General features: G+C 41.6%; 1 protein-coding gene across 1 annotated transcript; it reads left to right on the top strand.

Moving 5' to 3' along the window:
* The first annotated feature begins 22,305 nt into the window (after positions 1-22,305).
* On the top strand, positions 22,306-60,708 carry IL31RA (interleukin 31 receptor A). The gene is made up of 14 exons (XM_037529361.1): positions 22,306-22,360; positions 25,674-25,791; positions 27,503-27,681; positions 31,683-31,825; positions 33,368-33,530; positions 43,972-44,051; positions 46,210-46,426; positions 51,298-51,480; positions 52,351-52,452; positions 53,774-53,920; positions 55,874-56,014; positions 57,287-57,380; positions 58,639-58,720; positions 60,229-60,708. Exons 1-14 carry the CDS (start codon positions 22,306-22,308, stop codon positions 60,706-60,708), a joined length of 2,184 nt encoding a protein of 727 aa, XP_037385258.1.
* The last annotated feature ends 11,381 nt before the right edge of the window (positions 60,709-72,089 follow it).

Below are 72,089 nucleotides of genomic sequence, written 5' to 3'. Positions count from 1 at the left end.
TGCTTTTCTCTCCCTTGCAATCAGTCCCCAAAGACATTACTGAAGCCAATGTCTCAGAGTGTTTTCCCTATGTTTTCTGCTGTGTATTTTATGATTTCAGGTCTTACATCCAGGTTTTTAATCCATTTTGAGTTAATTCTGTGTGTGGTTTGAGAGAGTGGCCTGGTTTATTTTTTTCTATTTTGCATATGGCTGTCCACTTTTCCCAACACCATTTGTTGAAAAGACTTCCCTTTCACCATGGCATGTACTCTTGGCTCATTTGTAGCAGATTAATTGTCCATAAAAGTGTGGATTAATTTCTGGACTCTGAATTCTAATACTTTTTAATCTCCTAGGAATTTATCTGAGAAATCATTTTTTACTCTCAGCATTTGTTTGCTTGGCATCAGAAATTGTAAGCCTTCATCAATTTCTAAGTTGTAGTATCAGTGAATATTAATGTTAGTAAATGCAGCTGTGTATCTTATTTTTTGTACTTTGCCCCCTAGCTTCTAGATCTAATGTCCTTTTCCCTCTCTGCTTTTTATCAAGGAGCTGCTCCTAGAGTAGCTTACCAAGCAACTGTTAAAACTTAGCTTTGCATTTTAATGAGTCAAAGATTGACCTAAGCTAAAGTAGGAAGCTCAATATGTGGCATGTCCATTCTTCACTATACATGGAAGAGTTTAGGAATAATAGTAATGTAGAAGTGGGTGAAGGTGAGTTGTCGTCCTGATTTTACAGAGGGTAGATGACCTTCCTACTCCATTTTCCCTAAGGACTTGGGTAGAGTGTAATGGTTTTTTCTGATTTAATCGTTCAGCATTGTAACATTTCACTGTAGGGCAGCAGTCTCAGAGGTTTATCCCTTCTCACCGTTCCCATAGATTCTTGTGCTGTTTGCATAGGTCTCTTTATTGGTCCCATAATTTAGGCAAAGACAGTTTTTTTTAATTGCTCAGTGGTTTGCTATTCATAGATTTTTAAATATGTTGAAAGTGGGGCACCTATCTATACCTTTCTGAATGCCCTATTAAAATTTCAGCCACTGGACAATGTGGTGTTGCACTTCAGTGAAGCTGCTTTAAAACTCACTGTCAACTTTAGATCCTGAGGTCCAGGGGGTGAGAAAAGGTGCTCTGTCTTTTACATTTCGGCCCCCGGAGAGTGGAGCCTAGGCAGTCTGCGCGACTGTATGGCTGTGGCTACCGATAACCTTCCCGTGCAGGGAAGCGGCTTCCGTTTGCTTCTAGGGATCAGGATCGCGGAGGCGGCTCTAGGGGCGGTCCTGACCTGGTGGTCCTTCCGCACTCCGTGTCTTGGCGGCTCTCCCTTCTGTGTTGGGAATGACAGCTCGCAAAAAGTTGGGGCGGCGGGAAACTTCCCGTGTGAAGGAGAGGGAGATTTGCTTGATTGGACCTGCAGAACTGGGCTGAGCAGTCGGGAAGGGGGTCTCTCTCGCCAGGAATCCCTGCTGGTAGGCATCTAGGTGAGTGGCAAGGGGTGAGGTGGTGGTGGGCAGGCTTTCCTTGGCTCTCCTTTTAGAGTTAGCAGTCCCTAATATTTCTGATCACATCGATTACAGACATGAGTTTTCCATAAAATCTAAGGAAATTTATCAGCTTCTCTAAAATCTATTCATAGACAAACCCAGAGGGCTACAAACCCAGAGGGCTACGAACCTCAGCTTATATGACCAGACAGATGGTGGTGTCTTGAGAACTTGCATATCAAGAGAAGGCGGGGACAACAGGGTTAGAGTGCTGGGGACACTGAGTGCTGAAAATTGAAGTGGACTAATGAGATCTGTCTTTGAGTTTGGGGACTGGTGGTTCGAGTAAAATTTTTTTTTTTTTTAAACAGTTTATTTTTTTTTTTTTAAAGATTTATTTATTTATTTATACAAGCACTGGGTACAGTCAGAAGCGCGGGAGGGTGAGAGAATTCACCAGAGCCAGAGCGGGGAGCAGAGCAGGCAGAAGGACCAAAGTACACTGCTGAGGGGAGCAGCAGGTGGCAGGAGAGGTCTGCGCGCCATGTGGGACCCTCCTCCGGTGGCCAGAGAGCAGCCGGGGATTGAACCGGCGCTGCAGAGGCTGCGGGCAGCTTCACAACCCAGCGCTCAACCGCTGCGCCACCAGGGAGGCCCTCGAGTAAATTCTTAAACCTTTAAGTAATTGGTTATAGTTTTGCTATAATTTAAAGGATGGTTGTCAAATCATCAAAATGTGTGGCAGTGGAATTTACTTTTCTGCCTGAATTTTGTGACAATTCCTTTCATTCTTTGGCCTCCTTATTTTCTGGGTTTGGAGCCTTGTATTTTGAGATTCTTTTTCACCATTTTAAAATGCAAATTTCCCCTGCACTTCTAAGTATGTAAACATTAGTTATACCAAAGTCTGGATGACTTGATTTTGTCTTAGTTTGGGGAGGGAGGTTATCACCTTGGGAATTTAAAAATTCTCAGTAGAAGTCAAAATATTGTAAAATATTTAAAAACTTCTGTGTATGAGAGAAGCATCTGGGTAACAATGTGGACATGATACTTATTAATCACTAATTGCAGTAATATTAACTTTGGCTTTTTTGTTGTTGCCTTGTGGTGTGCTTAGCGCTATTAGTATCTGCTTTAGGCTTTGGCTTGCTTGTATATAAATGGAAGACAATAACTGGATTTTTCTCCCTGTTCATCTCCATCTGTTGACAAAATCACACAGTTCATTCAGTTACAATAAAATATCTTAAGAGAGGCAGCACTGTGTAAAACTATGGGGGATAGTAGCTGAATGGTAATGAACTTGTATTTTACCAAGTCTTATTCTAGTTTGCATTAGCTGCTTTGTCACTGTTTAGTAATTATTAAGAAATGAGGTAGAGATCACATTTGCAACTGTAGTGGTTGAATCTGTATTACAAACATAATAGGAGTGTGAATGAATCTTGTTAATTGACCATTTTGGCCTCCTACAATGTATCATTTATCATCGGTCTTAGGATGTTGCACCACTAGAGATTTATTCATGATAATACATTCATGCTTTATCAGCTAATGTCTTCTTGCCAGTTAAATGCAGTGCAAGTTGTGACAATCTCATCTTAACATGTTTATTCTTTAGCTGAATTATCTAATGTGGTTACCAGTCATCTGAGATGGCAGAAAGTTTGCTTCCAGTAGTTTATTTCAATTCTGTAAACAGAATTATGTTAATACAGTGCCACAAAGTTAATACCAGAGTTGAAGTAGAACATCGACTGTGTCTATAGCAAGATAAGTAAAAATTTTGTCACAATGTAGCTATTGTTAGCATAATCCCATATTTATACTAAGTACCAACAAGAACATGGTAGTTCTCATCTGTGTATATAATTTTGTAGGAAAATGAACCCTACATTAGTAAAAATACTCAGATTTACCTCTGTTTGTACCCTGGTTCAATATCTTACTGTGTACTCTGGGATAAACTAACTTTTAAATTTTACTTGAATCAATTTATATGCATTCAAATGCATAGAACTTCTAATGTTTTAAAATTTTATCTATGTATGTTCTTTATAATCATCACTCCAATAAAGATGTGGAACATTTTCCTTGCCCTTTTGCCCCTTTCTCTATTCTGATTTTGTTTAACTTTATGCGAAGGGAATCATAGAGTACGTCCTTATTTGTGTTGACTTTTGTTTAACAGTATCTGTGAGATTCATCCAGGTTGTTGGGTATATCAGTTTTATTGTGTAATATTCTGTCATGTGAATATGTTACAAGTGTTTTACATTTTTTATTGATGGGGGTTTGTGTGTTTCCAGTTTTTGACTATTATGAAATTAACACCTGTGACTATTCCTCACCAAATCTTTTGGTGAACATAAGTACTTGGTTCTCTTACACATCCTGGAAGTGGATGGCCTCTCAAATAGTTACTTAGAACTCCAGCCTTTTTCCATCTTGTGGTTCTGCAATCTTTCCAAGTCTTTATGCTTCTCTTTATCAAGCTATAGAAGGGAGCATGGGAGTGGAAGAGGGAGTAGGTGAACATGTGCAAGATTTTTATGGGTCAAGCAAGGAAAAGGCATTATACATATATATGTGTGTATACATGTTTGTATATATACACATATATATGTAGTGGTTTTGATTTACATTTTCCTAATGATAAGTGATATAGAACATCTTTTCATGTATCTGTTGACAATCTATATGTCTCCTTTGGTGAAATACCTGTTTGGATCCTCTGCCTATTTATTAATCTGGTTGTCTTCTTTTTTGTTTATGAGTTGTATGAGTTATCTATATTTTGCATATGTCAGACCTCTTCTCTCATTCATTAGGCTGCCTTTTCATTTCCTTTTACTTGCCAGAAGCTTTTAGTTTGATATAGGCCCATTGGTTTATATTCTCTTGTTTCTCTTGCTGATGGAAATGACTCTACAAAGATGTCACTAAGAGTAATGTTAAATAATTTATTGCTTAAGTTTTCTTCTGTGTTTTTTTTTTATGGTTTCAGGTCTTATATTCAAGTATTTAGTCCATTTTCAATTAAATTTAGTATACAATGTAATCTAATTTAATTATTTTGCATTAAAGTGACTTCCCAACATTAAAGTGATTACTGTTTTACCAGCAGCATTTATTGAAGAGAATTTCCTTTCTCTATTATATGTTCTTGGTTCCTACATCATACATTATTTGTTCATGTATGTGCGGTTTTATTTCTGAATTATTTTAGTCCATTGATCTGTGCTTATTCTTATACCAATACCATATGGTTTTGAGTACTGTAGCTTTATTAAATATTTTGAAATCAGGTAGCATGATACCATCATTTTCTTTTTTCCCTCAGAGTTATGGTTATTTGAGGTTTTTTGTTATTACATACAAATTTTAGGATTTTGTGAGGGTTCTATGTCTGTGAAGAATGCAGTAGGGATCTTAATGGAAGTTGTGTTGAATCTGTATGTTGCTTTAGGTAGAAAATCCATTTTAACAATATTGATTCTTCATAAGCATGGAATGTCTTTTCATTTCTTTGAGTCATCTTCAGTTCTTTCAACAATGAAAGGCTAACTTTTCCTGCTTAAAATACTAAGAATCTGTGTAAACTGCTAAGAGGACTTCAAAAAGACACCTTCCCATTTTCTGCTTTCTGCAGTCTGACTTTGCCATAGGAGTTGAAGAGTGACTATAGAAGTACAGATAATAAATCAATTCTCTTCTCTTATGACTTAAAATACTTGGGTAAAAGTCTTTCTCCATTATAATTTTATTTGCCAGTATTTAGTATTTGTGAAATAAATGTTATTTAGAATAAGCCAATAAAATTATGTTTAATATTTTAAAGCTTTGTGTTGTAAAAACTTAAAAAGCATTTAAGTAGTTTTCAGTTACTTATTAAGAAATTCTAAAGCCATCCATGGGAAAATGCAAAGCTATTTTCTTTAATACCTTTCCCTTTAGCTACTTAAATACTCCTAATCTGTTGGAATTGCCAACTCATTCCACTCTTCTTTTGTAATTAAAACCCACAATCAAAAATGCCTTGAATCATTTAAACCCTGTTAGAGGGAGAAAAGAAAAAAGCAAAGGAAAAATGAAAACTAAAGAAAATTACCATGAATATGAGTTAGAAAGCACTCTAACTTCCAATTTATCCTTCATTTAAGCTTTTCTTGTGCAAATAATTGCTTTAGAGCAGTGCTATGCATATAAATATAACTTCAACACTATATGTGACCAGTATATCACAAATACCAATTTAAACATAAATACAAAAATTATGAGATATTCTACTTTTTTTGCACTAAATCTTCAAAATCCAGTTTTTATTTTGCAATTAATTCACATTTCAATTTAGATGCTGTTTTTTTTTTCCCCAAGGATTTATTTATGCATACAAGAACTGGCGTTAAGGCAAGAGGTGTGGGGGGTGACAGGATTCACCAGAGACAGAGTGGGAAACAGAACAGGCAGATCTACTGAAATACACTGCTGAGGGGAGCAGCAGGCAAGTCAGGAGAGGTCTACTGCTCCATGTGGGTAGCTCCCTGGCTGAGGATCTAACTCGTGCTGCAGTGGCTGCAGATAGCTTCATAGCTTGCATCTTAACCTCTTGCTCCACTACGGAGGCCCCTGGATGCTATTTTCATTAGAAATACTTGATCAGTATTTAGATTTTATAAAATATATGCAATATAGTTATGATTTGCATTCTCAGTATAAATTTATATACCCAAATTGTTCCAAATATGCCTAAAAGTTTTCCAATAGCTGAATCAAGCCTGTTTTTACATTTTTGATAAAATTGAAAATACAGTTTACCAGTTGCACTAGCCATGTGTCAAGTGCTTGCTAGCCACGTGTGGATAGTGGTTACTTTATTGACTGAGTGAGACTTCTGCCCGGCACTGAGAATGTGCTAAGTAAATATTTGTGGCTTTAAAAGATAATCAAACCTGTTTTTCAAAATGTCTAAAGTAGGCAGAGTTGAATGGCTTAATAATTGAATTAAACAGCTGTAGGGAAACCAGACTTCCAAGGTTAAATCTTTGTTTCTCAAACTTAATTATTCCTAATAAGCATTCATTGTGCAGCTTTACATATCTAATTTATAGAAAATTTTAATCAGCAAAATGTTCCTAAGTATGAAAAGAGGTCTTTTTATATTCTTTGAGAATGGGAATCTTATATTCTAATGTCCACATGTCTTTTCCACTAATTATCCAGATTTTACTAGCTCAATGCTCTACTCAAGTTGCACTTCTTTCATAGAACCTTTCTTGATTTTCCTGCCTTCCATGATTCCTTTCTTGAAAGAACCAAATATTTTATCATCTCTATACTTGGATGTGAATTCTTTCCCATTTGATTGAGTTTTGTCACATCTAGCATATCCAGTTCAGTGTTTAGTAAGTGGAAATTGCTCAACATTTGCTTGATGATATAGAAAAACAAGAACAATATGTAAATCCTGGCTAAAAAACTTAACCTCTGCCATTTCCCATAATTTGCATTCACAATGCTTGATTGCATTTTGCTTAACTTGAATAGTCACAGATACTCAGATGAGTTGGAGAGAGGGTTGAACTGCCAGGTGTTCACTTACTGCTACTGTATAAGAGACTAAACCAAAGAAAGACCACCCGTTCCACTACTCTCCATGGAATGCACACCCATTGTTTCAAGGTTAGGTGAAAATACACAAATATGGGGAATTGTCTCACTGTTGAGGGAGCTCAAGAAAAAGGCTTCTGCAGATTTATAGACCTGGAGGTTGGGGGAGGAAGAAGGGAGGACTAAGTGAGAAATACTGAGAGTGAAGAAAATTGTCTTAAAGTTTTCCCCCATTAAGGAGACCTCCAAATAGAGGCATCTGGGCCAGGAATGCAGATGTGTGTAGGAGGATGGCTGGTCAGAGAGGCCTGAATCCTAGACTGCAACTACTTTCAGAGATGGCAATGCATTGACTATGTAACACGTCTGATGTGGGGAGGCCTTTATCTGTGAGGCCTGCCAGGCAAAGCCTCTGTAATAGCCCATGGTGGGCCTGAAAAAACAGATATTTAGCAAGGAGCTGAACTTAAGTAGGAAATCACTTCTGGTCTTAAGACCTGAAAAAATCTCATCTACTCTGGGACACATACTTTCCAACATTTTCATTTCTTTGAAATCAGGATGCATTTTATAATTGATGTCAGCCAGGTATCAGTTGTGATCTAATTGTGTGAAACTTTGCATTGACACTTTTGGATAATATCAAAACACCAGCATCAAAAAATCTTCAATGTGATGAAATGTAATCTGATTTTATATCATCTTTCTTAAGCAGTGCTTACATCAGATTTGGCAGATTTATGCCTTTGGTATATCCATTTTAGATCTTCCTAACCTAAGAGATTTAGATATTAGGTATAAAATAAAAAGTATAATGAGACATTCTGAAGCAGAGTTCTGTGATTTGGTTCATTGTTCTTAACTGGTTACCTAATATTTAATTATGAAAGCTTCCCAAGACTAAGCCACCTGAGAATAGTAAGATTTTTAAAAAATATTGTGACCAAAGACTCTTAACCTATAAAAGTCAACACAGTCTAAAAACACCTATCAAATCTTAAGTTCTCTTTTCTACCCCTCTCACTGATGTTTACATTTTCCAGAGATTGTTAGAACCTCTGACCATGCCATACTTTTCTGGGAACGGCTGGAAATCTTGCTTAGCAGTTTTGGGAAATATGTGCTATGACTGAAAATGAAACTTTACCCATTTAACTAGCTCATGGGTCTGACTGATTACAAGGTGGTAAGAGAGAACACATATGAAATGTGTTCTACTCTGCTAGGCAAAGCCTTTGTAATAGCTTGTGGTCAGGCCTGAAAAGCCACATAGATTTATTCGCTAGGAGATGAACGCTCCACTCTGTGTCAGGACTGTCGTGCACTGTTTCATAAGCACTGTCAGGGCAGAACAAATGAATGAAACCACGTAATGTTCTGTGGGTTTCTGGAGGATCCAGCTAGAGCCATTTTTCATCTGACTCCAAAAACCTGTCCAGGAACAAGGATTGCGGGATTCTGATGATAGCACAATGGTGTCCCTTTTCAATGTCATTTGTCTTCAATGCAATTTGGAAACCAATTCCAAATGGTGGGTAGAAAGCAGAAAACTGAAAAACCCTGGAAGAATACATAGAAATGTAACAGAATACATAGAAATGTAACAAATAGCTCAAATCCTGGGACAGAGGCCCTGACAACCTCACCTACCCTGAACTGAACCAGAGGTTTAGCTATTGGAATTCCATTGAAATAAAATGAACCGTTTTCCCATTTGATTATTTTACATTTCCATATATTTCTCCCTTTTAACACATTCCTCAACCCTGGTTTATTGTGATGTGTACACCTACTTAACATCTTTGTTTGTTTATTTATACATACAAAGAACTGGGGTAGAGGCCAGATGCGCGGGAGAGTGAGAGGATGCACCAGAGACAAGAGTGGGGAATAGAACAGGCAGACTGACGAAATAAACTGCTGAGGGGAGCAGGACATGAGACAGGAGAGGTCTGCTTCGCTGTATGGGATTCTTGCCCGCGGGCTGGGATCAAAACCGCGCTGCAGAGGCTGCGGACAGCTTCACAGTGTAGCGCTCAACTGCCTGTGCCACCAGAGAGGCCCAGTACACCTACTTAAGAACCAAAGAGTAGATTTCAGAAATATGATAAATAGATGGAACACCTCTTTCCTAATTCCTCTTTTGAAATCTGTTTTAGTTATCTGCTGCTGTGTAATAAACTCAAAACTGCCCAGGAATACCATCTCACTATCTCTCTGGGTTAGGAATCTGGGCATGGCTATTGGGGTCTTCTAATTCTGGGTCCCTCAGAAAGTTATAGTCAAGATGTTGGTTGGAATATAGTCACCGCATCACTTCCGTGGGTAAGACTCTGCTTTAGTGGTGGCTGGCAAGGTCTAATTTCTTACAGGTTGTTGAACTGAAAGCCTCATTTTCTCACACTGTTAACCCAAAGACTGCCCTGAGAATTTCTTGCCACATGTGCATCTCCCCAGCAGTGTTTACAACATGGCAGCTGGCTTCATCGGAGTAAGCAAGCCAGAGGCCAAGAGTGTGTGAAAAATAAGTTATAATCTTTATAACCTGATCTCAGAAGTAACATGTCATCACTTTTGCTGTATTCTATTAATTAGTAGTGATTCACCTGTTCCAAACCACACTCAAAAGAACATTGAACATAATCATGAATAACAAAAGGGCAGATCACGGAAACACTTTAGAAGTCATTTACCTCAGAATGCAAAGTATATGAATGATACACAATTTAGAACAAGTGTTTTGAATATGAATCCCATTCTTAGAACTCTTTAATGTCACAACTTTAAAAATTCAGCTTGAATCTGGCAGTCCTATTAAATGGAATGGCAGAAAATTGGCTTTTGGGCATTACTGGGGATCATTCTCATGAACACAAACTCGGTTGTCCTGAGGTTTTAGGACTATAAACCCTCAAAGCCCTGGAGAGTCCTTTAGAACAAACCCTTGGAACCTGCAAATCCTTCTCCTCAGTCTGGGTTCGGGGGGGCATTTTCTTCCTCTTCCTTTGGCCCTTCCAGGCACTCCCATCTGCTTTCCTGTAGTACCTTTTCTATTAATGTAGCCCAATCCATTATGGACTGAGTCATTGCATTCGGTGGACATTTCCAGTCTGTTCACATTCCTGAGTCAAATAACAGGGATCCCGGCTTCTTGTTTGTAATGGGAAAGAAAGGAAAAATAGGGTGTGGAATATTAACATTTCAAAAGTATCCTGTTGAGCAGTATATAAAAACATTTTAGACACCATTTAAATATTTCACCAAGCTATCAGTGTGGTCATTAAAATTTTAAGTTCCTGTTTGATAGTTCCAATGTCTGCATCACCGCTAAGTTGGTGACTTTATCTCTTGACAAATTTTGCTGAAAGGCCAGTTCATGTGTAAAAACTCGGATATTTTTTGTGCCTAGAAGCAATACTCTTGTCCTGGTAGGGCATTAGTGTGGAGAGTTAAATTTTTGTGCTGGACTTGGAATAATAGGCTGAGAATTCCTTGTGCTTAGAGTGGGACCTGGGGTGCTAGTGAAGTTTTCTTAGTGTTCTTGCTCCATCCTTGCTCTGTACTTACCTGCCAAGACAAGGTCTTTCTCGGTGTTCTCGCCTCTCCCCCAGCAGAAGACTGTAGTTGCTGGCTAGTCAGTGCTAGGCTTGTGACTGTCCTGGTGCAACCTAAATCCTTCTATACAGGGTCTGTGCTCCTGGGCATGGGGAGCATTTCTGCCTTTCCTCCCCTTGGCAGACAAACTTTGCCTTGTATCTGCAGCTGCTCTTAGACTAGAGAGGGTTTCCTGTTTCTGCAGGTGGTAGCAGACCTCGTCTGGATAGAAGCACAGGATCCTGGGCTTGGGTGACCTGACTCACCCTACCCGATATGTGAAGGGATTTGCTTTAACTCTCTCCCAGTGGCAAATGGATTCTTTCCTTTGTCCTGGGGTGAGAGGATTTTCTCCCCTTTCCCAGAGGCAGGTGGGTTTTGCTTTTATTCCTCCTGCAGAAACAGTGGAGTTTTGTCTGTGAACTGAGGTTGAGAGGATTCCTTCTCCTTTGCCTTTGGCAACTGATCACATCCTGTTGCTACACTGGGGAGGTAGGGAGGTTGGGAAAGTGAGGAGTGCAGTGTCCTGCCTTGTCCCCAGTCTTCCTTGGGCATCCTCAATGGAAGACTCTGGTAAAGTGCTTGCTTGTGACTAGTACCCCAACTATTTAGAATAGACACACTTACACACACTGGCTTTAAGAATTCATTACAAGTCTGGCTGACCACCTAATGCTTGTGTGCCAGCCATTTCTTTCTTATGTTCTTGCTTACAGTGAACAATTTGTATGTTCTGTCTCACCCTGCAGATACTTGCCCCCCTCAAATCCATTTTATTGATTCCCTTGGGACCTCAGCTCTTTGGGCTCAAGGGAAAATTTATATATAATCTGGCTTTGCTTATGTTATTAAGGTAGACGACATTTTGACATTCTAAGCAGAAGTCTATATTCAGTTTTCTCTAACATTGAATCAGCAATCATATTTCCCGCAAACATACAAAGAAATAATTTCAAAGGTACAGGCTGTATTACAGAAAGGGAACACAGCATAGACTCTCAGAGTGCTTCTTGCAAAAGCAGCCCAGGAAAAGACCTTAAAGAAGGTTGACATTTAGTGGCTGTTGGAAGGGAGATCTACGAGTATTGAGAAGCAGAGATAGGAAGGATCCACAACTTCAAGTGCTGTGAGAGGTCACTGTTATTCACACAGTATTGGAAGTCCTAGCCATAGTAATCAGTCATCCAAATTGGAAAGGAAGAAGTAAAACTCTCACTATTTGTGGATGGTATGATTTTATATATAGGAATCTAAAAACGCCACCAAAAATTGGCAGAACTAATAAACAAATTCGGTTAAGTTGTTGGATACAAAATCTACACAAAAACTGGTTGCATTTCTATACACTAATAATGAAATATCAAAAGGAGAAATTAAGAGATCAGTCTTATCTACAATTGCATTAAAAGGGTAAAATACCTCAATATAAATTTTACTGAGGTGGAAGACCTATACACTGAAAACTGTAAGACATGATGAAAGAAATTGTTGAAAACAAAAATACAGTCTCTTCAGTAAATGGTGGCAGGAAAACTAGACAGCCACATGCAAAGGAATGAAATTGAGCCACTATCTTGTACCATACTCAAAATGTGCTAAAGTATGTGTTAATATAATCAAGCCCTAGAACTCCCTTATGAAGACATTGGTAGCTCTTGACATAGGTCTTTGTGGTGACTTTTTAAATCTGATTCCAAAAGCAAAATAATTAAGTGGTACTACATTAAACTAAAAAGCTTCTGCACAACAAAGGAAAGCAACGAAATAAAAAGGCAACCTACAGAATGGGAGAAATAGTTGTAAATCACATCTCTGATAAAAGGTTAATATCCAAATGCTATAAAGAATTTACACAACTCTATAGCAAAAAAAAAAAATAATAATGAAAGAAAAAGAATCTGATTAAAATATTGTCAGAAGATCTGCATAGACATTTCCCCAGATATAAAGATGGCCAACAGGCACATGAAAAGATGTTTAGCATTACTAATTATTAGGGAATGCTAATCAAAAACACATTAAAATGGCTATTATCAAAAAAGGTAAGGAATAATAAATGTTGGGAGAGGATGTAAAGAAAAGGGAATCCTTGTACTGAATTGGTGGGCATGTAAATTGGTGCAGCCACCATAAAAAACAAGTTTTGGGCCTCCCCTGTAGCGCAGTGGTTGAGTGCTGTGTTGCGAAGCTGTGCAGCGCCGGTTCCATCCCTGGCCACAGGCAAGGGTCCCACATGGTGCGCAGACCTCTCCTGCCACGCCCGCTGCTCCCCTCAGCAGTGTGTTTTGTCAGTCTGCCTGTTCTGTTCCCCACTCTGGCTCTGGTGAATTCTCTCACCCTCCTGCGCTTCTGACTGTGCCCAGTGCTTGTATAAACGTTTGTTTATACAAATAAATAAATCTTAAAAAACAACCAAGGACTTTCCTCCAAAACTAGGACTAGAACTACCATATGCATTAGCAATTCCATTTCTGAGCATTTATTTGAAGACTATGAAAACACTAATTCTAAAAGAGATACGTGTGCCCCTGTGTTCATTGCAGCATTATTTGCAGTCACCAAGACAGGGAAATAAACTATATGTCCATTGATGGAAAATGGATAATGAAGAAGTGGTATATGTACATTATAGAATACTACTACTCCATAAAAAAATGAAATCTGGCCATTTTTAATAACATAGATGGACCTAGAGGGGATGATGGTAAGTGAACTAAATCAGAGACAAATACTGAATAGTCACTCCTGGGAATATAAAAATAAAATCCACAATGAACAGACAAAATTAAAACTCATAAATTGGTTGTTACTGGTGGGGAAGTGGGCTAGAGGTTAGGTGAAACAGGTAAAGGAAGTCAATTACATGATCTAGGATGGAATCGAGACTTTTGGTGGTGATCATGTTGTAATATAATGAATTATGTTGTACACCTGAAGGTTACAAAATCTTATAAACCAATGAAATCTCAGTAATAAAGTGTGATGCACACACACATACTGGGGTAGTATTCAGCCATAAAAAGAATGAAATCTTGCTATTTGTGCTAATATGGTTGGTTCTCGAGGGCATTCTGCTAAGTGCAATGAAGCCAACAGAGAAAGACAAACACTGTGTGATCTCTTATATGTAGTTTCTTAAAAATGAAAGAAAAAAGCAAGTTCATAGGCACAGAACAAATTGGTGGTTGCCAGAGGTGGGGATGAGGGGTGTAAGGGATGTATGCGAACTGAGTAAGGCTATCAAAAAGTACAAATTTCCAGTTAAAAAATAAGTCTCAGGATGTAGTACCGGGTGGTGACTATAGCTAATAATACTGTTCTGCATATTTGCAAGTTGCTAAGAGTAAATTTTAAAAGTTTGCATCACAAGAAAAAAATTTTGTATGGTTACAGATGTTAATTAGACTTACTGTGGTGGTCGTTTGCAATATATACAAATATGGAATTATGTTGTGCTGCTAAAACTAATATATGTTGATAATACCTCTTTTTTTAAGTGAGTGGATTTTTAGAGCAGAGCAGCAGCTACAGCACATACATAGTTTGGGTATGAAAGATTGCCTGAGATTTGCAATACACAGACCGATCTGTTACTCTTTTCACAGATATTTACGGAGTGCCTAATATATTGCCAAATGTCTAGCTGTACAAGAGCATGGCAGGATTTCTCTTGTGTTGTGGGGATTTCCCTGTGGTTGCTTTACTTTGGGGCAAGGCCTATTTATCAAGCCTATGACTGGGCAGGGCAGCAGGATGGGGCAGAGGGGAAACTAGAACAGAGAGAGAGATGAGCCTGAGAGTCTGCATTTCTAAACAAGCTCTTAGTTAATGTTCATGCAACGGATTCATGGACTACACTTTGAAAAACATGGTTCTGGAGCCAATGGGTTCTTAGCCGATAATCAAACAATTAAAGAGTGACTATCCTTGTAATTTGGTTCCCCATGTTTTTTTTCTAGTTATAATAATGTGGGAAAGGCATTCAGTATTTGTGCACTTAGTTATATGACAATAACAGATTATTTTCCATTTGTGGGTTTTAAAGAAACATTTTTGAAGATTAATTGATGAGGTAATTGCTTGAGAGATTCATAGTTTCCCAGAAAGCATGCTACTACATTAGTGTTTGGCATGAAAGTGTAATGGAGTCCATTTGTGAGAGCTTCCTTGGAAAGTTATATGACTCTTTTGCAGGAAGGGGAATGCCAACAGCTGAAACAATTGAAACCGTAGATAACTGGCTCAAATTAACACTCTCTCAGAGAAAGAGTGACTGAAGTAACCTAAAGGTGATAATTATAACACTGAATTTTTTAATTATATTACTAAATGTTTATACTAGAATTCTAAAAACTATATTAGTACTCGTAATTAGTAATTATATTAGTATTCACATTTATATTGTATTATAGAGAATATATTTATATTTATAATTGCATTAGTATTTATAAAACTAAAAATTTGGCCCAGGTGGAGACTTAGCATTATAATGAGACAGGCCACCTGTGCACAGGCATGTAATAGAAAAACTCATGTGCTCCTTATTCCCTACCCAGAACATGAGAGACACAGAAACAACCCGGGCCCCTAAGCCTTTTAAAACCTCACCTTACCCCAAGCCCTGGGAGAAAGGCGCTTTGGCACTTGAGCTCCCCCCTTCTCCATTGTCAGGCCTCAATGAAGATCGTGCTCTGAGCCTGGTTGGTGGGTTGTTGGCTGTCAGTCACCAGAGGATGGACCTTGTCATTTGGGTCAGCAACATTGCTAATGTCCTTGGGGCCTGTCCGCCAGCAGACGGCCATATCTCCTACTTCCGTGGGGAAACAGAGACCTTGAGGTGGAAGATCTCCAGTCTAGAAACACACCTCACTCACGCCCACTCTCAATTCTGAGATGACACGTGCGCATGCCTCTCCTTCATGCTGCCTCTCTCCACTATAGACTGTGTTTCAGAGTTAAGCTTCTTTCGAGAAACTAATCTGTTCCTAGGTTTTCAGCCATTCCTGCCATATCTGCACCCCTGCTGCCAGAACCTCACTACCGCTCTCTCCAAGGAGACCCTTCAAAGGTGAAATCGATTTACTTAAACAAAACATGTAAAGAATTTGGACGATGTTAATATTAGATGAAGGTAAAGAGGCTCCTCAAGTGAACCAGATTATGGAAACAAAATAACTTCAGGAAAAGTAAAAAGTTCCTTGTCCAAGTATGATGAAAAATGTGACACAATTTTGAGGCATCATTAAGAGTTAAGGAAAAAAAAAAGGTAAACCAATTGATTCTGATTCTCAAAACAGACTTAAATCTTGCATTAGTTTGAGAGACATGGGATTCATCTTTTTTTGTATGTCTAAAACACTATTTTATTCTGTTGTGATTACTGATTACATAATCGCAAATGCTATTGTTTAAGCTTTAGAATAACAGATAATTCATGGGTGACATAATTAAAACAACATAAAAATTGTAAGCTTTGAGGGCCTCCCCGGTGGTGCAGCGGTTGAGCGCTGGGTTGCAAAGCTGCCCACAGCCTCTGCAGTGCTGGTTCGATCCCCGGCTGCTCCCCAGCCACTGGAGGAGGGTCCCACATGGCGCGCAGACCTCTCCTGCCGCCCGCTGCTCCCCTCAGCAGTGTACTTCGGTCCTTCTGCCTGCTCTGCTCCCTGCTCTGGCTCTGGTGAATTCTCTCACCCTCCTGCGCTTCTGACTGTACCCAGTGCTTGTATAAATAAATAAATAAATCTTTAAAAATAAATAAATAAATAAATAAATAAATAAAAATTGTAAGCTTTGAGAATATAAAAGTGACATTATAGCTAAAGATTTTCAAAGCTAAAACTTTGGAGTAGCAAAAGTCCAATAGAAATAATAGTAGGAGCTTCCTTTCAAAAAGTAGAAAAAGTAAAATTAATGATAATTTATTTTAAACCAATGTATTAAAGATGTTATTTCAACACGTAACCAGTGTCTACTGTGGCTGTAAATCACCACAAACATCATGGCTAAAAAAACCAGACATTCATTTTCTCATAGTTCTGGAAGCCAGAAATCCAAAATAAGTTTGCCTTTCCTCTTCTGTTTCTCACAGACACAGGTCATCAGATTTAGGGCCACACAAATCCAGGATGTTCACACCTAGGGATCCTTACTTACATCTGCAAAGGCCATATTCCAAATAAGTTCATATTCTGAAGTTCTGGATGGACATATCTTCTGAGGGTCCATTATTCCACACTCTACAGGAGTTCGTCAAGGACTTCTAGGCCTCACCCCACGTCCATTAAACGTCTGCCTCTTACTCGTTATTTCATAATTTTGTATATTTGCAAGTAACATGTTCTGATAAAAAGTCCCTTCCTATTATTTTCTGGGCTCCACATCCCTTAGGGAAGGATTAATGGCTCGCCTTTCCATTTCCTATAGCACTTCATATACATCTCTTTGGCCGCACCTGCACAGGTTTATAGCACCTTGCTAAATGTCCGATTTCCCACTTAAGTGGTAAACTTTTTCCACTTAAGTGGGGCCTCTGCCTCACGCAGCTTTGTTTCCACAGTGTCAAGCACAATGAAGTATGCTTGTGGAACTGGGTTGAAAGACTGGAGCACAAGGATTGAGTCTTTCCCCCTCCAACCTCAGGCACTAGTTTATTTAAGAGCCTTCTTTACTGTTCAGTCAGTTCTATCTGATACTGGCTTTCTGTTACACACTCATCTAATTAACCCTTTGATTAATAGAAATGGAGAGGCTGACTTTGTTCACTTCCTGCTTCCACTTCTTCCTTTGGGTAGGTTTCTCAATTATTTTGACCTCTGTTTTCTCACCTAGGAATAAAAAACTACTGATCTTTTAAAAATTAAATAATATACTACTGATGTCATAGGATTGTTGTGAAGGTCACTTGAGATTATTAAGTTCCTCATACTGTGCCTGACACATAGGAAGAGCTGCGCATGTTATATCATTAAAAATCATAATACATTCCTAAATGAGTGACTTAGCCAAGGTCTCTGCCTTTCAGTTCAATATGCTTTCCTAAAGATGTGTAAATAAGAATTGGAGACCTCCTTGCTGGCTTAGCTACCAATATTTTCTTCATCTCCTTTATTTAAAGATAAGTGCATGATTGTATGTTTCTCTTTTCAAGCTAAAGACACTTTCAGCATTTCACCCATTACTACATTTGTAAGGACTTCCTGAATAGAAAAATTAAAGGTTAGTCATTCCTTTAATTGTTTACAGCACTTTTCCTATAAAGTTGTGTGGTTTCACAGAAGCTAAAGTTTGTTTTTGTTGGTTGTTGTTACATTAATGCACTCCATTTCCCAGCATAAGTGGGTGAGTGTCACCCTGACTTGGGTAGAGCTTAAAAGCACAGGGAAAACCTCTGGCCAATCAGTATTCACATGTCTATATAGATAAATTCCATATTTTCTCTCTGTCCTGCCATGTCCTGCAGGGGACAGAGCAGCAGTGGTTCCATTCCTTAGAGTCAGCAGGACACCCAGAACCCCACCCACACATCAGGTGAGTACCACATTCATTTAGAAGAGTCTGATAACCCAAACATTGTAAATTAGACCTCTTTTTCCATTATGGAAAGTTTTGGGTTTTTTTTTTTTTTTCTGTTTTCTTCAGTAAAACTATGGGTCAGAACCCACCACAGGAATTACTCCTTAGTTAGACTGTTTGTTGATAGTTAAAGGGACTCTAATCTTTTAGTAGTCAGTATTTTAAAATGCTGAGGGGTGGGTGGAGAATTATGAAGGTCAAAGTTCAGGATTGGGGAAGATACATGAACAATAAGGACTTAATCTTTTAGGAAACTCTAAGGTAGAGAAAATTAGACCTAGTTGATTCAGGAGAAAACATTTGTGTGTCCTGCTGTTTTATGCCAGGATAACTGACAGTGAATATTAGCTACAGTTTGATTTTGGTGGAAAGAGTCTAGGCTTTGGAATAAGACAGTCATGAACATGAATCCCAGCTATGCCACTTACAAACTGTGATTTTTGGACTGGTTATATAATATCATTGCGCCTCAATTGCCATATTTGTGAAGGAAGGCAATAATCTACAAGGATTTTTTTAGGACAAGATATTTTTCTCATGTAATTAGTGCTTTGTAGATGAAATCTCACATCATGGTTGTGTTTCTGCCAGTCTTGTTGCTGACCATATCAAAATGTTCTGTATATAAGGCAGCTGGCACCTAAAAATGGGTCTATAGACTTTGAATGTCCATAACCACATCTTGTGCAAGATACATAATCAATTTACTCATCCCTAAAGAAAGGATACTATTCATTTATTATGTTGAATTGTTAATATTTGACTGCTTTATTCATTTCATATGATTCATATCACTCAACCATTTACCTCAATTTCAACAAGGGTCAAATGAAATAGTATGAATGATTTAAAAAGTGCTTTGTAAAAATAAGGCTATTATTATTCTTACTGCAGGTTTCAAATCTACATTTAAAAGACAATGAAAACAGAGGACACTTCTACTTGTTCAATAAAAGTAAAACTTAAATCAAATCTTGCTAGTGTGTAAGAAATTTGAAGGGACGACATGAGGTTGGGGAGCTTTCTGCTTGCTTTTTCCCTCCCACTGTTCGGAGGATCTTAAACTTATGGTCAGGTGCTGTCCCTAGAACGTACTCCTTTCTTTTTGTCCATACTTAAAAATCCCAATCCCATAATATGCAGAGTCCCTGGCACAGAATGTGTATCAACATGGTGAATGAATGAATGAAAGTAGGACCAACCCCTGGAAAGTCACCAGGGGCATATTTTTGTACAAGTGATATCAGATGAAACTTAGCATCCAGGATGCAACCTTGAGTGGAAACTGAATTACCGAAGAGTGGTATTGAGTTTTATTTTATTTTCTTTATCTTCTTAATTGAGCTATAACCATAGATAGTTTCTGATAAAAGTTTATGCTACTAGAAGGAAAAAACCTTTCTCCTGTCAGCGTCATACATGCCTGAAAATTGGAGAAGCTACATGTTTATCGACCAGTGAAAGACTGATGCTGTTATCTTGAAATTCAGTAATGAGGGGGACTAAGGAGGCAGGGATAATTTAACATGATGAAATGTTTAGCATCTACTGGCAGAGGCAGTACATCCCCTTTGTTTCCTCCCTCTTGCCTTGTTTGGAACTGGAGCTGTTGCCTAGAGCCAGCAAAATTGCTTGATTTGTTTCCAGTTATTGTACTAACAATGGCTGTTCCCAGGTTTACACCTTTAAGATAAGACACCACCAGGTACTTGAGTGGCATTACTGTATATTCTGAGTCCTTTAGCCCTTCATGGAATTTTCATAGTGTTGTTTGAGAATTCCAGGTTTTTATTAAATAGTATATGCAAATGCATTAATTCCTTATCTCTGGATATAGTTTAGTACTCCTGAATTTTTAATGTATTTTTCAATTTCATAAATAATGTGAGATCCTCATTTTAAGTAATAATCATTAATGAAATAATGTCTGTAAATTAATTTTTTAAAGATTTATTTATTTATGCGTACAAGAGCTGGGGTACGGGCCAGAGGTGTGGGGGGGTGAGAGGATTCACCAGAGACAGAGTGGGGAGCAGAACAGGCAGACTGACTGAGATACACTGCTGCGGGGAGCAGCGGGCAAGACAGGAGAGGTCTGCTGCGCCCTGTGGGTCAGCTCCCTGACCTGTAATTAATCAATAGTGAGACTGTCAGCATCATCGTTTTTATAGAGATTTCATGGGCCTCCACCCATTTCTAACATGCTTTTAGGACTTGTAAATAATGGGAGCTTATTACCGCCAAGTTGGTTTGAGTGCCTGATGCATTGTTATACCAATTACTGAACAAGAGTGTTCCAAACAGGGAAATGCTTTATTAATGGGGAAATGGTACTGCCTGAGTGATGGCCGCCTAAGCTAAAATCCAGCCTCTGGATTGAAAAGGTCTGAGGTTGCTTTTTTTAAAAATTTGAGTGGGTACGTGCTGGGGTTGGAATAGGGTACATATAGGGGTCGGAGAAAGGAATTCAACTATTTTGAGATAGTGCATAAATCAAAAAAAGTGTTTAAGGAACTAGGTATTTTGGCAGGGGCTCAGGTGGTTGTCTTAGTGACGAGTCGGATCATCCTGTTCATCCTTGCCACAGACGTTCCTGCACTGCTGCCTCCCGATCTTATCTCCTTATGCTGGAAACAGGTTCATGCAAGAGAAAGGTTTCCTTTTAGGGAGATTAGTTAGAGAGTGTTACTCCTTGATTCCTATGGTGGTTTATATCCAGTTAAGGCTAAAGGCTAAGTTGGCTAAGAGGTAGAGGAAATTTAGACAATGTTCTGAATAATTAGGCATTAGAATGCTATTGATGTTATGATTAATTTTTAAAGAGCACATGTATTCTTCATTGAGAAATTAAAAATTTTTCTTTAAGTTTTGTATTTAAACTGTTCTTTGTTGAGACAATAGATATTGCTGTTGAATAACAAGTGTTAACTATTGCTGTTTTGTAATCAGTCTTTTATTGTTTCCTGATGGTATTTTTATTATTAGAGATCGAAGTTCTCATTTGGATTTAATGCCTTAGGCATTTTCCATTAGTTAGGTATTTCAATTTGTATATGAGAAAATTTTGTCTTGTGGTTTTCTTCACAAACGTTGCATTGTGACTTTTTCTAAAATGATTTATTTAATTGAAAACCTTTTTTTCCTTTATAATGATCTGTCAGATGAAAATGTTAGCACCATTTATTTCTTCCTGAGAGAGGAATTGCTTTTGCATTTGCTTTTTTTTTTTTTTAATATATTTGCTTTGCTTAGCCTTAGACTATCCTGTCATTTCATCTGGGATGAGGAGCCAAAAGTCTTTTTGCTCTAATTAATTCTACAAATAATATCGAATGTTTATCATGTGCCAGGCACTGCTTTACATATTAAGCCTCCAAAGAGAAATGAGAGAAGCGCTACTCGTCAGAAGCACCTAGTATATAGACACCAACAGGTAAAACTGCTAAATGTCATTCTGTTTCTGTGTGATATGTGCTACACAAGTGGCACGGGGCCGGGGGACACAGGGAGGGAAATCTTGGCCAACTCCATCTGGAAGTTCAGGAAGAGTGTTAGAGAAATTGAATACATAACATTGGAAGGAAGTTAGAGAATATTAGCCTTGAGCTGAGTCTGGAAAGATGAATTAATTTGCCAGGAATAAAGGCTAAAGGACATTGTAGGGAAAAGGAACTGCAAAGATAAAGCCTGGTGCTTTTGGGAAATTGTGAGTTGTTCCATTTGGCTGGAGGACGCAGGATCTAAGCAAAAGCTAGAGAATGGTCTCAGATCTGTGCAAGTACATTTTCCTTGGTGGCTGATTGACTTTCTGTATTATGTAGTGGAAAAGAATTGTGGACAAAATGAACTGTTGAGTGGGGCTGATGGAATAGTTATGAAAGCATTTATGTGATGATAGAAAAATAATAATAATACATTAAATTAAAAAATACTTTTCCTGAAAATCCCTAGAATCTGTTTATCACTGGAAATAAAGTTGTTGAAAGAGACAGGAAGCAAACAAACGCTGATTGTTGATATTTTCCACGCTCTCCCACAGCCTGTCAGGAACAATGTTGGCCTGGGTGCTGTGGTTTCTCCCTTTACTCAGCAAATTCAGCCTGGCAGGTAGGTCAGCTTTAGCCTTTTATAGATCATGTGATTCTTATTGCCATCTTTGGACAAGAATTGTTGATTTTAGAGCAAAGGGACACCCGAACTATGGACACACATGGATGGACAACAGGGGATTTGTGAACTCTCTGGATTACTATGGGTGGGCATGTGTATGTTCTGTATGTGAAAATTGGTTGAGATGGGCCATCATATTTTTTAAAATAAAAATTTTTTGCACCACTTACCTCTTTCGTGTTTTTCCCCTTCCACCTCCCTCTTAATAAATCTCACTTTGGTGATCAATATCTGCTAGTTCGTTGTTGGTGGGAATTTTATGGAGAATACACAATGACGTAAAAGATATAAATTAAAAAGTAAATAAATAAAATGCATTTGCATTAAAACTGAAAAAATCAGCTACTTTGTAATTGTTTTGCTTTATCGGTTCATCAACTTTGATTCCTTATTTTACTTATCTATGTGAAATTGTCCAGTATCTGTATTCATCATTCTGACTAGCTTTGCTATACATGATTCCCCCAAGCTCCATCTGTTTTGCTGTAAATGGTAACATTGCATCTTCCTTATAGCTGGGTAGTATTCCATGTGTGACTATACCACATCTTCTTGATGCAGTTTCCATAGTTTACACTATTCAAATTTTTTGCTTCTTCTTGGTCAGTGTTGGTAAACTCTATTGTAAAATTTTCCATTTCTTTCTTAGCATAGAGTTGTTAGTAGTAATCACTTAGTAGTAATTACCATAGTAATTACTAAGTAATCACTTATGATCCTTTGTATATTTCTGTGTTATCTGCAGTGATTTCTCTTCTTTTCATTTATCAAAGTTTTCTCTCTGTTAAAGACTTTGTTTACCTTCTTGAAGAAACTCTTCGTTTCATTGATCATTTAGTCTTTTTGATTTCTATTTCATTTATTTCTGCTGTAGTTTTTATTATCTCCTTCCTTCTGCTAAATTTTTACCTTGTTCTTTTTCAAGAGGCTTTGGGTGTAATTTTATTTTTATTTATTTATTTAAAGATTTATTTATTTATTTATACATACAAGCACTGGGTACAGTCAGAAGTGCAGGAGGGTGAGAGAATTCACCAGAGCCAGAGCGGGGAGCAGAGCAGGCAGAAGGACTGAAGTACACTGCTGAGGGGAGCAGCAGGCGGCAGGAGAGGTCTGCGCGCCATGTGGGACCCTCCTCCGGTGGCCGGGGAGCAGCTGGGGATCAAACCTGCGCTGCAGAGGCTGCGGGCAGCTTCGCAACCCAGCGCTCAACTGCTGCGCCACCGGGGAGGCCCTTTCGGTGTAATTTTAATTTGTGTATTTGGGATTTTTCTTGCCTCTTAATGTAAACCTGTATTGCAAATAACTTCTCTCTTAAAACTACTTTTATTGCATCCCATAAATTCTGATAGCTTGTACCTTCATTTTTATTAGTCTCCAGGTGTTTTTCAAATTCTGCTTTAATTTTCTCTTTGGCCCAGGGGTGATTGAGCAGCATGTTGTTTTATCTCCATGTGATTGAGGCTTTTCTAACTCTTAAAAGTAGTTTATTTCTAACTATGCCTTTGTGAGCAGAAAGATTTGCTTGGCATGATTTTATTCTTCATAAATTTATTGACAATTGATTTGTGTCTCAACATGTGGTCATTTCTTGAGAATATTTTATCTGCTCTTAAGAATAATGCATATAGTTTTGGGGTGGAATGTTCTGTAGATGTCTATTAAGCCTATCTGATTACTTCAGTATTTAAGGCATTGTTTCCTTATTTATTCTCTCTCTTGTTCATCTGTCAATGGTTGTAAATGAAATATTAAAATCTCTTACAATCTCATGTTGTTTTCAATATTTCTCTCAATTTCTATTAGTGATTATATGTTTTGGTGTGCAACGCTTGGTACATATTTACTTATAAGAGTTATATCTTGTTGTATTTAGGCACTTAACAATAATATAATGTCCATTTCTGTCTCTTATTACCTTTTTTTAAAAACTGGAAATCTACTTTATCTTACTTAGGTATGGCTGTTCCTGGCTTAAAATTTGCTTGTAGGATTATCTTCCAACCTTTAAGCCTGTGCTTATCTTTAGTAGTAAGACAGCAAAAAGTTGGACTTTGTTTTGTAAACTAGTCACTCTATCCATTTTAATTTTGGTGAATTCAAGCCATTTACTTTAAGGTGATTATTGAAACGTATTTATTTACATCTTATTTTTTTCATTTTATCATGGTCTTTATTTTTGACACCTTCCTTTTATGTCTTGTTTGCATTTCATTTCTACTGTCTTATGTGTTACTTCTATCAGTTTTTGATTGAAGGTTATACTACGGTTTGTCTGTGATGGCCTATTCTTGTGACCCAGGGAGTGGTTTGATCTCAAACTTGTTCTAATGGTTTACATTTTTGCTCCTCTCCTCCACATTGTGTAATGTCAGTGTCTAGATGAGATTTGTTGTTTTATAATAGTCCCTTATTAGTCGCAGGTTCCACCAATCTATTGATGACTTTCAGTGAGGACTTCACTGTACAGGCTTAGGAAGGCTCTGTCTCCATTTCATGTAGCCTCTTTTGACCACCTCAGAAATAAGTTATTTCTCCCAGTTATTCTAGTTAAATTACTAATTATTTGCATCATGATTCTTATCTACTCTCACTGTCCCCTCAACTTGTCTTTTACCATATTTTCTCTCTCTTTTCTTATCATATTTTACTTAAATCATCTCCTACATAACGGGCTCCGGTTTCCTTCTAGAATATCCTTCCATTGGTCTCTGTCCAGTTGTGCCCTTCTATTTCAAGACTTTCTTATAAAACACTAACTTGGCAACAGCACCAAAGTAATATGAACATAGAGGGGAAAAGGGATATTGAGAACATCTTATTTTTGAAAAAAGCTCTTCTTGCATGTGGAAACTTCTCTGGTAAACAAGAACAGTTTCACACCATTTCTTAGTAGAAATTTAAGGAGTATTTCCCCTTATTTCTTGAAATAGGGGAAACTGTTATTTCTAGAATTATAGGAATATAGGGTTTTGTTTTTGTTGTTTGAGTAGGTGGAGGAAGGATTGGGGAGGGACTGGCAAATCTAGTCTTCAATTTTCAGTTTCTGAAAAATAAAAATTTGATTTTTGAGTAATTTTAGAGTTACAGAAAAATTAAGATCACACAGATTTTCTGCATAGATTAGGAAACTCTTCCATATTTATCAGTGAACCAACACATCCAGCTTTTGAACAGCCTGTTTTTATCAAAATGTGCAATGCTGGAAATATTTGTCATGTACTGAAATTACTGTGTTTCCCCCCCCCAGTTCTGCCAGCTAAGCCTGAGAACATTTCTTGCATCCTTTATCATAGGAAAAATTTGACTTGTAATTGGCATCCAGAGAAAGAAGCCAAGTATACATGGTACAATGTGAAGAGGACTTAGTAAGTATGAGAGCTATGTGCTGTGGGAGTATGGAAAGGAAACACAGACTTCTGGTTCAGTCATGATTCAGGTCATTTATAAAATGTCATTATGTATACCCAGTGGCTGGGATAATGTTTCTGCTACCTGCAGCCATGCTGACAGCATTTATAACTACAGAGGGAGGAGATGTGTACCCCATATGGAACCTCTTCTTAGGGCTGCCAAATTGGCTGAGAGTAGTCACCAGTTGAAAGCACAGTGAGATTTCTATGTATCTAATATATTCAACTATATTCCTCCTTCCAAAATGTGTTATAAAATTGCTCATTCTTCATAGATCTAGCTCTAGTAAGCAGGGTTGTGAACCTAGAACTGAGAGACAGATTTATCTCAGTCTGCCAGCAATTTGCTGTGTGATCCCCTGTCCAACAGTATTCCATCATGATAGTAATTCTTTAAGATTTCACTACTTCAGGCACCCCTTTTAATTTGATTGGAATAAAAATTACACTTTTATAATTATAACTCTAACCCAAAGCTAGATGTCTTAGTATATCTGTGCAGGGACATTTTAAAAATAGTACATGAATCCCTTGTGTTGTCCTAGGAATGATGCCCATAATGGGAAGTACTGAAAGATGACCTTTGACCCTTTTCCATTTCAAAAAGGGAATCTATAGTTCTAAGTTTTTGTTTGTTTTTAAATACAAGATCTCATATATATATTTATTCCCACTCTTTGGAAATTGGTAACTGGTATTGTAAGAGAGGTCCTCTTCATGTTTTAGAGCACAAGAAAGTGGAAAAAAAGGCAAACAATATTATTTGCAGTACTGATATACTAATGAATATGTCAGAGCGATGATACAAGACAAGGGTCAACAAATATTTTCTATAGAGCCAGATACTTACTACTTTAGACTTAAAAATCAGTGGACCTGATTTTTCCCCATAGAACCTGTTTATAAACACTGAAATTTGAATTTCATATTATTATCACATGCTGTAAAATATACCTGCAATTTTTTTCTCCAACCATTTAACAATATAAAACCTGTTCTTAACCCTTGGGTTGTATAAGAACAGGTGGTGGGCTTTGACTTATGACTGTAGTTTGCTGACTACTACTTTAGAAAATAAGAATGACGAAGGTGAGAAATCCATGGTCCAAATGACTTCTCTTTTCCCAGTCTTCTTAGTTTTAGTCCCAGTCGTAAACAGGAAGTACCTGTAAAATGAAAATCTGGAAACTTCCATAGGATTACTCCTATTTTTGTGTTTTAAAGAATCATCCTTCTTTAAATTATCCTTCCACCATATCATTAAATATAGATAAATTAAAAACTCGTTTAAAATTCCATCTATGTGTCTATCATAATTTAATCAGCAAGTCCTCTTTTTTTTTCTTCTAAAGATAAGTTCTGAAGGTTAGAATCTGGAGTTCATGTCAATTTTTTAGGAAGAGGAAATACATTGTGAGTGTATCTTTTGGTAAGCTGACAGCATTGCAAGGAGGCCTCCATGGTTCTCAGGCAGGCAGGAAGCAGGTAACTAATCTCTTCTTGGAGGTGAAGAAAGAATTTGGAGAGAGGGTCACTAAATCCTGAACTGTATAGTTCTGAAGAGCAACCCAGAGTGAAATTAATGAATGTATGCTTAATATATTATATACAGCTATGTTTCAAACTGCTATACCAAACTCATGTTGAATCACTTTTTCTTTTAAAGCTCTTATGGGAAAAACAATGATAATTGTACAACTAATAATTCTAGAAGTGAAGATCATGTTTCATGCTCTTTTCATTCAAGAATAACACCACCAGATATTTATACCATTCAAGTGGAAGCTCAAAATGCAGATGGTATGATTAAATCTAATACAACTAATTGGAGCTTGGAAACCATTCGTAAGTGTGATTTGATATTTTTATAAATTCTTTCAATAAAAGATAACCCCCTCTTTTTTTTAAAGCAATATCTGTAAACTACAAAGTAGACTCAAAATCCAAGTATAGTGTAGGTATGTTTTATGGATGTACAGAAGATTTGTTTTCTTATTGAAGAAGGAAAGAAGAGAATATGGCAGGAAGGGAAGACAGAAGGAACCACAAGTAGAAAATAAAAAGGACAGAGAGGAGAGATTTTTCTGGTTCCTGATTTTCTGGTTCCCTGATTTTCCTTGCAGCTTATGCTTTGAGTTATACTCAAAGGAAGAAAGCATTTTACTCACTGAAAACATCATTGTGCATTTAGGAAAAGTAAAACTTGTTTTTAAAAACTCTCACTAATCATTTTACCTTTTAAATTCTTTTTCAATAACTCATTTTTACCACTTAATTTTTTAATAAATGGTGAGATATAATTCATGTGCCATAAAGTTCACTTTTTTAAAAATGTGGATGACAGTTCAGTGATTTTTTTTATCATGTTCTCAAAGTTTTGCAAATATCACCAGTATCTAATCCCAGAATATTTTTGTTATTCCAAAAAGAAACTTCATATCCATTAACAGTTCCCAATTCCTTATTTCACCTTTCCCCCAACCTCTGCAACCATGAATCTATTTTCTGTTTTTATAGATTTCCTTATTTTGGATATTTTATATAAATGTAATGATACAGCATGTGAGTTTTGTATCTGATTGTTTTAAATACTGTATTATTAATATGCATGTTGTAGCATTATCAGTACTTTATTCCTTTTTATAGTTGAATAATATTCCAGTGGAAGTGTTAGGGGGAAAAGGATGTCCCAAAGCTAATTCCATATAGGCTTTGTGGACTCCACCCCCACCCCAGGTCAAAGCTAAAGACACTGGGAACTCCAAATCCCATCACCACCAAAGGGGAGGTGGCTGGGACCTGAGGGTGGGGTTAAGCAGCCAGGTGGATACAAAAGGCAGACACGTGGGCTTTGGGGATCCCCCATTTTTGGCTCTCCGCCAGCTCGCAGCGTCCGGCCAGCTCTGAGAGTGACTTTGGGTTTCCAGGTCGTCGGATCGGGTAGGATGCATTAAAGACTTTATTTCCCTATTTTCTCCCTGAGTTGTACATTTTCCTTATTTCTTTTTCTCTTGTAAATAAACCTTTTATTAACCCTTTTGCGTGTGTCTGTAGTAGAGTATTCATAAGTCCCTTTAAAGCGCGTGGGTGAGGACCCACAGCCAGGAACCCGTTTAATATCGGGGTTGCTCTATAACAGAAGGATATACCACATTTTGCTTACATACATCAGTGGATAGAAATTAGATTGTTTTCACTTTTTGGTGAATACTGCTTCTGTGAATAATTTTGTAGTTTTTGTGTAGACATGTTTCAGTTCTCTTTGATATACTCCTACCAAAATTGCTGTGCCATATGATAATTCTTATCTTTAACTTTTTGAAAAACTCTCAAATTTTACCAAAATGAGTGCAACATTTTCTATTCTCACCACCAATTTTTAAGGGTTCTAAATTTCTCCATATCCTCACCAACAGTAATTATTCATCCTTTTTTATTATAGTCATCCTAGTGGGTGTGAAGTGATATCTTATTGTGGTTCTGATTTGTATTTACCTAATGAGTGATGAGGTTGAGTATCTCTTCCCAGGCTAATTGGCAATTTGTGACCTGCTTTGGAGAAATGCCTATCTAAATCCTTTGTGATCCTTCCATTATTGATTTTTAAGAGCTCTTTTTATTTTGGGTGTACAAGTTCCTCTCTAGATTGTGATTTACAAATATTTTCTCCCTTTCAATGGGGTTGTCTTTTCTGTATCTTGATGGTGTCATCTGAAACAGAAAATAAAATTTAATTTTGATGAATCCAATTTATTTGATTTTTTAAAATCCTCTCTAGTGGATTTTAAATTTTAATTATAGTTTTCAGTCTCAGAATTTGTTTTGTTCCTTTTTATAATTCCTATATCTTTGCTGATGATATTCTAATTTTGTTCCTATTTTATTTCCTTGACTTCCCTTAGTTCTTTGTACAAGTTTTCTTTTAGCTCCTTGAACATAGTTAAGAAAATTGTTTAAAATTTTTTGTCTAGTAAATCTGATATCTAAACTTCCTCAAGGACAGTTTCTATCAATTTATTTTATTCTGTTGAATGGACCTTGTTTCTTCATGTACCTTATGATTTCTTTTCTTGTTGAAAACTGGGTTTTTGAAAAAGTAGTCACTTCTAGTCTTTGCAGACCAGCTCCTGTTGGATCTGTCCTTCCTAGATATCTGGGTTTGCTCTCAACCTAGGAATCAATCTCAGGTGGAAGCTTAAATTGTTTTTAGGTTTTTGCTAAGCAACTTGCTGTTGATAGAAACTATAATTGGTATAGTTTTTCTGAGAAAGCAAAACAGCACTGTATGGAAGCAGCCCTGTGAATGTTCATACCCTTTTACTTAATCATTCTATCCTAAGGGGATCCAAGGAAGCTCTCAGAGATTCAAACAAACATGCACTTATTTATTCACTTAACAAATATTCGATACCTGCTAATTGGCAGATATTAATTCTAGGCCCTGATCAAGATCCAACTTTTGTTCTCAGGTAGTTTCAAAATAAAAAATTGGAAGCACTATGAACATGCATCAGTAGAAAGTTTTTCCATTAAGTTTTATTCATCGATTCCATACACTGCTGTTTTGCTTTCTCAGAAAAACTACACCAATTATAGTTTCTATCAACAGCAAGTTGCTTAGATATCTTTAAGGGAATCATGATTTGAATTTTTAATATTAGTGGGAATATGCTGATTGCCTAGTGTTACTAAAAAGAACAAAAGTTTTATTTAGCATAATATCAACTTTGTTTTACTTTTTAAAAATTTAGTCATCTCGATAAACTTTTGAAGTAGGTTTTTAAAAAAATTACCTCACACAGATAAGTCAAAGGCAGAACTAGAAACTTTTCTTTTATTTATATTAATTTTTTTCATTTTTTTGTTTTTAAAAGTTTTCATTGAGGTAAATCGGTTTACAATACTGCATAACATTTAGGGAAATATGTTCACATCACACTCATCACCATCCATTTTATTTTAAAAGTACACAGATTCTTACTAGAAAATGACCTGGAAGGAAATCAAAATGTTGATAATGGTTACCTAGTAATGGTTATCATAAATTTATGAATGATCTACAGTTTTTCTTTGCATTTTTTTCTTTATTTAAAAATATTGGAATGATCACCATTTACTTTAATAAGCAGAAAAATATACATATTTTTAAAGAGAGAGATTTGGAACTGGAAAGTTTACATTATGCAGGGAAAATGAGAGATGTTTTATACTGATATTAGACTTCCTTCATCCTGGGGTATCAAAAAAAGAGAGGCTTATTTATTTTTCAATTGGGGTGGATGTCATTAGCACATTCTGACAATTTTTACAAATATTGTTACCGAACGCCGGCCTCAGTTTCCCTCAGCCAATAAAAGGAAACTGAGTTTGAGGAAAAGGAAAGCGGTTTTATTTGTCGACAAATGAGGAGGGAGGCAGACTCATGTCCGAAAAACCACCGTCCTGCTCTTTGGCAGCGGGCAGGGGTATTTATACAGGGGGAGATGGGTAGGGGTCCGCGAAGGGGCGGGGGAAGGGGTCCGCACAGAGACAAGTGGGCGCCAGCTCAACAGGGAGATGGATGGGTGTCAGCTCATTCATCTTAAGGGAAGGGGAAGGTGTCAAGGCACAGAGACGGGTGATCGGGTGATCGCCAACTTGTTTTCCTTAGGGCGAGGGGGAAGGGTCTACAGGGAAACCGGTGGGCGCCAGCTTGTTTTTCTTCCCAAGGGGAGGGGAAGCTGCAACAAATGGGAAAGACAAGTCATCAATCCTGTTAATGCTAGATAAGGGGAATTGCAAAAAATGAGGGAAAGACAAACTTGTTAACTGTATCAATATGAGAACTGAATGATCTTTATTTTCAGTGAAAACCGAACCACCTGAGATTTCCAGTGTGAACCCAGTTTTGGACATCAAAAGAATGGTTCAAATAAAATGGACAAGACCTATGGTTCCATATGTTTTAAAATACAGACTTCGATTCAGAACAGTAAATAGTACCCACTGGGTAAGTTATACCATTAAATTTGTATCAGAGGGCCCGAGGAAGATGATGACTTGTGTTAACCTAGAATCATCTTGTCCATTTTCTACAGTGAAGATAGATAATAGTGAGTGCTTTGCTCCAAGTTTCCCATTTTATATTCCGAGCAGAGATGTAGTCATTTTAGATTTGGAGCAGGGGACATATTAAAGAGTGAGAAATTTACTTTTGCATCCCACCCTGGTTTGTGGCTTGCTGTCCTGGCTGCTAGAGATTCTATGGTTTGGCCATTTTCTTTTTCAAATTTTCTTAACTTCTATAAAAGTATTAGCATAACACATTTAGAAAAATGAGCAAAGCATAAGTTGTGCACGTAACAAATTAAGTTGTGCTCATGTTGAAAACCACCAAAATAAAAGCTAGCATGCCAGATAGAACCCCTGCTCTACCCTTTCCTGATGACAGTCCTCTCTTCATCTTAGAACCATTATTCCGATTTTCATGGTAATTACATCTTTATTTTTTGTTGTGGTTTTACTGTGTGAGTCTGTATCCCTGAACAACAGAGTCTGAGACATATAAATGGAATATGGACATTTTGTATTTTTTTGTCTTTGACCACTTCTCTCAACATTGTTCTTTTAAGTTTTAGTCATGTTTTAAAATGCTATAGATTATACATTTTCATTGATGTGTAGTTTTCACTGCATGAGCACAATGGAATTGTTATAGGACAGGGAAAGGGGCAGCCCAAACCCCGCAAACCTGCCTATTCTAAATGGGTTCTGCCATCCGCCGCATCAACACAAAACATAGGAGACTTTAATGGGAAGGAACTTTAATAAAACCTAAGGCAAAGAGTCTAGTTTCTAAATGAAGCACCCAAAGCGTGGGTAAAAGTCCATCCATATGGGATTCAAAGCCTGCCACAAGAGCATCTTCCAGTGGGACCCACAGCAAAGGGTCAGAAATGACCAGACAAGCCCCATTCAGCTGCCAGTCACCTCCCCATGGGTCTTCTGTGTCACCCAGTCTACGACCAAAAGACAAGCGCAGTTTCTTCATGTGTCTCTAGGCTCCATGCGCCTCCTCCAGGTCTCCTGGCTCCATCCTGCTTCCTTCCTTCCTCAGTCTCTTCTGCAGCTTCTCCTCTTCCTGCTCAGCTCCACAGGGAAATTTTCCTGGGGACCACCCTGTTGCAGAATCATGCATTTACCTGACTTTTCATAAGCTGTACACCTTTTCATGAGTTTATTGGCCATTCAGAGTGCTTTGTTTTAAAGCTTTGATGTAAGCGTGTGACACAATTTTTCTGTTGGATGATTCATATGATTTTTAAAATGACTTGTATAAGTTCCTTGTATATTCTTTTTCTGAGTCTTTGGTATGTGTGTTGCAAACACCTCTTGCTGTGTGATTTGCTTATTCATGAAAATAATAAATTTTAAAATTTGAGAAATAACTGCTAGTTCTGAAAAGATAAGAAATGGCTGGGGGATGAAAAGGAAAAATGGAAAGACAGCATATGGTCTCTCTTCCAGCGTCAGGGTTTTCTCTGTCTTTCAGATGAATGTTGACTTCAAAGAAGAGTCCGGTGAAGTTGCAATGTACAACCTCACAGGACTGCAGGCTTTTACAGAATATGTTGTAGCTCTGCAATGTGTGGCAGAGAAGTCAATGTTCTGGAGTGACTGGAGCCAAGAGAAAATGGGAACAACGAAGGAAGAAGGTAAGTTGGGCCCTTGTATTTCTTTTCCTGTCTACTCTGATTGAGGGTGACCTGGGTCTAGCCTTTGTGGATTTTGTCAGTGGCAAGGAATCATGGAGAATCTGCGCATTCCCTCTTTGTTTTATGCAGTGATATTGTAATGACCCTGACTGATGGAAAGCTGGGGGCGTTTGTGATAGAGCAACTTAAGCGATCAATCACTTGTTTAAGAAGACACACAAATAGACGTGCAAAAGGCAAGGACATAAAACCTGGCTGTGTGAAGAGGCCCCACCTAAATAAAAATTAACAGGTGGTCCTGGTGAGATGCTTCTGAAAACTGACATAAATACAGGCCCCAAAGTTGAGGCAATTTGAGATACTTATGGACTCATGCCTTAAGTCATGAAACCCTCTCCAGAGTTTGACAAGAGCCTCGGGGACTCTGTCTCTGAGAAACGGCACTCCCTTGTCCTTGTAGATGAGGGACTCTGGGAGTTCTAGGGACTGGTCCCGCCTGCTCTGTTGCCAGTCTTCCAAACTTTGCCTCGAGGTTTGTTACCTTCCCGCCTTTTTGCTGTCAATTTAATTGTAGGATCAGTTATTGAAATGAGGGTGTCTTTCCCCCACCCCAAATAAATTCATACTGTCGTTATATGCATTTGGCTGAGTCCTGAGTAAACCTTCCTGCTTTGCTGGAAGTTAGGTCTCAGGAGATCTAAAACCTGATAAAACACCCCCAGGGCACTCACCAACCCTCCTAAGTCCATAGCATAAACCAGTCCTCTTCTCAAGGTGTTAGTAACCTTAGCAGCTTTTTTTGCCCCAAAGACAAAAGATCACATCTTAATCATAACTGTAAAGTTCTTATGCTATATGAGGAGCATATTATTTATATATTATTCAAATATTATTTAAAGGTAGCCTGTGATAAACTAAAGATGTATATATTGTAAAAACCCTTGAGCTATTACTAAAAGCAATAAAGCTACAACTAATGGGAAAAAAAGAGGTCACATCCTGGATGGCAGCAAGGGAAGGAAAGAGAGAGGGACTGAACACTGAGTGAATGAGGTCTGGTAACGAAGTGCACGGTTGTGCTTGAGTCCACAGCATGGCTTAAACCCCACTGGCTTGAGTGACTTTGGGCAAGAGACCTAATCTTTAAACCTCGCTTCCTCACTACTTGGTCACTTTTTCCTTAATGGAATATGACTTGTAAAATTGAGTTAACAGTCGTACTTACTTTGTAGTATTGTATTAAAAATTAAGAGAAATATTTAACCCATTGTAAATAGACAATAAATCCCAAATTTCCTATTATTAGTGTTAGTTGTCCTATGAGATTACATATAAATAAATAGTATTGTTATAGAGCAGCCCCGATATAAAGAGTCCTGCAGACTTAGTGTGCTTTATGGTGACCAATGCAAGGAAAGTTACTTTGGGCTGGTCAACCACGGGTGTAGCTTGGAAACCACGTTGAGCTCCAAACTGCTACGGAGCAGCCCCTATATAAAATGGGTTGCCTGGCTGTGGGTCCTCACCCACGCGCTTAAAAAGGGACTTATTAATACTCCACTACAGGCACACACAAAAGGTTAATAAAAGGTTTATTTACAAGGGAAAAGGAAATAAGGAAAATGTGCAACTCAGGGAGAAAATAGGGAAATAAAGTCTTTAATGCGTCCTACCCAATCCGCCCACCTGGAAACCCAAGGTACTCTCAGAGCTGGCGGGGAGCCAAAATGGGGAATCCCCCAAAGCCCACGTGTCTGGTTTTATACCAAACCTGGCTGCTTAACACCACCCTCACGTTCCAGCAATCTTTCCTTTGGTGGTAATGGGATTTGTAGTTTCCAGTGTCTTTTGGCTTTGGTCTGGAGTGGGGGCGGAGTCCACAAAGCCCGTATGGAATTAGCTTTAGGACATCCTTTTCCCCCTAACAGTATCACCCCTAGCTGGAGGTGAGGATGCTAAATTTAGAGATCTTACTAAATTGTCCAGGGTCACTCAGCAGATGGCCATGCTCTTAAGTCAAGAGCCTTACCAAGTACTTGACCCCATGAGACAGTCTGTTGTGCCCAACGTCGACCAGTGCAGCCCCCAAGGACACACAGACAGCCACTGTAATCATAAAGGAGTTTATTACGGCTCGAGTCCGGGCTCATGACACGCACCGATGTAACAGCAGAGGTCAGGAGCCCTGAACAAAGGGAACAGGGATCTTATATAGGGTTACAAGCAGATCTCTAAAAATTAAATCATGTTGGCAAACATTCATTGGTTACACAGGTGCATTTCCTAACAACAGTGGGTGCAGAGTTTCAGTTTTTGAGCTGATTGGTCACATCAAGATGCAGCTCTATTTTATGGCTAGTTTGACCCTATTAGTGGCCTGAATTGCTTGGCTCCTCTGTGGCTAGCCGACTGAGATAAGACCAGAGTGGGGTGGGGGTCAAACTCTGGAATGCAGTCTTTTCCCGGGACAGCAAGACCTGAAATTCTAAAATGGCAGTTACACACAAAATGACAAAGCAATGGCTAAGAATACTTACACTTGGTTCCACAAGTCAATTAATGTTTGATGAATATATTAGTTTCTATGACCACTGTAACAAGTTACCTCAAATTTCATGACTTAAAACAACACTTTTTTTTTTTCACCTATAGTTCTAGAAGTCAAAAGTACAAAGTCAGTTCCAGTGGGATAAAGTCAAAGGGTAGATAGTTTCCTTTTGGAGACTTTGAAGAGAGAGTATGTTTTCTTGCCCTTTCTATCTTCTAGTGGTTGCCCATATTCCTTGGTGTGTGGCCCCTCCCTCGATCTATAAAATGCATCACGATTACTCCAGTTCTGCTTCCATCATTACATTGTCTTTTTCTCTACTGTATGAAGTCCCTTTTCTCTCTCACACTGACATTTGTGATGTACACATAAGTAATCCAGGATAATCTCTTTCTCAATATCCTAACTTAATTGATTTTGTAAAGTTCCTTTTTCCATATAAACATTTACAGATTCCATGAATTGCTAGCTCTTTGAGGGCCATTTTAGGCTAACACAATGAGTGAATAAATGATTTGATGATTACTTGATGATGGCCACACTTCATCTTCTGAAATATGGAAAAGAAACACAAAAATTCTTGATGCGAGCCAGCCACAGCAGTCTGGGTGTCAGAGGTTCCTGAAGGATGGGAAGGCGTCGGTGCAATTGTAGAGAATGATAAGGGAGGGGGAATGCGGAGACGCAAACACTCAGTCAGGGTGCAGGCATCTTCCTGCTAAGGGTCTCAGCAGTCCTTTATTTATACATTTCAAGCAAACCGAGTACATAAGCATATGCATTAAGGTAGGAAGATAACAATCATCACATCTTTTTCAAGAGCAGCCAAGGGTCTGTTTGCCTTCCTGCAGAGGTTGTAACATTTATTATTCTTTGTCTTAAAGAAGGCACAGTTGCTAAACAAAAATGTTCTTAGAGTAGTCATTTACCTTAAACAACCAAACAGTCATTTTATTACTAGCAAAAAACCTATGTGACTGCAACTAACATTTCTATGTTTGCCATAGTGAAGGATTAACTAAGGGTTAGGGGAAACAAAGGGCAGGAAGTTACCTGGGGGAAGGGAGACAAAGGGATTTTTTTTAACTAACCTATAAAGTTTAGACTAACATATAACCAAATGATTAAAGCAAAAAAAAACAGAAGACTTTTATGTAGAAATCATTATCTATAGTATATTGTTTTAATATTGATTCGATATTAAGGAACTAAGGGCCTGGAGGACGTTAATGCCAGGCAAGCCCCACTGACTCTTCCCTAGCCCCCAGCTCTCAATGAAGGGAGGAATTCTCCTAATCTAAACAAAAGAGTTTTTACCTATTGCTTCTCTACTTATGTAGTCAGCCTAGTTTCCCTATCTAACTTTAAGATCAAGGGACAATTTCCTTTTCCATAAGATAACTTAAAGAACTAGACATAAGACCTGAAACCATAAAATACATAGAAGGAAATATAGGCGAAACACTACGTGATTTGCACATCAAAGACATCTTTACAGACACATCACCCAAAGCAGTGATAGTAAAGGCAAAGATAAACAGCTGAGACTACATCAAATTAAAGAGCTTCTGCACAGCAAAAGAGACAATAACAAAAACAAAGAGAAACCCCACAGACTGTGAGAACATTTTTGCACACAACACTAATGATAAAGGACTGATCACAAAAATCTACAAAGAGCTGATGAGACTCAGCAACAACAAAGAAAATAATCCAGTCAAAAAATGGGCAGAAGAGCTAAAAAGAAACTTCTCTGAAGAGGAAATGCAAATGGCCAACAGACATATGAAAAAATGTTCAACATCACTTGTAATCAGGGAAATGCAAATCAAAACTACCATGAGATACCATCTTACACCAGTGAGAATGGCACATATTAAAAAAACTAGCAACAACAAATGTTGGCGAGGGTGTGGAGAAAAAGGAACTCTCCTGCACTGTTGGCGAGAGTGCAAACTGGTCCAACCACTATGGAGAGCTGTGTGGAGATTTCTGGACCTACTAAACATAGAGCTTCCATATGATCCAGCAATTCCACTCCTAGCTATTTACCCAAAGGACACAGAAACATCAATTCCAAAGAGCACCTGCACCCCTATGTTTATAGCAGCGCTGTTTACAATGGCTAAGCTTTGGAAACAGCCCAAATGCCCAAAAATAGATGACTGGATCAAGAAGATGTGGTACATATATACCATGGAATATTACTCAGCATTCAAAAAAGATAAACACATGCAATTTGCAGCAACATGGATGGCGCTGGAAGGGATCATGCTCAGTGAAATAAGCCAAAAAGAAAAAGAAAAATACCGGATGGTCTCACTCATAGCAGGAATCTAGAAAACTTAAATAAGGGACCAGGAAAATGAATAACTATAAGAAAGTGAAAATCAAAATCAACAAAAAACTATGAACCAGAGACACTTTTTGGGGGGTGAGGGGCGGGAGGGGAGGGATTGGGGTCAGAATGGGGGGGTTGCAATTGTATGGGGGAATATAAAAATAAAATTTATTATTTAAAAAAAAAGATTACTGGTTGTTGTTTTAAGGAACTACAAATATTTCATCAGGGGCAGGGGCGGAGATGGTTATAGCCTTTGGTTCTCAAAAATGGTCAATATGTGACATATCAGTGGTTGTAACATTGACTATTTCCGAGTGCGTTATTTGTGCTGCCGTGGTTACTAGCTCAACCAGTCACAAAATTGCTGTTGACTTATTCTTGAATGCATACTCTAACAGCTCCATACCAATTGTCACATCCAGGGGAATTAGCACTAAACAAACAGGAAGAATTTAGCAGGAGTCAGCCATGGCGCCTCCTGGCTATGAGGAATTTTCTTGTACTTGGAGCATGGCTCGTGCCTGCCACCCAACTGCTATCTTTAACTTTAAAGTAAAAGAATTTCCTTCTCCAATTAGCCCTTGCCTCAAAAGTCCACATCTCCGTATCAAAGACTTGGCCAAGGGATGTTTACAGCCTTTTGTTCCCAGAAGTTTTTTCACTTGTTAATGTAAGGCCGAATGTTGAATTACTGCCTCTTGGTAGAGAACTACTAATTTTATAAAAAATGTAATATTTGTATCACCAGTGCCATTTGTCATCAAATTGGTTATTCAGTGATTGATCAGTATTTGCAGTTTTACTTTTAAATGCGTATTTTACCAATGGTAGAAACTAGCCATAAACAAATGAGGAGAATCTTGGAGTCAGCTAACGAGATTCCTGATTTTTCAGAAATATGACCCATGCCCGGACTTTTGTCAGACGACATGAGTAGCATGGCTCCCCATAAATTCTGACCCTTCTAACCTTTCTCTATAGCTTTAACCTCATTTGTTTGCAAGACAGGTAACAGACCATGAATTTCCTCCCTCCACCCAGCCATGATTTCAGACTCTTTATCGTAGCCAAGTCCCACTCTGGTCTTAGGTAACAACTATGCTCCCTGGGTCCATCTGACAGCAATTTCTTTCTCTGGATCCTGGTTGTGTTTCCTATGAGACCAAGTTAGTAGTAACAGATGTTTGGCGCACTTGGCCATAGTGTCAGATATCTGGAAACAATCTGGTGCATTCTGAATTTTTTATCCCCCGCTGGAGATGTTCATGCTTAGTCTGAATTTCCCTTTGGTGGGTATGGCTATACAGTAAGCTTCATGCGGCACACAGAAATTGAACTAGATGGCTTGGAAGGCCCTTCTTTCCCCAGGATTCAGTTCTTTTCTGCCATTCAGGCATTCAGTCTTCTTTGCCAGTCTGTGTCAGTGCAGGAAGAGGTCACAGAAAACCCAAATCATGATGTGTTTCTGTGTTTAAAACAGTGCCTTATGCATGGTAAGGCCTACATACATTTGAAATAAATAAAAATATGTGCTCAGATAAAACAAAACTAGTTGAGAGGTAGCTCTAATATAAACTTTTGATCAAAATTGCATGTTATATTTTGGAACACGTTTATATTCTACAGATATCATCGCAAAGCATCTGATGAAGATAGATACAATAGTTTACAAATACCAAATAACAAATAAATGTAGTAGTAAATGGCTTTAACCTGTTGTAGTAATCAGTTATTTGTGTCCATGACTTAGCTGATCCCTCCCGTTTAGAATATTTGAATAGAACAGTTGCGATATCATTTAGCACATTGTCCCCTCCCTTTGCTACACCCTCTGGCAGGCAGTCTGAGACATCAGGTCCTCCCTCTGGTGCCATCTTGTTTTGCAAGATGGTGCAAAAGATGGTGCATCTTCTCCCTGTAGCTGTCACCCTTCTTTCCCTTACAAACTCCTGTTGCCCTCATGGCTAGTGTCTTAAGCTAACTCTTAACAGTCAGGCCATTCTTTAATGTTAGATTCACATACTTGGTTTGCTGCCAGAAACAAGATTTATTATTTCAGCTAGCTTGACTAAGAGTAGTTAGCAAAACACTAGATGTGGTGTTCTCTGCACCCACCGCTAATTACATCAACTCAAATCAACATATTTCAAAGTCACTACGAGAAAACCTTTGCTTTTCCTTTTCTTCATGTTTTCAAGATCATAGAGGAAATTGATGAAAATGAAACCTCCTGACCTGCTAGAAAATCCTAATTTCCCCTTTTCCAGTTCCTAAACTGTTTCCCTGTTTCACAATGAAAAGCCAGTTGTTTTACATATAATACCTCAAACCTTTTCTAATTGTTTAAACATTTCTATTCTAAGTTGAATGTGACACCTATTTTCTTTTGGATTCCTACATCTTGATTATTACGGTTATTTACCCATATTTAAACACATAAATACCTACTACATGACACAGATAGAATCATATTCAAACTCTGGCTTTATCACATAAAAGCTTGTGATACTGGAAAGTTGCTTAATTTCTCAGTACATCAGAAATGGAGATAAAATATTGGTGTACCTAGTTATAGGACTATGGAGGTAAAATGAGATAATTCAAGAAAAATGTTCAATATGTGACATTTGCTTATTGGTCTTCAGCAAAGGCACCAGTTTGTGTCTGATTGGTAGTGGTTGTGGGGATCCCACACTGTAATAGAAGAAACATAGCATCAAATTGTTACTGTATCAATCCAAATAATTGATGCCTTTGAATGCATAGATAATTTGGCAGAGCTGGAAAATTTAATTCTGATCTTTCACAAATACAGAATTATTATCCTTGATAAGTAGTATTGTTAGGGGGAAAAGGATGTCCTAAAGCTAATTCCATACAGGCTTTGTGGACTCCACCCCCACCCCAGGCCAAAGCCAAAGACACTGGGAACTCCAAATCCCATCACCACCAAAGGGAAGGTGGCTGGGACCTGAGTGTGGGGTTAAGCAGCCAGGTTTGGTAAAACCAGACATGTGGGCTTTGGAGAGGAGCCCCCATTTTGGCTTTACGCCAGCTCACAACCACTTCAGCCAGCTGTGAGAGTGCCTTTGGGTTTCCAGGTCGGCGGATCGGGTAGGACGCATTAAAGACTTTATTTCCCTGTTTTCTCCCTGAGTTGTACATTTCCTCAATTCCCTTTCCCTTGTAAATAAACCTTTTATTAACCTTTTGCGTGTGTCTGTAGTGGAGTATTAATAAGTCCCTTTTAAGCACCGGTGAGGACCCACAGCCAGGCAACCCGTTTTATATTGGGGTTGCTCCATAACAGTATCTCCCTTTGATTAAACTGCAAATCCATTATTAACTCGTGGTCAGTAGAAGGTTTGGGAGTGATATCTGGAGATTTGCATGCTAGTCAGGCAGTGGTTTAACTCACAGTTGCATTTGTGGCAAGTCTAATTCAAGAAGAGTGTTCCCCTTTGGACCATGCGTACAGGTAATAGTGGCCTCAGTAACAGGAAAAAAATCCTGTTTAAATTTCTCGATCATCTACTAATTTTAAATTTATCACCATCTACTGAAACTAAACCACTGTCCATGGCATAAATCTAAGGAGAATTTCAACCATATTTTTATCAAGTGACTAGAATGATCATCTAAAAATTAGTTTTATTTAACCTCTGTGTATCCATCAGATGACTATTTGGGACTGGACTGTAATGAACATTTTGCCTTTCGATATTTTTCTTTCTTACTCTAAATAAGTCCTGAGTTTGACTTCTACATATCTGGAGCAGAGAGCCTCTGAGAGTAAGAGACAGATTCCCTCCCATTCTGTGGGTCAGCCCTGAAGGTCAAATGGCTTTGTGCCTTTGTGCCAAGGCTGTCTTCTGGCAGGAACTTTGGGCTCACCTCTCATTGGCTTGCAGACAAGTTGAAACCAGACTGTTGATCCTGTCTGAGAGAGTTGGGCACTGGCTGTCCTGTCTTCTGATTCAATAAATGCCTCTGGGGAATCAGGAAAACTGCTGGCAACGCTTTTAAAACAACATCTCAATGGAATATGGATGAGTCATAGGTAAACTCTATACCATTCCCATTTCTTTATTATATGAAACTTACATGAAATTATAATAATCTCTCATTGGGAGAATTGTGGTCTAACAGATTGTGTTACCTACACATTGCTTTCTACAGAAGTTTTAGAAATCTGACTCTCCATTGATGGCAAGACAGGTTAATTGCCCTTTGGCAGGTTTTTCTACATTATGAAGTTTCTTTAGCTCACCTGAAGATACTCAATCACCTGGAGTTAAAAAGAGGCTTGAAGCCAATCTCAGTGCTAAAATGGTTTAGGTGGCTTGAGTGACTAGGTCTTTGCAGACCTAATTATAATTATCTATCAGCCATGTGATTTCTTAAAAAGAAGATTCAGAATTCATCAACTGTGACTTTGTTTCCTTTTTTCTCCAAATTACTGGCCATTGACCTTCTGGGTGGTTCTTTAGAACTCTACTTTTCTCTTCAGGCTGAAGTGTGGGGGCCATTCTCTAATGAGCATATCAGTAATTTGACATGTCAGGCGTATATCAGAGCGTTCAGCTGTAATTGCTAGTGATCCACTCCTTGCCCAAATTTGCTTGAGACATGATGTGTGAGAGATCAGGTGAAATGTAAATTCCTAATTTTTATAAGTTTAATTCCTCTGTTGTTAGAGTGTCTGAAGGCCACACATGAAGATTGTGTTGATCACTGGAGAAATGCTTGAATCAGGTTTAACATTATGTTCTTGCATTTTATAGAAGACAACCATGAAAAGTGGACATGGGTCACAACTTTGCACTTGCTCTTAAGTTGATTGCAAAGTTTTTATGTTGCTCTCTTTTTTGAGAAGATCACATGATAAATTCCAATTAGTGAATTCCATAAATTCAGTGCCTAGAGTCAGAAAATATTCACCTCTTGATGTAAATTTCTGTTTCCTTTTTATCAGGCCACGAGAACATGGAACTCTATAGGACTCCTGTCAGGAAGATCAACATTAAATTTAGAGCTCAGGGAGGAACCAATGAAGGTCACTTCTCTGCTCATTCTTTATTTCTCATAATTTATAACATGGAAGTATGCAGTTTCATCCTTTATAGGAGCAGATATGTTATAAATTATATGTGTAATAATTATACTTTAGTAAGTTTATTCATATTAATAATCTCCTTATCAGTTAAAACTGTGTCATTCCAGCTTTAGTGTGTATACATGTTATAGCTCAGAGGAGAGAAAATGGCACCTTTCAATCCAGATGTGAGTGATATTATGGTGGATCTAGTGTACTTTTCTCTTTACATTAAGTCATCAGATCCAGGAGTAGTTTTATTTTTTACCTTTTGTTTATTCCAGTCCTTAGGCCAACCTGAAGATGTGATTGCATTTTGTGATGCTGCCAATTCTCCCTCTTCCTCCTACTGACAGCCTCCAGCAACTCCTCCCAACTGCAGAGGCTAATTTGCACCATCTCCTGTTGTGACTCCCTTTGTCTGAGTTGAACTTCTCCCTCTTGTTCCTTACAGCTCCCCATGGCCTGGATCTGTGGAGAGTCCTGGGACCAGCCCAGGTGGATGGAAAAAGACTAGTGCGGTTGTTATGGAAGGTGACCTCCCTCTGTATCATTTTTTGTTTGTTTGTTTGTTTATTTAAAATCCTTGGCCTCTTACACTTCCAAGACATATAACTCTTGAACTTTTTCCACTTGACTCTCCTGAATTTCCTTCCCTAGATTTATGGTGTTCCAAATCTCACGGTGGTTTCCCAGCTCAAAAAAACACTGAGGTCATCTTATAGATGTACTGAGTATGTGTTACAGACCCTGGTCTCCTCTTTTTTTGGTCTTAAGCTTTAACCTTTGGAACAGTACAAACTGTAGGAGACACCTTGACCTTCTGGAGAAAACCATCACTGGGTGGCCTCCATGAGAGGGCAATGTAAATTTCTATACGACCACCTCCATTTTGGCGAAGAGCACTGTCTTGGGGTCAGGTCATTACAGATAATGTACATGTGTCCCTTTGAGTCCTGGGATAGCAGTGCAAGGAGAGAGCAGGGCCTGCATGGTTTTCTCTAGGATCAAGGCCTGAAGTGAGGAACAAAGAAGACAGATGGGTAATGCAGAGAGGGGGAAAAAAGAGGAGGAAGCAAGAAGATTAAGGAAAAGACTAGAAAAAGGGGGGGGGAGAGGGCATAAATAGGAAAGAAAATGACAAATAGAGGGAAAAAAAATCCAGAAAACAGGGGAGATAAGAAATCGGCAGGGGGTTGAGGAAGATAAGGAAGAGAGGGGAGCAGTGTGATGCCAAAACTCATTAATATGTCTAAAATTCCCAGGAAATACTCATCGTGTCAGCTCATGCTTGATAAAGTCCAGGCAAATTTAGAATCGTTTTGAAAATGGATAAATCGCTCTGCCTTGTCAAATGACATTCCAATCCTATTAATAATTACTTCAGGGTTAGAGCAGCCTCCTTTCCCCCACTCCCAGCACACCCCCTCAGGGGACCACCGGCAGATGCAGAGGCAACCAACCTGGGAAGCACAGTCAGTGGTGTTGGGAAATCTTTGCGAATCAGGCCCAGATGTGATTTCTTTCTCAGTTATCAAGTATGAAAACAAATGACTCCATCAATATGTTTGGGAGGAGGAAAGCAAACAATGGCACATCTTCAACTGCCCCAGAGTCAATGGGTCAAGAGGCCAACCTGAGAAGTAGGTGAGATGCGCTTCAGCGCCCTCCTCTGCCTCTGTCTCAGCCGGGAACTCAGCTTCCTTTTGTCGCAGTAGGAGAGTTTTCTTAAGGATTAAAATTGGTTAAAAAAGAACAGACTAGAATTAGATATTGGTGATGCTAGTGCAACTGTGAATGTACTAAAATCGTGACTTCAAAACAGTGAATTTTATGGAATGGGATTATATCTCAATAAAGCTGGTACTAAGAAAAAATTAGTTTGCCCGAGACAACTAACTGGGAGCTGCGAAGGAAGTTCCTGAGCTGGAGCAGTGCTGGGTCAGAGTGACTTCTAAACCAGCCTGTGCTCGCTTTCCGCAGCTCTGCTCCCTCCATGTGTGTAATCCCTCCCAGAAAGTAAACAACTGGGAAGCCCTGAAATTGGGGGGAAATACTCAGCATGCTGATGCCTCTGAAAACATGTGGTGAGCAGGCTCAAGTTTGGGGTAACCTGAAGCTTCTCACTGGTGGGGCAGTCACGGGAGGGGCAGCTTGGAGGTCTCAGTCCTCTGCGCTGGAATTCCTGGGTGCCTGATTCGGGAAAGTAGAGATAAAAGGCAAGGACGCAGGTACCCTCCCGTCCTTGAGGGCATGGTGGTGAGAGTAGAGAAGAGTTGAGAATCAATCCCTGATGTGATTTGATCAGCTGGATGGGCATTAGAGGGCACTGACTTGGATACCGACATGGCCATAACGCCCCATGCCCGTGTCGGATGGAAATACAGATACGGCCCAAAGGAACAGGTGGCTTGCGTGTGCGGGCATGGGTAGGCTCCTAATTGGGCTCCATGCGATTCGATTTCTGTGAAGGGTTGATATTAAGGTACCATTTAGCAAATCCTTTTTTTCTGGCAATTGATGGGTTCATACCACAGCGTTGGTCTTTGATTCCTCCTTGGAAATAATTTCCTGATTGTAGTTTAGCGCCTAACAGTTACCATTACTGCCCTCCCCCACACTCACCATTACTGCTCGCTCCATGTCTTTCTCTTTTGTTATTGGCAATAAATTTTGTTTCCTTTGGATTCAGAAGGCAAGAGGAACCCCGGTCATGGAGAAAACACTTGGCTACACTATATGGTACTTTCCAGAAAACAACACTAACCTCACAGAGACGAAGAATACTACCCAACAGCAACTCGATGTGTATCTGGAAGGCAAGGCCTATTGGGTGTTTGTGATTTCTTATAATTCTCTCGGGAAGTCTCCAGTGGCCACCCTGAGGATTCCAGCTATTAATGAAAAGTGTAAGTAGAGTGTAAACTTCTTGTTTAGAATTAGTTCCATCCAGTTGACCAAGGAGTAGTCCCTGTGCTCTCAAGGTTGCTGTTTCTCTTTAGTCTAAATGAAAACGAAGTGGGGGCTTTCTAAGTTATGGTGGGAAAAGCAAAATCTTGTGGTAATCAGTGAACCCCTTGAGATAAAGTTCCTTTGGAACAATGCTGTGTTGAAAATCAATGACTTCATAAATCATGTGATACAAAGTCATAGCCTGAAGATTCTGTGTGCAGCTTGCATTTGTTCTGGCCGGATGAGTGCGCTCTATAAAGCTGTAAAATCTGTCACGTTTGTCCTCAGACTCATTCAGGCATTTATGTACCAGTTCTAGGCTAGTCTAGAATCAGTGCCTTGGCCCCCACCTCAAATCTCTTTCTCCTGTATCCTTACAGCTAACCTACTTGTTCCCTTGCCTCATTTTAGAACTCTTAAATATGCACATTTTGTCTTATTTTAGTGTTTGACTGTGTCCCCTTAGTCCTTGGTTCCTAACATCCTACTTCCTAACTCTCCAGTACCCCTAGGGGTGACCTTGTCACACATGCATGTGTCACTACATGCACATCCTCTGATAGCAGACTAGACACGCTGCTGAGTAACCTCTCAGTTTATTGGCCCTAGTGGGAGACAGTAGGGGGTAAAACTGGGACTTTGGAGCCCAGTGGTGCTGCATTCAAACCTGTGCTCTTTCACTAGATGTCACAAATCCTGGACAAGTTATCTAATCTCTCTAAACCTTAACAACTTATAAAATAAGGCTATTATAGAGTAATACCTACCTCATAAAAATGTTGCGAGGTCTAAATGAGACGTGTGTAAAATACTTCATCTAATGATAATTATCATTTAAATAAAATTTCTGATTAAATTTCTGTAAGACATGAATTATCAACTTTAAAAATATGATAAGATATACTGTAACTAAAATTCACTGAGGGTTTCCCTGCTCCACTTCCAGTTCTGAAGCCACTTGCTTTATCAGAAGCATCAGTGGTCCAGAACAGATGTCAGCAAACTACAGCTCGTGGGCCAGACCTGACCTGTTTTTGTAAATAGGGCCTCATTGGGACACAGCCACACCTATGCCTCATGTATGGTCTGTGGCCCCTTTGTGTAACAGTGGCAGAGGCTAGTAGCTGTGACAGAGATGCTTGCTCTGCACAGTGTCATGAATTTCCAGTTGACACTATAGGAAAAGTTTATAGATCCCTAGGCTGTAACCATTTACAGTCTTAGATGTAGAAAGAAGTAATATTCTACAGATTTTTGCATCATAAAAAAGGAGTCAAGTGGAGAATAAGTTATAATATTGTTATAAATATAACATTCATTAAGTATAACTACCATATATTATCCATAATTATATGTCTGGCATTGTGCTAAGATGATATAGGTTAATGTTAACATTGAAATGACCCATAAGGTTAAATGCTATTATCATTTTATTGGTGATAAAGTTGAGGTTCAAGAAAGTTTAGTTATTTGTTCAGGCTTCCTCAGGTGAAATTTAAGCCTAGGTCTGCATGATCCAAACTTGTGCAATAAAATTTAACTGGAAATTTGGACTTGGTAGTAATAAAGTACCTTAGAATTTTGGTCACAGATGCTGCATGACACTGTGTGGGCCTCCACTTCCCCATCTTTAAAATAAGGGATTGGAATAGATATACCTCAGGTTTCTTCTGGCCTGAGCATTATTTAAGTTCTAGATGACTTTAGCCAGCAAGCAGCTTTGGAGTGGTCTGAGGCAGGGTCTAGACGATCACAGCCACCTGTGTGGCGATCACCTGAGGAGAGCTTGGGACTGAGTTGCGGTAGAGTTGAGGTTGGGTTAGGACAGCTGGCAAAGGCGAGTAACTGCAACGTCTGAGAACTACATCTTATGGCCCAGCATGACTGCCTTCGTGCAAATCCCAAGAAATTAATGCTGTTCAGTATCCAAGTCCCTTCCCTCTTTTCTTCTCTCTCTCTCTTTTTTTTAAAGATTTATTTATTTATTTATACAAGCACTGGGTACAGTCAGAAGCACGGGAGGGTGAGAGAACTCATCAGAGCTGGAGCGGGGAGCAGAACAGGCAGACTGACGAAGTACACTGCTGAGGGGAGGACCCTCACCGGTGGCCGGGAATCCAACTGGCGTTGCAGAGGCTGCGGGTAGCTTCGCAGCCCAGTGCTCAAATGCTGCGCCACCGGCCCTTCTCTGTTTTCTTAAGAAAGGTCTGTATTTTCTGCCATCCCTGAGACTATCATTTGGAGAAATCCTTCGACATTTTCTTGTCGAATGAGGGCGGCTTGGTAATTAGTTTACATGCAGGATGACTTGGTGCCAGTCCAGGACCTTTCCTCTCTCAGGCTGACTCATGACTTAACTGAACCATCCCCACCCCACCGTGGTCAGAGCCTAGGCTTGTTCCCTTGTTGCCCTCAGTACATTTCACTCTTTCAATGCAGCTCCTGCTCCTCAGAGCACCAGTTGGTAAAGAGAAGGGGTGATGGGGTGGGGCTAGGAACAACACTCCAGTCTTCAGGTCAGGATTTGTGTGAAGTAATTCATTAAGAAAGCTCCTCTAGGGAGACTAGAAAAGGAAGCAGAGGAAGCAAGGCCATGCCAGGGGAGGAGGCCAGGCCGCAGATGCTGTTTAATTTTTTCCAGGGTACCACAGGTGGGGTGGATTCAAACAATAGAAATGTGCTGTCTCTTAGCTCTTAAGGCTGCAAGTCTGAAATCAAGGTGTTGGCAGGGCCATGCTTCTTGTAAAGCCTCTAGGGGAGGCTATGTCCTTGCTTCTTCCAGCTTCTGGAAGCTGTTTCTCATAACTCCAGCAACAGCATAACTCCAGCAACAGCAATCTCTGCCTCAGTCTTCACATGACCAGCTTCCTGTGTGTCTCTCCCTTTGTGTATTACACTTATAAGCACACCAGTCATATTAGGTTACGGGTCCACCATTTTAGCTTGGCCTTTTTATATCTGTGATGACCTGATTTCCAAATAAAGTCACATTCCACAGTACTGAAAATACCTTGGATAGGCAGGGGTGGGGGTGGGTTGGGGGGGTGGTACAGTTCAACTCATAATAGGTACAATCTGGGGAGGGTGGTTCCAGCCTAACCCTGAGGGTTACTCTGGAATGCAAATTCTATCTCAAATTTATCGCAACTCAGCAAGCACAACTAAGTAACAAAGACTCTGAGAGGCTCAGGGGACGCTCCAGGAATGACTTCAGCCTTACTGGAATGACTTCTGAGGATGCTTAGAGGCTATGAGCAGGGGAGGGCTGAGGGGAGACAGTAGGAGCCCTGGCGACTAGGTGGAATTGACTTCCTGGCTCTGTGCTCCTTGCCCTCACCCCTACCCCTTACCCCAACTCATGTCTCCTTCATGCCTCAGGTGCCTTTCCTCAGAGCTGCCCTTCCAGGTTGACAAGTTACTTGACCTACCTTGTAGGACAAGCAGCTGGAGTATCTCAGTTTGGAAAAGAGACTATGGCTTTCAAGAACAGAAGCTCCTAACTATGCACACAGCTTGCTGGGGCTTGTTTCCTAGAAATAGCAGGACTCAGTACCCCTGTTCCCATCTCAAATCTCTACACTTGGCCTAGCCTTCCAGATTCAAAAGATTTTTTTTTAAAGATTTATTTTATTATGCATACAAGAACTGGGGTACAGGCCAGAGGTGTGGGGAGGGGGGGTGAGAGGATTCACCAGAGACAGAGTGGGGAACAGAACAGGCAGACTGACTGAAATACACTGCTGAGGGGAGCAGCGGGCAAGACAGGAGAGGTCTGCTGTGCCATGTGAATTTCTTCCTGACTGACTGGGGATCGAACTTGTGCTACAGTGGCTGCAGATAGCTTCATAGGTTGTGTCTTAACCCCTTGTGCCACCAGGGAGGCCCCAGATTCAAAAGATTTTTTGGTTTTTTTTTTGAGGGACACCATCTAATCTTCTGTCATCAACCAGGACTGTCTTTGATGTTACTTAGATATACTTGCTGTGAATTCCAAGTTTGAAGGCTAAGATGAGTTGTGGGTGGTGAGAAGTGGGTGAGAGGGGTGAGCCATATCCTGTGACCCTCTGAGCATTACCCCTTCCTGCACTTTTCTGCCTCTCTGCTCCTCCAAACAGTTCTCCTGTCTTCTGTGTATTTCGAACATTGTCAATAAGATCACTCTCAATTCTGATTAAATCCCAGGTACTAGATCTGAAGCCACCTGTTCAAACTCTCTATTAAAGGGATCCTGTGGCCTGTTTCCAATCTTGAGTTTCTGACAGGCCCATGGGAAATGTCATTTACGTATTGGGCCCCACCTAGGTGCTTTGCATATGTGAGTCTGTGCATTTCTGGTACAGACACAGTTCCTACTGCCTTGCAGATAGGAATCCATAGTCAGGTTTATAGGGTCAGCCTAGGCAGTTCAAATTTGAGGCCAGCACCCTGATAGAGTTTTAGGCTCATTGTCTCCTCGCTTCTTAGCCACAGAATGACTGGTGCCTGAAATTCTACCCGTGATTCATTCTTCATATCAGACGTGCTCTCTTTCTGACTTGCAGGGATGCCTGAGGGAGGTAGATTTTTTAATTAGCAGCTCCCTAGTGAGATCCTTCTCTAGAAACAGGCAAGTTTAGGGGGAAATTAAATAAGAGGTGAAGTAGGCATTCAGTCATCAAAGATTGGGGGTAAGGAGAGGAGATATAATAAACAGGTGAAACCAGCACCTGAAGGGGAGGCTTCCCTGGACATCGGGAACTTTGACCTGAGCATTGAATGGATGCCAACGAGGTTGGTGTGTCTGGAGGAGTCGGGTAGTGGTGACTGACTGCTTTTTCTCTCCTTTCAGCGTTTCGCTGCATTGAGGCTGTGGAGACCTGCCTCACTCAGGACCAGGTGGTGGTGGTGTGGCAAAGCTCCACTCAGGAGGTGGACTTATGGGTAATCGAGTGGTTCCCAGATGAGGACCCCGAGCCCTCTACCTTCTCCTGGGAGTCTGTGTATATGGCCAGGAACTGGACCCTCCAACAAGGTAGCCAGATTGGAACCCAAACATACCCTCTGTGTAGGATCTAGTTTCATTTATATCCATTTTTAAATCTTTAGCTTTGGCTTCAAAGCTGTTTGTGTGGTTAATAGCATTTCCCAAGCAAGCACAAGCTTAGTGAAATGACACGTTTCCTGGCATTTTCCAGCAAGGCTGAGCAGGATGTCATGGTGTCAGACCAAGTATCTGGCCTATTCCCAGGTGGAGAATAACATCTTACCCCCATCACTAGCTTTCCCCAGGTACCTCGATCACCTCGCAGGTATTCAGGATGCTTCCTTTAGTTCTGGTTTACTGGTTTAAGAACTAACCCGCTCCCCCAGGCATTGATTGAGGGAATAGCCTTCTTTTCAAGAAAGTCCCTAATCCATGTAAGACACATGAGTAAGACTTTACCCTCCCAACTCTATCAGCCCAACCATTTTGTAATACTTAATAGCACCCATATGAAGACCTATACAGGCAGACTGAGGAGCTGGAATTAATGGTGTCTGAGTTCTCTAGGGTAATGTGCAATTGACAGGAGGGTTAAGGGTATTCTTAGCATCCCTAAATCATAAGACACAATCAGTGATGGAGGAGGGACTGGATCTCCTACTCTTCCTTCCTGGATGGTTCTGTCATTTTGCCAGAGTGGAGCAGAGCTTAGTTGTAAGACTTAATTAGAAACATTAGAACTGAAATAGACAGGAGATACCATCCAACCGAACCTTATTTACCAGATGTGGAAATTGTAGAAATAGAAAGCATCTTCCAAAAGCTTTAGACCGTAACTCTTATTAGTCCAGCATTCCTTCCACTGTAAATATGCTGCACTTACGTTTGTTTTTCCTTCTCTCCCACCCTCTTTTACAGATAAATTAAAACCTTTCTGGTGCTATAACATCTCTGTGTATCCAGTGTTGCAAGACCGTGTGGGCGAGCCATATTCCATCCAGGCTTATATCAAAGAAGACAGTACGTGTGGACAAGGTCCTGGGTGGGGGAAGGACACGCCAGGGCCGGTCAGGTTCTCCCAATGTTGTAGAGCAACCCCGATACAAAACGGGGTGCCTGACTGTGGGTCCTCACCCGCGCGCTTAAAAGGACTTATCAATACTCTACTGCAGGCACATGCGAAAGGTTAATAAAAGGTTTATTTACAAGGGAAGGGGAAATGAGGAAATGTACAGCTCTGGGAGAAAAGTGGGAGACAATGTTTTAAATTAGTCCTACCCAATCCACCGATCAGGAATCCCAAAATGGCGCTCTGAGAGCTGGCCACCAGCCAGGAGCCGTGAAGCCAGGAGGCGAGCGATTGCGAGCCAGGAGAGCCCAAGGCCCACGTGTTTGGTTTTTTATATTCAACCTGGCTGCCCAACTCCACCCTCAGGTCCCAGCCACCCTCCCTTGGTGGTGATGGGATTTGTCTTTCCCAGAGTCTTGATGGCTTTAGTCTGGAGTGGGGGTGGAGTCCACAAAGTTAATCCTGTATGGGATTATCTCAGGACATCACTTCCCCCTAACACCAACAGGCTGCGCCTCACTGTGGGTTGCCTAAGGGGTCACCCATACTGCACCTTCACTTTTTTAGTAAGCTGTGTATGTTCAGTACAACTGTGATCAGGTTATAGATCCATTGAATTTCAAAACTGTTTGTATTCATTACAAATTGTTAAATGCAAGCCCCTCATTGCACAAATGGAAAATTGAGACACAGAGAAGTGAAGTAAATTGTCTGAGGTCATAAAGAAATAGTTCAAATAGCACATAAGCAGAAAACATTTTATTAAAATGAACTTAGGATCCTTCAGAGTTAATTAAGTTGGAGATGCTACCATACTATTTTCATCTGTGTAGCTATAAGCAAGGATTTTACTGGTGAACTGTTCAGACTTTGTTGTAAAATACCAAACTTTTTTGGTAGTTCCCAGTTCCCAGCTTCCAGATTTGACATTGGGAGATAAATTACTCAAAGGTGTCATATGAGTCTTACTCTAATTATTTGTTAATAGTTATACTTTACAGATTTGAGTGAAAGGTCTGGATGCCAAGTTGCAGTAAAAATCTAGAGGAAAGTACATTTCTCTGGTTTTTGACACAGCTTTTCTTCCTGGTCAAGATTGATGACTCCAGGAAACAATTTTCCCTAATAAAATGATTCATCAATTCCCTGCCTTACCCTCACTTCTCACCCCCAGTACTGATTTCAGTCTGAGTCCTCTCCGGAGCTGTTGTGGGGGCAGGATCTGCTAGAGTGTGATTCAGTGTGAATTATTTTTCTCCCTGCCCTGTAAAGTTCCATTGGAAGGTCCCAAGGCCCAGGTGGAGAACATTGGCATACAGACAGTCACAGTCACATGGAAAGAGATTCCCAAGAGTCGGAGAAGAGGTTTCATCAGCAACTACACCATCTTTTACCAAGCTGAAGGAGGAAGGAGATTCTGTAAGTGTACTTATTGCCAAGTTGAACAAAACCCAAGCCCCAAATAGATGTTACAGCTAGACCCACCATGGGGAAGCCACCGTGGGTGGTGCCCTGCACGCTTGCGTGAGTCACTTGCCTTCTTTGAGCCTCTCTGAAAATGGGGCCAACAGCACCTGCCTTTTGAGTTTTTAGTCAAATGAGAGTGAAGTGACAGTACCTATGAGTCGTGTAGGAACCTGAGGAGTTGACGTAGTTTGTCCTGGTTAGGCCTTGGACATGTAGGCCTCCTGGGAACTCCTCATTCTTATTCCCAATCAGGATGTGCCTAGATTAGCCAGGGACAAACCCCGTTTGGCAACATATTTCAGTGCAGGACTTTTGTCATGATTCCACTGCCCCTGCCACGTCATAATTTTTTTTTTGATACACTGCCTCCCGACATCCTGTTTCCAGGCTAGGCCTGGACTCCTGCTTAGGCTAATTTTAGTTGTTGTCATGGTAAAATACATATAATATAATTTTTATGATTTTAAACAATTGAAAGTATGCAATTGAGTGGCATTAAAACATCCACAATGTTGTGCAACCATCACCACTGCTTCCTCTTCTCTTTATACCCAAACAGAAGCCCTGCACCTATAATCAGTCACTTCTCATTGCCCTCTTCCCAGAGTGCCTGTAAATCACAAAATTGCTTTCTCTCCCTATGAATTTACTTATTCTCCATGTTTCATATAAGCCGTATAGGATATATGTGACCTTCTATGTCTGGCCTCTTTCACTTAATAATCGTGTTTTCAAAGTTCACCCATTCCATACAGTAGCATGTTCTAGTACCTCATGCATTTTTATGGCTGAATAGGTTCTGTTGCTAGGCATAGACCACATTTTGTTAATTCATTCATCAGTGGGTTGACATTTTTGTTTTCACCTTGTGGCCGCAGTGGCTAATGCTGCTGTGAACATGGGTGGCGCTCTGAGGAGCCACCAGATTGTTCCCACAGAGGCTGCACCATTTTACATCCCCAACAGCAATGTAAGTGTCCAGTTTCTGTAATGGCTTTTAACAGCTTATTTTCTGTTGATGTTGTTCAAGTTATTTGACCATCCTAGTGGGTATGAAGCAGCATCTTAGTGTGGTTTTTATTTATATTTCTAATGATCAGCGATGTTGAACATCTTTTCCGTGTTTGTAGGCCATTTCTTTAGAAAAGGCTTTTCAGGGGCCTCTGCTGGTGGCGCAGGTGGTTGAGCGCCACTCTGTGAAGCTGTCTGCACCCTCTGCAGTGACAGTTTGATCCCAGCTGGCCGGCGAGGGTCCCACATGGCGCGGCAGACCTCTCCTGTCTCGCCCGCTGCTCCCCTCAGCAGTGTATTTCATCAGTCTGCCTGTTCTGTTCCCTGCTCTGTCTCTGGTGAATCCTCTCACCCTCCCATGCATCTGGTCTGTATCCCAGTTCTTGTATAAATAAATTAATCTTTAAAAAAAAAGGCTTTTCCATCTCTGCCTATTTTAAAATTGGGTTGTTGTCTTTTGGTTGTTAAGTTGTAATAGTTCTTTATATATTCTGGATACAGGTTCCTTATCAAAACTGTGTTCTGCACAGATATGTTTCCATTCTGTGGATTGTCTTGATGTTTTGCCTTTTGATGCACAAAAGCATTTCATGTTGACAAAGATCAGTTTAGTGTCTTTTGTTGCTTCTATGTGTGGTATCAAATATAAGAAACCATTTGCCAGATTCAAGGCCATGAAGATTGACCCTATGTTGTCTTTTAAGATTTTTATAATTTTAGCTCTTATATTTAGCTCTTTGACTAGACAAACTTTGAGCAGAACAGGGGTAGAGGAATTGGAGTATGAGATGGCCACGCTTGGAAGTACAGATTCTAGTCTCTTATTTTAGTACCACTAAAGCATAGTTTTCAGAGGGCTTACTGTGATGTTTGAATTGTATATTTTTCTTTTAGCCGAGACCGTCAACTCCAGCATCTTGCAGTACGACCTGGAGTCCCTGACACGGAAGACCTCTTACTATGTTCAGGTCATGGCCAGCACTGTTGCTGGGGGCACCAACAGTACCACGATCAACTTCAAGACGTTGTCAATGAGTAAGTATTTCCTCCAAGTCCTGGGCACTCTCCTTGTCATTTCCCTGTTGTCAGTCAGAGATGACATTTGCCAAAGGTATGGGGAAGCCAAATGAAAGGCTAGTACTTAAATGAGAAAATCCATCCTCCTCTCTGCTCACGGACCTTCCTGGAAGATGCATGGGTGAGGAAAGGACAGGGAGGATTGAGAGCTGAGGATTGAGAGCTGAGCTTAGAAAGAATAGTCAGTTTGCTCCCTCCTCCTGGGTAGCTCCTTGAGGAGGTCCCAAATCAGCTCCCCACTCGAGGTGGTAGGTATCCAAGCTCCTAGTTATCAGTTTCTGTGCGTCAGTGGTGACTGCAGTGTAGGAGAGGGAAACCTTGGTTGTCCAAGGACCGGTGGTCCACAGGAAGAACTTAATCTCATCATTTGTGCGGGTTTTTTTAAAACAAAAAAGTGCATAATGTGTTCTGCTTACCAGCATTGACAAAAAAAAAAAAAAAAATTGGGGGCAGGAAAAAGTTAGTAAATACAACAGGAATGTAAATATGATGTGGCTTCATATCAAGAAGGGAGGAAGATAGAATGAGAAGAAAGTGAAGAAAGAAAGAAGAAGAGGGCCTCCCTGGTGGCTCAGGGGTTAAAGTCTCAGCACTATCAAGCTATTGCCAGCCACTGCAGCATGAGTTTGGCATGAGTTCTATCCCCTGCCAGGGAGATACCCACATGGCGCAGCAGACCTCCCCTGTTTTGCCTGCTGCTGCCCGCAGCAGTGTGTTTCAATAGATCTGCCTGTTCTGCTCCCCACTCTGTCTCTGGTGAATCCTCTCATCCTCCTGCACATCTGGCCTGTATGCATGAGTAAAAATAAATCTTAAAAAAAAAGAAAAAAAAAGGGGGCCTTCCCAGTGGCGCAGCGGTTGAGCGCTGGGTTGCGAAGCTGCAGCGCCGGTTCAATCCCCGGCCACCGGGTGAGGGTCCCCTCATGGCGCACAGACCTCTCCTGCCGCCCACTGCTCCCCTCAGCAGTGTACTTCACCGGTCTGCCTGCTCTGCTCTCCGCTCTGACTCTGGTGAATTCTCTCACCCTCCTGTGCTTCTGACTGTGCCCAGTGCTTGTATAAATAAATGAATCTTAAAAAAAAAAAGAGTGAATTGTAATGAATTGAAAGAAAACTAATAAGGAATGTATTGCTGCAATCTAGAGGAAAAAATGAGTCTTTCTTTTTGGTCAAAAAAGTGAGGGGTACGAGTGCATCCTTTCCCTGACTTTCATTCTTTTTTCCCCAAAGGTGTCCTTGAGATTTTCCTTATAACTTCTCTGGTTGGAGGAGGCCTTCTTGTTCTCATCGTCCTGACGGTGGCATATGGACTCAAAAGACCTAAGTGAGTTTATGGGCAGTAGCATGTGCCCTCAGGGTTGGTAAGGGGAGAAAAGCATCCTAGGCGGAAGAGGGCACTGCCATGAAGGGGGTGTCCATTCATTTATTAATACGGTACATATGTATTGAGTTCGGTGTAGGCCATTCCCTGGGACTCTTCAGAATTCTGACTCAACCAGAGGAATTTTACCCCAACTGCCCACAGTTGCACATACCAGGTCTAGACCTTTTTAAGGTCAGGGAGTATGAATTGGCCCCCAGGCTATATCTGCTGCATTTGCCACCTGAGACTGGAGTTGAGGAGACAGTTCCTTTCTCATTGTCTAGAGGGGATGCCTGGAAAGAGCCTCAAGGCCACTAACTTCTCTCAGCAGATCAGGGAACTGTGGATTCATGGAGTTAGAGTGCTGGCCAGTCGGAAGCCAGCACAGACACGTTCCTTGCTCAGGTGCAGCATCGGGAGGCCCAGCTGCAGGAGCAATTGCCTGCATGGCCTGGCCGTTGCAGGGAAGGAAGTTTCTCTTCAGAGTCTTGTGCTTCTCTCCCAAGTGAGCCTCATGCTACCCTGATGGTCAAGGGTTCCCTCCTCCTCAGACCTCTCTCCCTAGAACTGAACTCTGGTGGCCTTCTATAGGGTCAGGAAGGACCACTGAGCAGATTTTCTGATCCAGCAGACCAGGTAAAGGAGGAGTCATAGTCCTCAGTGGCTTTTTGCAGGCTTTTATTGAGGTTTACCAGGCATATGGCAGGCAGGGGTGGTGGGGGGCCAGGAGGCTGGCAGTTAATTGTCCTGCTAATGTCAGCCTCAGCTCTCAGCTGAAGGTTGTAACCAAGTCACCAGCACCAATTGTACATTTTACGTGTCTAACGAGCTGCTACTGCCCTTGGGACCACACCTGAAAATTACCACACTGAAGTGTGGGTGTCTTAGGAGACTCGGACTTTCATCCTTCCTGAGGAGCAGATCAGAGAGAAATGTCTATGATGATGATTTCTGACTTCAGGACCAGTGTGGAGATGCAGGTGTGGGAGAGAGAGGAAGGGTAGCCGTAGCTTTATATGAGGAGAGTTCTCTTCCCATCATGCCCCAGGGGTGGGACTTTGCTTTCCCAATTTTCGTCAGGAGGCTGGCAGCTTGCCCTTATTAGAGAGGAGAGGCACACAATTCTCTTCAGCAAAGCCCCACTCTTTTGCCTTGCCCATATAGGACATAGAAAATGCTTCTTGGACTCACTTCCTGTTTTAAACTTTCATCTTATTAGCAAACTGAAGCACCTGTGTTGGCCCAAAGTCCCCAACCCCGCTGAAAGCAGTATAGCCACATGGCATAGAGATGATTTCAAGGTAAACATTCCTGGTTTTGAGCCTGCTAGTTGTGGGAGGTGGACTCGGGTGATGGGGGGAGTCCTGGGCTGAGAGTTCACATAGAAAACTCAAGGTTAAAAAGTCCCAAGGAAGATCTGGCAGTACAGATGGAAGCAGCCCCCCTGGAAAGACTCTGACCTCATCTTTGGACAAGAGGAAAGGGCTTCACCAGGCTCACAGGGTCCTGTGTGTGTTCTGGGCATGGAGCTGGTCCTGTGAAGGACACACAGGAGACCCCAGCTCCACCTTAAGGGTCTGATGAAAGTGGGAGAGAGCCCAGCCACAGAAGCCATTGAAGAAGCAGCAAGTGAATCTAGAGGCCACTGACTTGCACAGCTGTCCAAAGGCTGGGCAGGCTGCCTCAGACTGTTTTTATCAGAATGAGGAAGTTAGAGTCAGATTCTGTTTAATTGGCAGTGGGGACTTTTAGAGAATCATCTGTAGGTAAAAACTCTTTTTCATGAGTTTAAACATTGAAAACTTATGAAATTTTTAAGGTTTAATTTCTTGCTTATGTAGCAATAAGCTCCATTAAATACAATCTTTAAATCTTTATTATTAAAAGATTTCCAGTATTTTTTGATGCAGGAATCTTTTATATTAGCCCTCATTTCAACTCAGTTTTTTTCTATTTATATTATTTCTTTTATCTGTCTTTTATTAAGACAGATTTATTATTGTATTAAGACAGGTTTAAAATGTTTTGAATAATCTGTAGGACTGGCCTCTTTTAGCCACTTGCTTATTAACCGCTGACTACAAGCCAGGCACTGGGCGAGGCTCTGAGGTTACTGTGAGGACAGGGATGAGACTGCTCTGTCATGAGGCCACCTTTGATTTTCTGGTGATGTTGGGCAAGTCCTTTGTCCTTATGCTTAAGGTTTTCCATATGTAAGAGTTCTAATTTTGATGCTGCCATCTCAGCAGGGTTTTTTTTTTTTAATTTTTAATTTTTACAAAAGATGTATTTATTTATTTATGCAAGCACTGGGTACAGTCAGAAGTGTGAGAAGGTGAGAGAATCCATCAGAGCCAGAGCAGGGAGCAGAACAGGCAGACTGACGAAGTACACTGCTGAGGGAAGCAGCGGGCAGCAGGAGAGGTCTGTCACACCATGACCCTCACTGGTGGCCGGGGATCAAACCAGCGCTGCAGAGGCTACGGGCAGCCTCCCAACCCAATGCTCAACCTCTGCGCCACCTGGGAGGCCCTCAGCAGGGGTTTTGTGAGCATACAATTATAAGATTAGGAAATAGCCTAGAGCTCCCTAAAAGAACAAATTGTTTGAATACATTGTGCTGTTTCTCAGGAAATGGGCCGCCCTTGCAGGTTGCTATGAAAGGGCATGAGGAGGTGACTGACCATCATTTCTGGTATCTGACAGGAAGGTGGGGTTATGGTCAAGAGGTGGGCCTTGGGGGTCCCACGCCTGATGAGTAAATGTAGCTACCAAATGACTTTTGGGGGTATCCTTTTCTCTTTTCCAGAATAAACTAAATCTGAAGGAATTTGATGACTCTGTGAACATGGAAGAAGACAGGATTCTAAAACCATGTTCTGCCCCCAGTGACCTAATTGACAAGTTGGTGGTGAATTTTGAGAATTTTCTGGAAGTTTCCACAGAGAAACCTAGCAAGGGTCAGGAAAACATTTTGGGAGAGGAAAATGAGTATGTGACCTCTCCTTACAGGCCTTATTGTCCCCTTGAGAAGAGTTTTGAGGAACCACTCACTTCAACTGAAATTACTCCTGAAAAATCCCAACACTTGGGTTCTGAAATGCCAGGGAGGACCTGCTCAGAAGCCAGAGAACAACTTCTCTTTTCTGCTCAGAGTTTAAAGCCAGACCATTTTTGTGAGCAAGAAACACCAAATCCTTATTTGAAAAATTCAGTGACAACGAGAGAATTTCTTGTGTCTAGAAACTTCCAGATCAAACCAAAAGAGACAGGTGCCAATATGGCCTGAATTGTTCTGCATCCTAGTATAGGTGCCTTTTGAGAGAGAAGATATCAAGACTTAATTGGAAGAACTTCCTCGGCTGATCTCCCCATCCTGCTTGTGTTGATCAAGTATCACAGGCCCCTGAGTGGCTGGTTGAGCATGGTTGCCAGAGACATGCAGCTTGCCTGAGAAGAAAGGACAATGATAAGCCTGAGCAGTTTGCAGAGGAAAAGCAATTTGGAGGCATTGGACAGTCTGACTAAAAGGGACGGTGGACCCCTAAGGTGGCTATCTCTGGCCTTCCCTAGGAGCTGGGTCCTGGTCAGTCTTTACTGGGGCTACTCAGAGTCCCAGGACAGACTTTCCCTGGTGCCAGAAGACATTTGTTTAGTTGACACTTGGGCTGTCTGGTGGGGGGGAGAGTTTCTTCCCTTTTACTTTGGTCTTTCCTGGGCTCAAGGACTTCACCTCTAAGGTAGCCTTACAATCTCACTTTTGAGACCACATTTCTCCCTCAACACAGGGATGTGGAGGGAGTAGAAGTGGAGTGACTTTCCTAATGATGTGCCCTCATTACCTTCATTGAACCCCAAGGGTTGGGGGGGGGTGAAATAGCTGAAGGTGGTCAAGGGGTATAAAGAAAGAATCTCAAGTATCTGTAGCAACAACCTCACCCAGTGCTCTTGCCCCTCATGCATCCACAGAGGCTCCTGGTGAATCAGGAATGAGAGAGCCTCATTGGGGCACTGAGGATGGACTGCAGTCTTGGCTGGGGCTCCACCCCACTCTCCAGACATTGCCCAGCCCTGGAAACAGTTCCTGGAGGCCCTCGCCATCCTTCTATCTTGCATGCAAGCCTGGGAGCAGAAAGGCACCAGATACTGCAGTGGCTTCTGTACAGGGACCCTGGCAACCCACACCAGCTTGGAGCCCAAGAATGCTTACTGAAAACACCGTCCAATGACCTTATTCCAGAAGCAGCCATGCGGGGCCTGGGGACAGGCACTGTGCAGCAGCTGTGCTGCTCTAATATCTGGACTTCTCCTCCCTCACCCCAGCCAAGTGCAGAACGCATGCCATTTTGTAGAGCCTTTAGCCCACGTGCTGATGGAAGACTCAGCTGCCAAGACCCAGGATCTTACAGCTGGAGCTGGGCTGGTGCACTGACCACGGTGATGTCAGATGACTTCCCATGTGTGGCTGTGGCCCATCTGGCTGTAGGGAGAGGTCACTGAGAGCCTAGTCAGGTCAGGAATGTCTAGACCCAGGGTGCAGTGAACCCGGCATTTGCCAGTAGGAAAGTTGGATGGCATTTTTCTAGGAGAGTTTCAATAGTCAGTATTTGTGTAGAGGTACCAGCTTCACAAGCCACCAATTCAGGTGTGCAAAAACATCAACTTCCTATTACAAAAATCAGTTTCTAGCCAAATCCCTGCCCTAGCCAAGTAACCACAGACACCCCCCTACTCCGCCCCCAATCCCAGGGGTCACCTGCCACTTTCCTTAGCCAGTTGCTACATCCTTACATGGGTGCAGGCAGGTGGGGCTGCTCTCCCAAAGCTCTGTCCTCATTAAATCTGAAGTGTCTGTAATACCCTCCACCCCAAAACTCTTCACTCCTAGTTTATAAAACAGTGACTGCTGATAAACCAGGGAATGAGGGAGGCATAAGCAGGGCATTGGGGCACCTGATAGAAGGGATATACCTGTTTCTGTGGTTGTTGGGAGGGGTCTACCCCTCCCCACTGATCTGTTCCCCTCTGTTGTCACTTGGGTGCCTCAGTGAGCCTCTTGTCCCCCAGAGTTCCAGAGGGCATCCTTCCATCCTTCATATTTGTGCACTTTAGCCAGATACTAGCCTTGTACCCCACAAATGGTCTCTCCTGTGCCCTTCTAAGCACCTCCAGCTGAGGGTGGAGTATGTATGGGGTGGGGGCGGGGGGAAAGGGTGCCTGCGTGTGACCTCCCAGGCTTGTCTGTCCACACCTGAATGAGGCTCTTGAACCTAAAATCCAAGCATTTGATGCCTGGGGAAGGAGAAAGGGTCCCAAATGGCTCTTGTGGGTGGATTTCAGCAAGGGAGGGGTTGCCCTCTGCTCTCCTTCCCTAATCATTCATTCAAGCCTGAAGCAGGTTCTTCTGGAGGGTCTGTGAGCTCACGGGCCCTTTGATTCGCTTCCGCCCTTTTCTCACTTTCCTTCCTGCCTCCTAAATCTGCTGCTGCTGAAAACCTCCCAGCAGTTTCTCATCTTTTTCACTTTTCTCTTTTTTTTCTTGTTTATTTTCTTTTCATTTCTTTCCTTACCCATAAGCCTGCTTTGATCATTTTCCGTATTTATTTTTGTTGCTTCTGAGGGCCAAGAGAATGGGGGCTCTCTGTTCTAGGTGGTCCCCTGGTCTTGTCATAAGAGTCAGCGTTTCCTGCCAACCAGAGGATTTTTGTTTTCTTAGGAAACCCAGAAACTTAGTCAGCAGGCCTCACCCTGCATGCCAGTGCAGATTCGGTGGACACAGGCCTGAGCGTGTGGACTTCACTGGTGGACTTCCTCTTCCAGGATAGTCACAAACTGTCCCCATTCCTAGTGTCCTGAGCTGCTTCTGTGGCCAGAAAAGGACATCAGCATTTTCTCTTACTGCCAAAGAAATGTTGAGTGAACAAAACAGGAAAAACTGCTATCGCAGTGTCATTATGAATTGATAAAATTCCCCTTAACGAGCTTTCTGAAACTCTGGGAACCATGCGAACAGCTAGACTCGTGTCGCATTAGTGGACTTTTACAGTAAAAGCAGCAAAATATAAAAGAATGTCAGGGAAGCCAATCTGTGGTTTAAGAAGACAAAAACTATAGGTTTATCCATGTTTCCGGAGGCAGCAGTGTAAAAATACTATCTGGGGAATTTGAAAGAGGCAGGAAGTATGGAAGGGGAGAAAGGAGAACATTGGGCAGGGGTTCCCCAGAGGTCCACTGCTGCGCCTGCCCGTGTAGGGAAACCTCGGCCAGGCTGCCCCGGTGCCCCAGAGGACTCACTCCCCCTCCCCCTGCACCTTCCAGCACCCTTAGTTACTCCTGATGCTGCAGGCACACTCCAGCCCAGGGTGCAGCAAACCAGCCCAGGGCCACATCCAGACCCAGTTTTGTCCAACTCATGAGCCAAAGGAAGATAGTGGCACTTCTAGACACCTGAAAACAAAATGAAAGAATAAAGTTTTGTGGCACGGGCAACTTCTATGGAATTCAAATTTCAGTATCCATAAATCAAGCTTAGTTAGAATATAGCCAGGCCAGTTGTTTATACACCATCTGAAGCTACTTACCCCCTACAAGGCAGAACTGAGTCGTTACAGCAGAGTTTCTCCCACAAAGCATTTTGTGTTTTTCCCACGAAATATGTTTACCATCTGGCCCTTCACATAAAAAGTTTTCTGACCCCGTGTAACCCACAGACAAGAGGCCCAGAGTGCAATGTGGCAGCCCACAGCGTTTTTATGTTGAGTTAGTTGCTAATAAAAAAAAAAATCAGATTCAGGATTTCGAACTGAATGACGGTGGCGCTTTAGAAGGGCAGATCACTCTCTGGCTACCCTCACCCTCACAGCTTCCTGTCTCAAAGCGAAGATAGACAGCTGGTGGCTTTTCATGGCTTGCTCAGGCAGTTCTGCTCCCAGGTCATTTTGTACCCCCAATCCCCAATACTTAGACGGCATGCCTGGGGTTATCTGTGAGGGGTGTTGCTGCCATCTAGTGGGCACGAGCCAGCAATGCAGGCAGCCAGCCTACAAGGCCCAGAACCCAACCTCTGCCCCACGTCAGCAGTGCCCACGTTGAGAAACCCTGCCCATCGTTTAACATGAGTGCTGCTCAGTGTCCAGAGATAGCTCTAGGGAACCTCCTCTTTTGTCACTTAAATTTTGTTTTGGATTCCATTTTACATTTTGTTGACTATTTGAAAGATGAGATTTTTGTAGCACATTTAAAATGTTTATGCTGTTGTATTTTGTTCATTGTTTTTTGAAAACAGGCAACAATATTGATTTGTAATCCCAGAGGTTGGTGCAATCTTTGTCTCGCACAGAATAGACTATGACAAAGGTCATTAGCAGGCGTTGATCCCTCTGCAGCTTTTGTTGAACACTGGAGTCAGTAGGAAGTTTGTTGAGAAGCACAAAGAACCCCAATCTATGTTTGGAAGAGCCTGGAGGCCCCCTTCGCCTTGCACTGCACTCCATGCAGGACTGTCTGAGCTTCCAGCATCCGGCTGGTAAGAGCACAAGGCCCGAAGTCAGTGAGTCTCAGGTTCAAGGGCCCCTAGATCTGTGTACTGCCGATGCCAGTTTTAGGAATGGAATTCCCTGTCTTAGCCATCTTCACTGTGTTGGGGGGGGGGAGGGGGAAGTGCCAGGAAATGTCCTGAGGTCTGGACTTGGAAATAGAAATCTAAACACGCAAACTAGAATGGACTTGCAGAACAGCCTGGACAGTCATGGCAACCAGGAGGGCAGAGGGCGCACACCAAGAGATCCAGCTCTTTGTTGTTTTTTCACATCTTGTCCGTACATCTTCGCCATAGGTAATGCATGTGCATGAAAGTTCTTTCCTCCTAAGCAGAGTGTTAAAAAGTTACTGTAATGGGAAGAGACTTTGAATGGATTTATTATCAAAGCATGTGTATTTTGACCTTCCAAGTAATAAAGCGATGGTGCCATTTCTATATAATGTTATATACTTCTGTTTAAAAATCCTTCCTACTCAGATGTTTAAATGAGACTTCAAAAGTAAATATCCAGTTTCCTTAACGCTGGCTCTGGGAAACAGCAGCGGGCTGGGCCACCGTGAATAGGACCGATGGTGAATCCCTCCTGCCTACACACCCCTGCCGAGGACGCACTCTCTCCCTGCTTCCTTCCTCATCGCAGCATTTTCAAACCCCTTCATCTCCTCAAGTTCTCTCACGGTCTCCCCTCATTGCTCTCAGCAGGTGGTGTGGTCCCCACTCCCTGGAGCATGGACCTCAGCCAACACCTCTGCTCTCCAGGCCAGGCTTCTGAGAGGGTCTCAGGAGAGGGCCCTGCCCTGGTCCCTCTGCCTCTCCTGCACTTTTGGCCTCTCTCCTTGTCTCCCTTCCCCTCAGCTTCTCAACTTGCTCGGGTCACTTCCATCTTGAAAGAGAGCAGGAAGCTCCTCCATCTTGTCTCCCTCTGGCTGCTCACCGGCTCTCCACCCACCAGCCTGTGGTTTAAGGTAGAGGCGGCACATCCTGTATAGCAGCCACTCGCTCTTTCATTTTTTTCCTTTGTGGTAGTGAGAGAATTGTACTGCTCAGACTCTGTAAATGTATAGAGCGAGGACACCAGACTGGCCCCTGAAGTATGCAACTCTAAGGCACATAGCCACCCATTATTCTCACAGAATCATGGAAGAGGCCAGTTTTCACCCACAGTTACCTCAGGCTGTGTTCTCTTCATCGCTGAGGTGAACAAGAGGTAATGTTTCCCAGGGTTTCTGTGCCGAGTACTCTGCCCTGGGCTTTCCACAGAGCATCTGGTAATCCCCGCAACAGTGCTGTGAGGTTCTATTACCCAACTTACAGAAAGGTGGGCGCCATTAAATAGAAATAGATATTATCCAATTCACAGATGAGGAGGCTGAGCTTGGAGAGGTTTAGTGACCTGCAATAAGGACCCAGGCCCCGGAGTCCCCTGGAACTGCTCTGCCTCTGCTTAATAACAAAGATGGCTTCTGAGGTCAGAGAGAGTTAAGGGGCGTGGAGACTCCAAAGGGTGGAGGGCCTTGAGAATGTCTTCTTGGTTGGATGATAGATCATTCCTCTCTCGCATGGGTATGTCTGCCAGGAGCAGGGCTGGGTTAGGCACCATGTCCATGTTCACAGAGAAGAAGAGAGAAGCCCCAATGGAGTCTGAGCTTCAGGATGGACTTGCAACAGCGACAGCAGCAAAAAGAGGTCCCAGGACAGAGCGGCGGAATCTGTGAGCACACTGAGGACTGGGGGAGGCCTGGTGGGGAAGGGACTTGCCACGGTTGGTGGAACCGTGTCTGTACGTGGCCTTTGTCTCCCTACTCGTCCCTCCTTCCTACCCCTCCCTAATCACTCTGCTGCGATGGTTTATCTCGGCCAATCTACCCCCATCTTCCAGATCTCCCTGCGTGGAAACCGTGCGAAGGATGCAACGCTTCCAGTTGCCTTTGCAAACCAATACTTACTTAGAAGCTAAGTTGAACATTTTCTCTATGAGAATCAGTGTGTGTCAGAAAGTCTCTCCCTCCCATGTTTTTATCAGCCAGCCTCTGTTGCCCCTCAGAAAAAAATGCCAGTTGCAAGAAAAATGATGGGCTTGCTGGATGTTGATTTCTGATATTGATTGCATCCTATGCTAACAATTCTGTGACAGCTCACGGCTGGCTCCAGAGAGCACTTGGTAGTTTAACCAAAGGGAGAGTGCCTTGTTCCGAGGCAGCATCTCTTGGACGGGAAGTAACATTTCTCTTCATTAGAGTATGTTGCCGGAAGCAAGGGCTTTATCTCTTGACGTGCATCAGCCAAATGACGAGCCAAATTGAGAATTCATGTCAACAAGAGTTTAATTACTTGAGTAAGAGTAAGGTAAGGAGCCGAGCACCACTCCCAAAGCACTGCCTCTCTTTCCTAAAGAGGGTTAGGATTTTTATGGGATTATTGGTGTTTCAACAGGACAGGGCCCAGGTGGAGGGTCCAGAATCTCGGTAATATTAACTCACTGAGGGTCCGCCCGGCGTATTTTGCTTTTAAACAGTTCTGGGGCAGGACGAGTGCCTTAATTAATCAGCCCTCACATAGCTCTGCGGGCTTATCCTCAGAGCAGCAGTCTGCTTGTGCGCCTGCTGGGGAACCATCAGACTTCACTCTCTTCCTTCGATCCCAGACCCCTCACTCTCTCTTCTGTCAAAAATACCCTCCTCGGAAAAAAACCTTCCTAAAAAGAGCAACCCCCCCAACACAAAATGAAACCCCAGGGATCCTGCTGTCTGAAGATCACCCTCTGAGACTCCTGCCCTCGTTGGCCGGGACGGCAGTGCCCCGGGCAGCTCAAGGCCTGTGGCCGTCAGAACCACTGGGTGCAAGTTGGGACCAGCTGTCAGGAGAGCAGAGCCACCCAAGGGGTACATGGACATGGGTGGCTATTCCCCCTTACCACCCTACCCCCAACTCTTCACCAGCCTTGGCTTCTAGCCTCCTGGGCCAATGAGGGGTAGCAGGAAGGAAGTGACGGACAGGTCAAATCTCTGGGGTGTTTGCGGACTGAGTTTCCCAAGGCCACAGCCTCCTGGGGTTAGGACCCTGAAGGACTGAGTGCCCACCTGCTGCTCCCTCCTGTTCTCAGTCGGCCTCCAGCACCTGAGGGGCTGTGGTTAGAGTATAGTCTTTCCCAGGACACTGGCCCTGCGTGCTAAACCCTGAATGCCTGGGCCACACCTGGATATTGTGACCCTGTGCTGCAGTGCCTAGGCCTGGTTCCCTAAAAGTTGCGTCCTTGAAAAGTTGTTCCTTAAAAGTTGCGGTATCTTGAGTGTTATGCATCCAGTTATCCCCAGGCCTCGGCCCGCTTGTGTCCTGAAACTTTACCCTAGCGTGTCCCCCTCCAACTGGAACACAAGCAAGACAGCCCTTGCTTCCCATTCCCTGGCAGCCTCGGTCCTGAGGTCTGTCAGCCTCCTGTCAGGTCTCAGGGTCCCTCCCGGTTCCCACGATGCTCCTCAAGACCCCAGCTGCGCCCCTCCGTACGCCTGGTCGTGCCACAGAGGAACACCTGTGAGCTATTCACTCCTTGTCTTAACAACAGCTGCCACCTGGGCTGAGTCCTGGCTTCACCCAGGGCTGAGGTCTGTTTGGGCCCGTTTTTGCCATTGAGCCAGAGTTTGCTCTGACCTCTGTCCTGGGATGTTCTGGGCCCTAAATGCAGGCGGTCCCTTTCTCCCTGAGGGACACCCAAGTCACAGAATGTATTGGGATTTCCACATTTCATTTCACATTCATTTTTCCTTACAATAGTGATCATTCATTATTCATAATGATTCATTATTCACTATAATTTTTCACCATCAAATTTTGGGAGGAGTTTTTGTTTTCAAAATTGATCACATGTAACTTTTTTCTATGATTTCTCAGCAACCACCCTGCATCTATTGGGATTTTTGTGAACTGAGAAAATTCGTCTGCTGTAATCTAATCTGCTGTTTTCAAGTTGTTTACACATGAAATAACACTTTTATGAATTCTAATATCATGTTTTATACTCCAAAAGTAGGCTTCCATTTCACTTTTGTAATTTTCTTAGTTTTTGGCCAATAATCGTTTTCTCAGGCTGCAGCTGTTGGGAGGGCTCTGGGATGCTCACGGGCCTGGGTGCGATCGCAGAGCTCCTGGGGCGGGGGAGCCTGGTGCCCAGCGCCCGCTGGCATCTTAATTGGACTCCTGCGACAAGCAGCACAGGGCAAATGCTGTGAGCTGTGAGCTGTGAGCGGAGCTGGGCCTTATGAGCGAGGGCTGCTGGCGCTGGGTCAGCTGGTGCTGTGGGTGGGCGGAGGAGCAGCACGGGCCCAAGGGCTGAGGGCCTCCAGCTGCAGGTGCCCCAGGCTGTTGCAGGTAACCCGCTGCGCCCTCTCTGGGCCTGGCAGAGGTGGCTGGCGAGGGGCTCTGCTTCTGAGAGTCACGGCCCTTCCTTGCTCAGCTGCTCCCCAGCTCCAGCTCCACGCTGCGTCCTCCTGGTCAGAGGACTGAAGGCTGTGATCCACGCGGGGTCAGGGCCCCGGTAGGGGTGGTGTCTTCAGTTCCCGAGAAGCAAACCCTGAGACACAAGCTCAGGTGGAACTAATTGAATGGGACGTGCTTCCAGGAGAACCCAATAAAGGGCTTGCTAGGGGAAGAAGCCCAGGATTTCAGACAAAGTCCCATGGAGGGCAGCTCCCACCTGATCCCGCCGAGGATGCCGGAGGTGAGTGTCTGGTCCCAGAGCGTGTCCCCAGCTAGTGTGGGAGGTGGGGAGAGGAGGACCCGGACTCGGTATTCCTAACCTCATGACTAAGGGCTTCCCCACCAGTGTAACATCGGGCACTTGGACTCTGTACTCAGAGGCCCAGGAGGCCCACTACTAGAGCAGACGGTGGGGGGGGGGGGTTGGGGGGGTCTTGGGGGGCACAGGGAGGCAACGCTGCGGGGTTTGGGGAGGTCCCCTGTTAGGGCTGCCAGATTCAGGAACTAAAAATGCAGAGCACATGCTATTTAGCAGGCACTGGTGTGTGTTTGTCAACAATTAGATCATTTAATACTCCCCTGGGCCGTGGAAGGGGTAGCTGCCTATTTTTAGGGCAGAGTTTGGTGGTTGTGGAGCAGGAACATTGTAGTCTTGAACCTCTGCTTTGCTTCCTGCTCATCTGTGGCCTGCAGGAGTCGCCCACCAGAAAGTGAGGGTGTGTGTGTGTGTGTGGGGGTATTGCTGCATACAGTTGTGAGGGGCTAAAGGAAGCCATGATAAATCTGAGCTAACACACAGTGCTCGGCACAGAGTGCTCGGGGACAGCAGGTTTGCTTATGGCTGTTTTTGTTGTTTAATTTTCTTGGTTTTTTAAAAGATTGATATTGTGTTACTGAATATATAAGGGCGGCTCATCTCACAGGAGAGTAAATGGTGATGGGAGTTTTGAGCAATGAAGGTGAGGTAGGAACTAGTTCTTGCCGTGAGGAAAGGATAATTAATTTGGCACTTGAGTTTGGGTGGTCACTGGAGTTGGTTTGCCCGAAAATGTTTCACACAGAAGAGAGGCAGGTATTTGGTTTTATCGAGGGTCTGGACTTCCAGAGTGTGATTGAGGGAGAGGCAGGCACTTGCCGAGAGTTGTGGAGAGGGCGAGGCAGACCCAGCTGCTAGAGGGAGGGGCAGGTGACTGCCCGTGAAAGGCAGCGTTAATGAAGCTTCCCTGCGGGAGTGGGGGGTGAGGTGGGATGCCGGTGGTTGGAGCGTGACTTGGGGGTGCTTGGGTATGGTGTGTGAAATTTGAGGTGTGATGGTGGGCTTGTGTGGCTGAGGTAAGGAGAGAACATCCTGTGGAGATTTTTGGGTCAAAGAACTCAGAGTTGAGGTGGTTGTTTGCTTCCAATCGTGGGCTGCACTCAACTGCTCTTGGTGCTTTTCCTCAGATTTCTTCAGATCTCAGAAAACAAGGACAGTGGGCGCTTGAACACCTCAGGGGCTAGTGTACCACCTGCCCACCTTGTCAAAAATCTGTGTAACTTCGAGTCAGCCCTCTGCACTCATAGGCCCTGCACCTACAAATGTGGAATCTCTTATAAAAAAAAAAAAAAAAATCCCTGCTCAGTTCAAACCTGTGTTGTTCTAGAACCAGTTTTACTGGTAGCTTCTTTGTAAGAAAATTGAAAAAAACTATCACCTTTGCTTATGGTTCTCAAACCCAGGTAGCTCTTCACTTCTAGACTCATTTTTCTACTGCTACTGGCACATTTCTAAAGCCAACTTGTATTCAACGTCTTCCACTCATTCTCTTCATTTTTCCTCTAGCAAAGCTCCTCCCTTAGCCGCCAGAGCTGATTAGTCAGTTGTGTGCTGATACCTGCCTCATTCATGTCCTTTTTCTCTCTGCCCCTTCCTTTTAGTCTTCCTGTCATAGTTCAGGCCCTTAACACTTCTGAGTGACAGCAACAGCCCTCCCCAGTTTCCTTGCTTCTATTTTCACACCCTACCATTTACCCAAGCATTTCTCTGTCCTGATGACAAAGTGGTCTTTTAACTATTAAGTTATATTCCTGTTCATAGGTATAAGTGGCCATTGCTGCCAGCTTCTCCCGCCCACATATGCACCAGACAGTTGTTATTCTTAAGGCCTACCAGAGTTTACCTTTGCGCAGGCAGTAGGTATTTCCTTCTTTCTCTGCATGTTGAACTCCTTAAAACAAATGGGTTTTTTGTAGTTATACTGGCTGGTAACTGTTGTGGTTTCAGGTATTTGACACTACAATTTGACCCCTGTGTAGACTATACTGTGATCGTCACTAACAGTCTGTTTCCATTCTCCACTATACCCATATTTAATTTTCTTGGTCTTTAAAAATATTTTTATAGTGTGCCTGAACACAATTTATGCTCCCATCCCCTTTCCCCTCTGGTAATCACCATACTGTTCTCATATTCTAGGAGTTTGTTTTGCTTTGTTTTATTTTATCTTTCATACAATGAATAAAATCACATGGTTTTATTTCTTCATCTGACTGGTTTCACTTAGCATAATAGCCTCCAGGTCCATTCATGTTTTCACAAATGGCAAAGATTTTATCTTTTTATAGTTCAGTCCTATTCCTTTGTGTCTATCCACCACATATGCTTTATTCATTCACCC

This window comes from Talpa occidentalis, unplaced genomic scaffold (genome assembly GCF_014898055.3).
Source record: "Talpa occidentalis isolate TD23 unplaced genomic scaffold, MPIMG_talOcc4v2.1 talOcc4.6, whole genome shotgun sequence".
Classification (NCBI taxonomy): Eukaryota; Metazoa; Chordata; class Mammalia; order Eulipotyphla; family Talpidae; genus Talpa; species Talpa occidentalis.
This window is presented reverse-complemented; position numbering and strand designations above follow the sequence as displayed.

Bases quoted from the DNA above. Each gene is read 5' to 3' on its own strand.
- IL31RA (XM_037529361.1), top strand. From the start codon at position 22,306: ATGTTGGCCTGGGTGCTGTGGTTTCTCCCTTTACTCAGCAAATTCAGC. The intron at 51,481-52,350 runs GTAGCCAGATTG...CCTCTTTTACAG, and splicing joins GAACTGGACCCTCCAACAAG to ATAAATTAAAACCTTTCTGG. The intron at 58,721-60,228 runs GTAAACATTCCT...TCTCTTTTCCAG, and splicing joins GGCATAGAGATGATTTCAAG to AATAAACTAAATCTGAAGGA.